Below are 72,089 nucleotides of genomic sequence, written 5' to 3' on the forward strand. Positions count from 1 at the left end.
TAGAATCAGAAATAGTGGTGTAGTTCCTAGATGGCAAATCATTGGTACGTTCCGGATTTTCAATGGTACGCGTGAAATTGAACATTTTCATATTTTTATTCTATTTATTCAAAAATTTTTAAGGAAAACAATTTAAAATTCTAAAAAATATTTTTATGTATAAATTTTTAGAAAGAATTATTTTAGTTTGTTTATCACTTGCATATATTTCAATAAAAGCCTAAATTTTTGATAATAATGCAAGTGTTAGTGTAGTAATACAGTTTATTTCAAGGTTCGTACAAAATTCAATTATGCTTTTTCTTTTTATGCCCGGCACTTCGTGAAGGGTATATTCACTTTTGTATGGAGTTTGTAACCACTTGAGAGAGTCGTCTCGGGTATGGACATGTATTTATATTCTTGCTCAGCGTAAAATTATGCGTTGATTTAGATATGTCCGTCTATCCGATCGCATGATAACTCAAAAAAGAATAATGCATTCGACACCAAAGTTGTTACGTTGGCTTATGTGCCAACGACGGCTGTTATTGTAATTGGACCGATTCGGACAACGGGTTCGGGTAGCTGCCAAACAACTCAAACTGATGTTTTTAAATACTTTAAAAATAATACTTCAAATATTAATATCAAATTTTGCATAGGTGCGTCGTATCACGAAATTTAATTTTAAATATTTATAAAAGTAATAAAGTGAGATTCATGAAACTTGGCAATCTTTTGTCCAATTTTTGTCTAAGTTTAACATGTTCGAGAAATTGCAATTTGACAATAAAGGCTAATTCTAGATATTTCAAAAAAAAATTTTAAACTTAGATTGTCAAAATGCGGGTAATGTTTGTTATTCTGTCTGTTTATACCGACTGAAAAGTTTTACTTGTTTATTGCTTACATTTTGTAAAATTGAACTGATGTCATTTTTTTTAGTGACATAAAAATTATTGGATACTTATCTACATACTCGTACTATATATGTAAGTGTGTGCAAATGTAGCTAATTTTTTGAAATTGTTATAAAAAGTTATTTTTCAGTTTAATTCCGTTATAAAAACTTCTCACATTTGCATAACAAAATATATAATTTTTTAAAAATTTGGCACGCAGGTCTCACAAGATAAATTAATAAATTGAAAATTTTTTTTCGGAATAAAATTTTATGTTTTGTTTAAAAATAAGGAAAAATATTATTACTATTCTTTGTTTTATTTTTTTTGGTACGCGCGTAACTTCATACACAATTATATTGAATTCATCATACCTCTGGTAAACTGTACAACCTGTACATTAATATCACCATTATTTTGCAAATCATATAATGCCAATTTAATATTCGGGTTAATTTAAAACAACATTTAAAAGTATTAGAATTTTATTTTTTGTGTATCACCTTATTATAATTATAATTTTAATTTTCCGTTTTATAACGGAAGGCTTAATGGACCCATTGATGGATTCACCGGATCCACTACTGAGTAACGAGAATTCTGATTTAACGCGATTGAGACTTCAGTCGTTTTAGCCAAACAACCCTTCAAATTGGTTTGTACAAACTGAACCACAATTGGTTGTTTATAAAGTGAAACACGACGTCGCAAAGTGTTGTCTAACGATTGCTGCGCTACATGCAGACATTTGTGAGTCTGTTATAGACATCACTGATATCTCAGACAAAATTAAATATGCAACACTAAATAATAGGCGAGAAAACTGTTGTGGCTTCTACTAGGTTAGTCACCGTGGATTTCTTTTTTAAGAAGCCATGCTGTCGCCCACTAGTGAATGGGATACAATGGAAATAAATGTTGTCATATACCATCAACTCAAAAACCTTAGGAATTGCCGACAATTTAGCTATAGGACGGTAGTTTGACATGTCATTTTTATTGTTTTTCTTATGGATTGGCCTAATGAAAGCTTTCATCCACACGGAAGGAAAAATACCCGAAGAATAAGACTTATTAAAAATTACGGTTAAGATGGGCGCCAGAAAAGAGCAGCACCTGCTTAAAATTAACTCCGGAACTCTATCTGGCCTAGGATAAGGACTAGAACCTAAATTTGATCATAGGACAATCGGAAATTATCATAGTTCCTGTCGGCTTTAATGGGGAGATATTTGCGCCACAGCTTATTCTTTTTATTACAAAGTACTCTCAACTCTTGTGAAAACCATGGAGGGCCAGAGCCAGTGTCTTTAGTTTTCAACACTGGAATAAACAATTCAAATGCAGCAAAAATGATTTCATAATAATGGAGGGCCAGAGCCAGTGTCTTTAGTTTTCAACACTGGAATAAACAATTCAAATGCAGCAAAAATGATTTCATAATAATGAAAGCTATTTAATAAACATGCTGGACAAAAAAATGCCTTTGTTCTATAAAAAACCTAGGCATTGAAGCAGATTCCTGAGGCCCTATAATTAGTTTCTAGCACGCAAACTTTAAGGAAATTCTAGAATTGACAGCTATGTTTCCTGGAAAGAAGGTTTCAGAGGTTGGAAACTTTGGGGGGCCGGCAACAAAAACAAAACATGAAAAGTGAAGCAACCTAATGTATCACAGTGTGATGGTGGTAAAAAAATGTCCAATTTGTAAAGAACAGCACAAAATGTACTCATTTCAAAAATCCAAAGCCTTGAGTAGTACTCAAAAATTGGGCAGCAGTAAGAAGCCAAAACTAATGCTCGAACTGTCTCAGCAATCATATGAGAAACAAGTGCATTACAAAGAACATTTGCATGAAATGCAACAAAAATTATTACAGCCTGTTACATGATGAAGGCAGAAAAAAAACACATAATACACCTTGTAATTCAGGCGGGCAATCCTACAACTGCGTCATACCGAAAAATACGATAGTTTTATTACCTACAGCAAATGTATGTGTTAATAAAGTTGGGTCAAACCAATGGTTTGTATTGTAGTACTTTTCTCTTAAACAAGAAAATACTGCTTTTAAATACATTCTATGTATACCTACCACACTATTAAAATATTATTTCCATTCATATAGGAAACTATTTCTAGGATTGCATATATTTAGGATGAACAATTTATGCAGTCTTTGAAATAAAGCACAAATTAATATAAAGAGGAGTTAACATAATGCTCGATTTTAAGGGTTAATTGCGTGAGTTAAGAAAAGTGATTATATTTTTTATTGCCATGGAATTTACCGTTAGCTTTTTGCGTTTATAGAAATTTTAAAAAACTCGCGATTTCGGAAATATAAGGCGTCAAAAATTCAAATTTTACAAATTTCAAGAGGCAATAACTTGAGAGGGGGTGGAGATGGAAAAAAATTTTCTTCTAGCGAAATGAACTATTTGTTAAGTCTAAAAGCTGCTGAAATTTCCTATAACCTGGGGTCTAGAAGAAAAACGTCATCAAAAATTTGAAAAAAACGGATTTTAGATAACGGTAAATTAGAACGGCCATTTTGTTTTTTTAAAGTTTGAATATAGTATTCGGCGATAGGAGAAGTAAACCACCGCCTTTCTGCGTTTGCAAAATTTGAAAAGTGCTTGTTGTATCTGCAATAAATAGTTAAAAAATGGCATTTTTAGGGTTTTTGGGGGATACGCAGAGAGAGATACGTAAAAATTTTCTTCTACAGAAATAAATTTCTAGTAAAGATCTATGCACATATAAAATTTCAGCTTTCTATCTTCAAGGGCGTAGAAGTTTTGTAAACAGACACACGGACAGACGGACGGATGGACAGAGAGAAACTAACAAGCAATTTCTTTCAAAATATTTTTGGAAAAGTGCTAAAAATACACCATTGTGAGCCTTAATAGATCAAGGATCGTAGTCGTCGTTTATAAAAAAGGAACTTGCAAATCAGTTACAACACTAAAGAACAAAAATTGATGCCATAATAACTGGAATCGGTGAAAAAGAAGTATGCTCTGTAAAAAATAGTGCGAGAATATCAATTACGTCAAAGCATTGTAAAGAATTTGTGGTTACCACCACGGCTTACATTTTGAAAATTTGGCAAAAATCCTTTCGCAAGAACAAGTACATAGAAACAATTGGGAATACCTTAAAAACATAAAGTTAGCCGACCCTGAATTTAAAAAACCAGGAAATTTTGATCTATTATTAGGGTCAGATGTCATTGGTGAAATATTGCTTAGTGAAATATAAAAAGGACAATTATACTATCCAATATCTCAGCGAACAGTCTTTGGATTGACTGTAACTGGTCCTGGACCAGTAAAAATTCTTAAAAACAGCTTGATATGTCATGTTACACTGAATGACATTGATGCACAAGTCAAACAATTCTGGGCCGCCGAAGAAATTCCGAAGAATGAAATGGTGAAAGAAGATGAAGAATGTGTAGCATTTTATAAAGCAACTACTCAGCGTAATAACGAAGGAAGATATATTGCTAGAATCCCATTCGAATAAGACTATAAAGCCACATTGCCTAATAACTATAGTAAAAGAAGAGCCTAATTAATGTGGAAAAACTGTTCGCAAGAAACCAAAAACTTGCTGAAAGTTACAAAGCATTTATGCGAGAATATGAGAACCTAGACCATATGAAAATATGTGAAATGGGAAACAAAGATAAATCATACTTTTTACCACATCATGCAGTTATAAAAGAAGAAAGCGCAACCTCGAAATTTCGTGTTGTATTTAATGGATCCAGTAAGTCAAAAAACAACATAAGTATCAATGATGTCATGAGCACTTCTGTTATAACCTGAGCGAGAAAACGCAAGTATGTTTTACGGCACATATTGAAAAAATGTACTGTCAGATATTAATTAATGACGAAGACAGGAATATGCAAATAATTGTCTGGAGATATTCACCATATGATCCGATTCAAGAGTATACGTTAAATACAGTTACCTACGGAACAGCTGCAGCTCCATTTTAGCAATAAAAACTATACTAATACTAAGCACGGATGAATAAAATACGAATCTGACCAAAAGAAATGATTGGAAACAAATTGTGGTGGTCAGGACCAGAATGGCTTACCAACCACCAACAGTTGGATTTCAAAATTAGTTCCCTTACGTCAACAAGAACACTAATCAAAACTCTCTCCAATGAAAGATTTCATCATTACCGAGGCTGCAAAAAACCATCAACTTCTGTCAAAGATTTGATAATAAAAAACCAGTTACTGCCTGTTAACAGCAAGATACTAGAGCTTCGCCCTTTTTTGAAAAATGACATATTAAGAGTGGGAGGTAGACAACGAAGAGAAAATATAAACGACAGTTTCAAACAACCTATCATAATATCAGGTTCAAGTCTTTAATAACAGACCAAGCACACCAAAAAACACTTCATTGAGAAAATTTTGGAATACCAACGGACGCCACAAAATTAAACAACGAATAGCGGAGTGTGTTGATTGTTCTAGATATAACGCCAACTTATGGGTGATCTACCTGTAGCCAGAGTAAACTTAAATTAAGTACGTTGCGTAACGTCAAAATGACAAAAGGTTACATTTGTGTGTTTGTTTGCTTTGTAACTAAAGCGCTCATCTTGTCATCTTGAAGCCGTATAAGCTCCATCCAAAAATGCCTTTATTGCCGCATTAGAGCGATTTATTGCATACAACCAGTTACAAACCAACGAGAAATTGTAGTATCAAGTCATGATACAGCCGAAGTCAAGCCAAAGCAGTTATCAGTACCCAGTCTTACTCTGCCATATAACAACAACCTAGAAAGCACAAATAGCACCACTACACCACAACTTACATTATCAAGTAATATCGTTATAACATCTGTCCAGAACAGCGAAACTAACGATAACAAAACATCTAGAAAACGCCCGGCCTTACATAACTTATCACAAGTAAGCAAACGAAGCAAGTGTACTATTAAGCCAATTTCGATTACTATAAGGCCAACAATAGAAGAACTGAACGTCAAAAAATCTACAAACAGAAGAAAGCTAATTCACGAATGAAAATAATTGTTTCACTTTTGCTCACATCGAAAGACGTACTTAAGGTTTCACCTGTCACTCCGTTTAAAAATAATCCAGCAGTGCATTTTGAAGGCATAGGAGAAGTACATTTCAGTAATGCAGAATGGTAATTCGTCAAAATTTAAGAGATCTACAAAGAATATTTGATTTTCTTTTAACAAAGTTCTCATCTTTGTTTAAACCTAGTCAATGCCAGGTACTAAACCAACTCATCTCTAAGCGGGTCTCATCGTTAGAGCAAAACAACGAACTCTCTAATGTAAAGCTGGTGATGGATCGGAAAGAGTACATCGATCACCATTCGATTTTGTTGGAAAGCTATCAAATATTTTGTTGGACAACCTAGACCAAGATAGCTAAAGAAGCTAAAGAACTAGAAAACGAAATTGATGATGCAAAATTAAGCAGTCAAACCACGCGGGAGTTATTAAAAAATCGTACTTCTATATATATCCAATTTAGTGAAACTATCTGATGTAATCTTTAGAGAATTAAGTGTTAGTATTCAAAATGCTACAGACTCTGAATACTCTCCTAATGTTTGACGAACTAAAACAAGAAAAAAACTCAATCTTTCATGCAATAACATCAGGACAACAAGGACTTAACCATCACAATATAATTTCTCTAAAAGTTTTCAGGAAATAATTGTCCATTGTAAGAGGTCATATTCGGCCTAGTAGCTACATTCCCGAAATCAAAAATACACAGCAACTTCTGCAACTATACAAATTAATGACAATACGGTTCATATTTGAATGCAAAATTCCGTTGCTACAAGCAAAATTGTATCAAATTTTCCACATAATCCCAATATCAATACTTTATAGGAATTAACGAAACTGAGTTAAAAAAGTGTTCATCCTTTAACGTCAACAAATTTTATTACCGGAAGTTACAACGAAAAATCCGGAGTTGCTCAATATAAAGTTCAACTCCTCAACTATCAGACAGAATTACCTGGAAGATGCCTTTGCCTTTGAAAGGGAGAATGTTGTTTAACAACAATTTTTCTGAATTTTGTGGTTTTTATTATTATTTTCCCATTAATTTAAATTACCAAAATTGCTAAAATTCTAATTTATCAAAACTTAATATTAACGCAAACGTATTCGAAAATTCTAATTTATCAAAACTTAATATTAACGCACACGTATTTGAAACATTATAGTTAGTTAATGTAAATATTTTCCCATACATAACTTTCTCACAATATTTTAGGATGAATCAAATTATATATATTTTCTTTGTTGATTTTACTTTAAGTTAATTTGAAACCTATATGATACGTAAGTTAACATGGGAAAATTGCTTACTAGTCTATTTCTGTGGGAAATAATTAGTTTTAAGTACCTGCAATTTTGCCTGCAATAGTTTCAAGATCTTTGGAGTTCTGAATGTTAGAGCATAAATATCAGAATATCATAGTCAAGAAGAAAACAGTTGAGCAAAACAGCGTTTGTTTTAACGAACATTTTGATAGTACAGAAAAAGTTGTTTCCCAGTCCGTGTCATACCATTTCCAAAACTAGTTAATTGAACTAAGTTATTGTTGCTACAGAACCTACTTGAACCATGGAAGATTGGGATGTGGTCGACGGAAGAAAAAGCTTGTCGTTTGTTTCTTTCATCCTCTGTAAATAATCGATCTATTTCCTTTTCAAATGGGTCCTTAGAGTTTGTAAACGTATATCAACACTGGCGGCAGATATATTTAAAGTATCATTCAATTTTAAACACGTTATATAAAATAGTATGCTCAGAGGGATAGTATAGCTGTGGAGCTCAAAATCGCACTGTCACCTCTAACTGGTGGGTCCTGGTAATGGCGGAGGATAGAAAGTTGATTGAAATTAACCTTCGCATTGTAAGCCAGGTTCTGCCATGGTAACCGCTTATTTAAAAAAAAACCAACAACAACAACAACAATAGCAACAACAACAACAACAGCAACAACAACAACCCGTGTTAATCGTCCAATTATAGGTGATGATTTCTTAGAAATTCCGGGAAATTCTTAGGAATTTCCGGGCCTACCGGCTTTACCAGATTTTACTCACGTATCACAACATTCCAATGTCCATCATATACCCACCGAAGGCTCATTACCATTCTCCAAGCCTAGAGGATTAAATCATGAGAAGCATAGGATCGCAAGGAAAGAAGTCGAAAACATGATACAGTTAGTATCCTATACCCCACATACAGGATTTCAGCGCAAGGCTACACGGATGCACGATATTTTCCAAAATCTATTTGTTTAGTACATATCATCAAATACCCGTGGCTCCAGAAGATGTTCACAAAACCGCAATTACCACACTTAAGGTTCGGTTTAAGGAACGCCACACCTCAATCAATCAAACAGACTCAGCGTTTTGTGGAAATAGTAAATTATTACCACAGGTTTATCCCAAATCTTGCTGAATTACTGACACCTATCTATTCGCATCTAACGGCGTTACAGAAACGAAGGAAATCTTCTAAACCTGAGTTCACGTGGCCTGAAGAGTTTAATGTTTCATTCGAAAAGATAAAGGAGGCCCTAGCATCAACATCGCTTCTAGTGCACCCACACGATGATGCGACGCACAGCATTACCGCGGATGCATCAAATTTTGCGGTGGGCGCAGTCTTGAAACAATACCATTCGGGCTCCTGGCAACCAATCTCTTTCTCTGCATTCGACAGAGAATGATTTGCTATTTATTTGGCGTTAAACACTTCAGGTATTTTGTGGAGGGCAGAAATTTCACCATCTATACCGACCTTATACCGTTAACTCAGGTAATGAAGTCGCCCGTTGAGCAAAGTCCGAGGGAAGCAAGGCATTTGGAGTATATTGCGCAGTTTTGCACCGTTATTAAACATATAAGCGGTAAAAGTATTGTAATTTCGAAAACTCGCCAATAAATTTGGATTTCAATTGTAGTGATTTTATCTTGAAACAGAAAGAAGATAATACTTTACGGAATTATGAGTCAGATGACTCCAAAAGTAACATGTTGCAGTTCTCTTACGTAGAAGTCCCGTTATCAATAGAGAAATTATTCTACGAAACTTCAATCGGCAAAAATAGGCCCTGGGTACCAGAACCACTAAGACATCAAATTTTTGAGAAATTGTACAATTTGTCCCCTGGAGTCCGAGCAACAAAAAAATTGGTCGCTGAGCGATATTTTTGGCCTAATATGAACAAGGACATAGGTTTATGGTCTCGGAGCTGCATGAGTTGGCAGAAGTCGAAGATTACACTTCCGCCATCAAACGGTTTCTCCTTAGCTAAAATAGTGGCCCTAACTTTTCTTGCATAATACGTTTCACGTTTTGGCGTACCTTCTACAATCACCACGGATCAGGGATCCCAGTTCGAGTCTAAACTTTTTTCAAGTTTGAACAAAATTTTGGGAATTCATAGGACTCGTACGGCTACTACCCCCAATCAAATGGAATGGTGGAGAGCTGAAATCGTGTCTTTTTGCCAAGTGTGCTTCCGTACGTTGGAGTGACGAGTTACAGCTAATCATGCTAAGCATTAGAGTTACCGTTAAGGACGATTTTGGGCATTGTCCCGCGGAGGTGCTGTATAAGCAAACTTTGAAGCTTCCAGGTGAATTTTTCGAAGACACCACACTCAATTTTGCAGATCAAAATACATTCGTCGAAAGACTTAGGTCATACATGTCTAACAGTCGAACCGTTTCGACTCGGACACCCACATAATCAAGGGAATTCTTTCCAAAAGATTTGAATAGGTGCACTCACGCCTTTGTCCGTGTAGACCGCGTTAAATCCGGTCTTACTCCGCCCTATGGAGGTCCGTTCGCGATCATGAGTTTCGCAAAAATTTCGTACTAGATATAAAAAGCAAATACGTTTCGGTCTCAGTGGACAGATTAAAGCTAGCGTTTGGTGTTAAAAAACGAATTAAAAAAACTGTACGATTTAAAGCATAATATGCATGGTAATCATTCTTCTTATTCAAATGAGCAAATCTTACATTCTTTTTAATTACCTTTTCTTTTCTTTCTTCTTAATTTGTAAATTTCAAATTTTAATTTTTTTTCCTTTTTTGCACTCCAACACTTGTATTATAACGTTTACACTGTAGGGGGAGTAATGTAGCGACACAAAGAAAAAAATTAAGCCAGTGAAACACCGTGTATGTAATTATCGGTCTCTAAAGTTGTGTTGCATTTATTTGTATTATGGTATGAATGCATGTACGTACGTTCGTCACTGAACAACAACATTTTAATTTGATATGAAATGCAGTTATGCGAGAATTGATTCACAATAATCTGTATTGTATAACATAAAATTCTTCTTGTATTTTCTAAAAAAATTTCGGCATTCATTAGTTTTTTAATAGGCAAGGTAGCAGGGTTCTTAATTTAAAAGAATAAAATCATATAAATGTACACAAATATATAGATCATATAAATGTAATAAATAATAATTGTTATAATAATAAATAACTAAAAAAAAAATTAAATGATATAATAAAAGAATTATTAAAATTAAAAAGGAAGTAAAATCAAATAAATTGTTTCAATGAATCTAATAATTATAAATCTATAGCATACTAAAATATCTACGGATGCTCTGGCTCTTAAATTTGCGAAGGATCATCTCAGCACCGCCCTTATCCAATTGACCTAACAGTTGACCTATTGTATGCGAAGGTATTTCTTCCAACATGCTTGAGGAAGTTCAACGTGGAGCTGTTGGGAACGGGCAGGATCTGGGTTTGCGGTATTTCGCATTTTTTAACGGGCCAATGCCCGGTAAGGTATCACCTGCGTAGGGAAATCGGGCTCAGCCGTGCGCAGATTTTGCGGGGACACTGTTGAAACTTCCGTGCACATCTTTTGCGATTGCCCTGTGCTGGCTATCCGGTGGTGAACTTTTCGACAGAGTTTCCTAAGCGTTCGGGAACTGCAATCCAACTATCTTGGGTCCCTTGTCGCGAGTTTCATACTTGGAACGAGTATATTGTAGGTGGGGCGTGGGTAGGCTACAATAGGTTGCGAATGGCTGCGGTGGTCCGGGGGATAATTCTACCCCACTCGGTTCACTTAAAAATCTACAATCTACAAACCTACAATAGTCAGAGGGAAAACCTTTGCTTTCAATGAAAACTTCAACTTATAATCTAGTTTTGTCATCGTTGTGGACATTTTCCGCCGCGTCATGAAAATATGTCAAGTAAAATTTAATATTCTTATATACAGTCCGATCTCTCAAGCAAGATAGTAGGTAGTTACTGTCGCCATCTTCAACGGACTATCTGATCATACGAGCGATTGCAGGAGTGAGCGGATCTACAAAGTAAGTAGGTGGATGTGTTTGCAATAAGCGAGTATTGAATAGGTTGTGAGTGTTGGGTATAGACATAGAAAATTGGGTGTTAGCTGTCAACGTTTTGTCCCAAATGATATAAGGATATTTGGTCGCATTGTCAGTATTGTTTTTGTTGTTATTATATTGTCGCTATTGCCTTTGTCATTATTTTCAGTATTTTTGTTATTATTAATACTCGTATCTACATTAATGTCAGTATCATTTCATTATTGTTGTTAATGTTATAAATATTACTTTTATTAATATATATATCATTATTATCATTATTATTATTGTTATTATTATTAATATTATTACTGTTATTACTGTCATTATTATTTTTATTGTTACTTTTATTACGTTTGTTATAATTGTAATTATAGTTATTATTATTGAAGTTATTTTTATTGTTACCATTATTATTGGTATTGTTATTGTTATTCCTGTTATCTTTATTTTTTATTACTATTATTGTTATTATAATTGTTATCATTTTTGTTTTTAATATTCTATTATTATTGTGAAAATTGTTATTTTACTTTTTTTATTATTATCATTGTTTCTTTTAAACAATGGCTCAGAACAGGTGAATCCCTCCTTCAAAGATGTACCTTCGACAACAGTGCGCTTGAAAATAGCAGGCCATGGAGTTGACTTCAGAAAAGACTCATAGCTCCATGGCGGTCGTATGTCCAATTATAGGTCAGACATATGCGTGAAGTTTCTACAGAATGGTTTCACAGGTTCAAGTAATTGCTATACAACAATGAAAGGTGCAGGCCATAATTCAATCGGTTTATACCGACTGAAACGTTTTTACTTGTTTTATTACATGGCTTTCCATTTTTGTATTATATCATAATTATTTATTTTTTTTTATTTAAATGTAAATAGTAACTTTTTTTTGGGAGCCTTGGTGGCCTAAGTATACCATTCGGGGAGCCGTCCAACATGACCTAAATACTAACTGTGAAGTAAACACTTGCAAACACATTTTGTGCCAGCATTTTCAAGAAATTGTTAATTGTATGAAAGCTACATCCACTCCATTACATTACATAATCAATGACGAATAAGTGGGCAGAGGTGGAATTCGTTGTTTTGCATATGGTTGAACTAGGAATATATAGGCTCCCTTCATCTTTGGTCGCACTTTGCATACGTACGGAAGAAGAATGGTAAACGGTAAACGGTAAAACCATTCAAACGGTAAACAAATGTTTTCTAAGATCGACTTAATTAGCGCATATCATATAATCCCTGTTGAACCAGAAGAAAACCTTCCTTCCAGTTTCTTCTGTCGTTCAGCAACGACGTGCAGTGGGGTTAGCCCCAAAATTACCTCCTTTGCCGAGATTGGATATGTTTTCATAGCATAGTGATTCAGACGCATGCAACTCTGCAAACGCGCTAGGTTTCTTCTTGTTGCCTCCGCAGGAGAAAGAGCGGCACCACCATCATGTTGTACATCCACCTCATTGAGAGACGGGGAGCATCCCAACGTTCTACCTGAAATGGACCTGCACACCATGAGCGCAAGGGTAGCCTTTGTCCTTACCACTTCTTCGGGTCTTCGCCAAAAAACCCGCTGTCAAATACCACACTCCGCTCCTGCTTTATTCTCCTAGTGAAGAGCACCTGTGTTCAACTATTTTCATTGATATACGCGATCTCGATAGGTTTTTGCTTTCATTTATGCTCATTTGCCGGAACTCCTAAAGAAACACAAGACTGTTAAAAATTTTGTCTGGCCAGAAAATTGAAACGATTCTTTCTCGAGCGTTAAAAACGCTTAGTATTGTTACTGATGCTTCCGAAACTTCGGTAGGAGCGGTTTTATAATAATTTCGCTACAAATGCTAAGAACATTTGCAAATTATCAAACGCAAAAAGAAAATGTTTGGCATTTGATCGCGAATTTTTCCTCCGACAAAGGGGGAGCGTGACTCCTACCCTAAAATAACACCTAAACTCTGAACGGATAAAACTGGTCCTACAGACAAACTATTACCTCTGCGCTAAGTTGCTTTTTCCGTACAGGAATTAAATACCTTCCATAAGGAAATCGGTATTTCGTGTTAAATCGAAAAATCTTGTTCGTTTGAAGTCGTTCTGTCATAATGCCATTGTCTAGCAGCCGAGTTGTTTCCATATTTACATGCTGTTCTAGACGAACCCTATGCTTTGTAGCACAAATCCTAATTTCATCTACAACGAAAGGAACCCCTGAGTCTCTGTGGATATCACTGTTACGTATATACCATGACGCATTTACCATGCCCCGTAGAACTTTATTCTGGAAAGTTCGAATGTGAGTCTTCTTGGCACAACCCCACAGCTGAATGCCATGTAGCCATATTGGTTTAATGATTTGGCCATAAATTAATATCTTATTATCAATTTCCAAATTGGACTTACGACCTAGGAGCCAATAATTTTCTCTATACTTGTTTTCGAATTTTATGTGCTTCTTCTCTATATGCTTTTTCCACATTAGCTTGACATCTAAAGTCATTCCTAAAGTCATTAATTTGTGGTGGATTCACTATTTTCCGATTGGTGAAGTTTATGTGAACCGATTTTGCTTCATTCAACTTTACCTTCCAATCTCTAGTCCACTGGCTTATTTTGTTAATTGTTGACTGTAATTTTTTGTCGAATCGTCAATGTTCGCTCCTACTGTCAATATTGCAGCAAAAGTGGCTACCATAGCATTTTCTATTTGTAGCAAACTCGTGTAAAGCAGGTACAACGTTGGGCCCAATATACTGCCTTGAGGCACACCTGCATTATTTCTCTTATCGTGGAGTATTCAGCGTCTTGTTTAATTCTAAATAATCTTTCAGCTAAATAAGATTCCAAAATTACTACAAATGGCGATGGTAACATTCGTCCTAATGTAAATATAAGACCTTTGTACCATATCTTGTGCCTGTGCTATGTCTAGAAATATAGAAGAGCAGATTTCTTTATTTTCCAAGATTTTTTTCTATATTATTCGTTATTCTATGGACCTGGTCTGTTGTAGAATGGTGTGTTCTAAAACCAAATTGATGGTTTGGTATGATGCCCCTATTTTCTATTATTAGCTTCAATCTTCTTAATAGCAGCTTTGCAAAAAGCTTAGACATCATTGGTAACAGTGAAATGGGCCTGTAAGATTTTGTTTTCCTCAAGGATTTTCCGGGTTTGGGCACCAAAATTACCTCCGCGACTTTCCAAGCCCAAGGAACATACCCAAAATCCATAGTTGCATTCATGATTTTCGTCAAATGTTCCAATGCTTCGTCTGGTGGCTCTCTCAACACTTCTGCAGTAATAAGATCAAAATCTGACGATTTTTTCAACTTAAGGGATCTCATCTCTTCCGCAATTTCTAATTGAGTAAGCAGAGCTATGCTACCTGCTTCATTTGCGATTGATTCTACCAAACCTACATCTGATGTTATTCTGTTTGGCGTGAATATGCTTTCCAAGTGATCAGCAAACAATTCGGCCTTCTCTATATTGCTCCTCGTCCAACTGCCATTTGCTTTCATCGGTGGCGGAGTGTGCTTAGTCGATCTCTTTTTGCTCTTTGTCGCCTTCCATAAGGAATAATTCGTTTCTTTTGTAGCTCATAAGTTCTTTATATAATTTTCGTATGTTGCCGATTTAAATTATTGGAGTTTTCTTTTAAGCACCTGGGAAAGTCTGTTTAAGTTTTATTATCAGGGTGACGCGAACGTTGCCATCTACGTCTTGCCTTTCTCTTTTCACTTATTAAATCAGTTATTTCTCCAGGATAGCTACTTGCTGTCGGTTTGTACTTTGACATTTTTGTATTGTTCCATGCAGCTTTTTGTGTGATTTTAATAAATCCTTCTAACTCAAGATTTAATCGTTCTCTTGATTGTATAATAATATTAACGTTAATATTTTTTATTATTTCGTATTTAAAGCTCGCCCAATCTGTAGTGCTCTTTGTTAAACTGGACTTAAATAATGTTTTAGTTATTTTTTCACTTAGTCTTAATATGACAGCAGAGTGATTTGAATTAAAATCATAATTATCTTCAAGGCTTAGAAAGTTTTCTGATATTTTTTTGGTTATAAAAAAGTCAATAACATCAGGAATCTATTTAGTGTCAATGGAGTGATAACAACAACCTAGTTCCTGAATAGCTTTTTTTAGCTATCTTCCTCTAGGTGATTCTAGAACCCCAATCTGTACGTTTCGCATTATAGTCACCTCCTATTAAGTATCTGTGTCCATGATTGTACAGGAGATTCTTAAAAGTATTTTTCTTAATGCTGCAATTTGGTGGACAGTATACAGCGCCAACACTAAAGTCCTGTTTAGTAGATTTAATTTTTATCGAAATAAGCTGAATTTCAACCGTTTCTATCTTGAATTCTTCATTATGTTCTTTACTTTCTTTTATTAGTATTGCACTACCTCCTCTTGGCTGATCCTTTTATTTTAAGGCCCATATAATTATCAAATGAGCCTCCAACTTCAAACAAATATCTATATTTCTCGTTTTGAGAAAAATCTCTAATTCTTGTTTCTTATTAAGAACACCATTAGCATTCCAAATTACTATACGTACATCTTTTTTTAATTTCTTTGGTGTCCACGTATACACCTCAGTGTATCCATTTTCTATTTTTAATAATCTTTTAGAGATCTCGTTAATTCTAATCAACATACTGTGCTTCATTTGTAAGTTCTTCGCCACTTCTTTTTATTTGTGGGATTTTGTTCTCAGGTTCCTTATTTTTCTTATATTCTGTTTTGCTTTGAAGCGCTTGTGAATACGATACTTCCTTTAGCACTTTTCTAGGTGTCGTTATTCTGGTTATTTTTGGAGCTCAGTAAATTTAACTTGATTTTGTTTGGTTTTATTCTTTTTTAATTTTCTTTTTTGAAATTCTTTTGGAACCAAACAACCTCGATAGCTAGCAGGGTCTGCCTCATTGCAGTTCGCACATTTGGACTGAAAATTATTGTTCTTGTTGCACTCTGCTGTCATATGATTACCAGCACATTTTACACATCTAGCCTTTCTTTGGCAAAACTTTTGTGTGTGTCCAAATCTCTGGCATCTCTTGCACTGAGGAATAGATTTGCTGCTTCTAAGAGCTTTAATTTTTACTTTCATGTGCTGCAAGTATTCTATTTTATAGATTTTGGTTATCTCTTCCGAATGGGCAAAAGATAACATAAAGAGCGGAAATTTTACTGAAATATATTTTCCATTTTCTTTTTTCCTTTTGATTTTATTTACAGCATCAAGACATTTAAGCCTTTTCTAATGAACTCTTTTTTATATCCTCTGGCTCACACGATGGATGGAGATTTCTAGCCATAATTTCAACTGGCCTTGTCAGTTTATTCTCATACGTGTGCCACTCCAGTCTAGTCTTATTTATAGCTGTTGTTAGTTACTGTATTCATTTTCATTCTCTACATTTATTTTTAATTGGTCATTATTCATCATATTGATCCTAAAGTTTATTCTTTCTTCTTTTAATATCTTAACTGTGGAGTAGTTTTTAATGTTGCTCAATATAACCGGAGAAGGGTTGTGCTTCTTTGGATTTTCAGGCTTTATTTTAGGGCTGGTTTCATTATTTTTTTTAACTGTCCTCTCTGAATTTATTTCAGGAGACTTTTCCATTTTCGCTTCTTTGCATTATTCTGTTTTAGGATTCAGTCAGTTTCTCTAGCTAGTTCTTCCTCTTCGGTTTTATATACAATAACTTCCGCATCTTTGTTCTTCTTTTCTGTTGATGCAGATTTTATTTGATTTTTTAAATCATCTATTTGCAGATCTCGTTTTGTAGCACGTATGTACATAGACTCTCTAACTCGGTTACTCTCGAGTCCTGATTATCCAATTTACTTTCCTGTATAAGATGCCTTCTCATATTGTCCTCTTGAGTTTTCATTTTTTTGCCTTCTGCAAACTTATTAGACTTTTTCTCAGAGTTACTATCATTAACTCTGCCATTTTTATCGGCAATCAAGAATGGGGGTGATCGCATGACCCCTGATCTCCTTCTAAATGGGTCCAACGCCGATCTACTATGCAGTAAGTGCTCTCCCAGAATCCATGAGACCAGCCTCCGAAGAGTGTGGATTTTCCAGCATTACTGGATTACCACCTGAGATATTTAATCGTCGTGTTTTCTCTTACAACAAGCATACCTTACTGCGAATATTTCGTGGTCCAATCCGCCGGGACTTTTACATGTACTGATTTACTTTCATTTAGCCTACTCTTCCATTTAGTTGTATTCCCTTTAGTTATATTCCATTTACTTATATTATCAGTTGTTTTTTTATTGTCAGTACATAACCATAGTTTCATTCCCTAATTCTGGCAGATAACTTCTTAAATAGTTATAGTACAGAATCAGAATACTGCTTTGAAGCACACCCGCCCTAATTTCTCTAAATGTGGAGTTCTCATCCCGTTTAATTCGAAAAAGTTTTTCAGGTAAATAAGATTTAAGTATCTTTACGCAGTGACTTGGGAAGGTATCAAATTCTTAAGTTTAAATAATGAACCATCGTGCTAGACTTTATAAAACGCCTGTGCCACGTTCAGAAATATTGAAGAACATAATTTTCTTTTTTCTAATGTCTTTTCTACAATATTTGTTATTCTGTGCCGTACTTCAATTTTCAATTATCGGCATAGCCTTTTCAAGATCATGATATCATTTCTTTTCAAGAAATTTTGATATCATTTATAGCAGATATATTGACCTATATGACTTTACCATATTAAAAGGTTTCTTGGTTTTTCTATCATAATAACTTCCAATACTTTCAAAACGTTAACAACATATCTTAGATTTACTGTTGCATTCATCACTTTATGAAAAATGAATGCTTTTCTGGGCGACTTCCCTTTTATCTCAGCAGCGAGATCAAAATTTTCGACCTTATTCGATTTCAGTGATCTTATTGCTTTGCAAATTTCTTTTTGTGTAAGTAGATGCATAGTGCTTTCATTCAAAACCAAATCGTCTACTAGAACTCATTTCATTTGCTTGAAAAATTTTTTCTGAATGATCAGCAACTGATTCGGCTACATATTTTTTCTTTCTTGGCCACGATTCATCTGTTTTTTTTTAATAGGAATATTTGTTTTATAGGATGTTTAGTACTCATTTTTGCTTTTCACAACGAATAATTTCTTTCTTTTTTGTAATATTAAATCAGTTGTAGCTTTAGAATAGTTATCTGATGCAGGTTTGAATTTAGAGTTATGTAGTATTTTTCCAGACGGTTTTCTGTATTAACTCAATTGAGTCTTCCACTTGGAAATATAATTGATCTTTAGTCTGTAGTCCAGCCGCCAGATTTATGTTTCTAACAACATAAAGTTTGAAGCTCTGTTTGAACCCAATTTATGGTTCTATTAGTTATAAAGTGGGTTCGCTCTGTTTTTCAACTAATTTCTTACAAAGGTTTAATATGACAGCAGATTCTTCTAAATTTAAATGAAAATTATCTTCCAAATTAAAAAAAATATAACTGAATTCTCTGGAATATAAAAGAGTCATCTTTAGACTCATAAGTCGGATTGCCTGTAGATTGATAGAAACATCCTAATTCGTGAAGTAACTTTTCTTGGTTCTCCACCCCTGTTTTTGGTCACTTCCGAACCTTCAAGAAACAATATGTGTCCAATCGCACATAGGAGATCCTTATAAAATATCTTTCTTAACATTACACAATATACTAAATATATGTATATTGAAGTTCTGAAGTCTCTATTCAAGATTCTTCCTTATGTTTTTTGGTGCCCTTAACTGAAATAACATTACCTCCTCTTGAATATTTCCCTTGAGTTTCCCGATATTTATAACTATGAAAGATAGAGAAATGGATGTTTTAAGAAAAACCTCTAAATCGTGCCTTCTATTATGACACAATCCTTATTTTGCTTGCTAGAATTTTTGAAAAATCGCCTCGGGGTTGTTTGATATACACTAATGTATGTCCTCAGTAGGTAATCTGAATGGCTGCTGTCTTTAGTAGGTAATCTCTCTCAGATTTATTGTCAATTTCTTTGGTATTATGTTATTCCCAATGTTTTTAGTTTTCATACCTTTCTCAGGTCTTTGTCTTATATTTTATCTTGTAATTTTGGCATTTTATTTTTAAAATACATACACTTTTTTTAAGTTTTGTAAAATTGTAAATTTAAGATAATTTTTATTTATAAAAATTATGCAACACATTTTCGCTTAGCTTTGCATTTTCATGTGAATTTTCAATTCAATTAATTTAGTAAAAAACTTTTTAAAATACTGTAATTAGAACTTTGCGAGAGTACAGTTAAGTTTTGTTTAAAATTTTGTTTTATTAAGTTGTGATATTTTTTTCCCTCTCGTACCAAGATTATAAGGAAATATACACATTGCATACATATGTACATGCAACCTCATGATTATTTTGAACGATTAACTGTGTAGAAAACGGCGATAATTAGTGTGTAAAAGTCAAATGAGTTTTATTCATGCAATCAACTTATTTATTGTAAAGCTTTAAAGTATTTTGCACTTATGTGTCGTGCGAACCCACTGTTGGCATTAAATTTTATAAAAATCAAAATATAATCTGGATATATTATAGAGCAAAAATGTGCAGATGACGTAAGCCTTTAAATGTAATATTTGAGAGAAATAATGTCAAATATATCATATATATTTTGATAAGATTGCTTATCTTAACAGAATCTCACGATACAATATTCTAATTAATTTAATAAAAAACGTTCAAATGCATTCCTTAACCATCTTATAGGTTTTGATAGTTCTATCGTTCCAATGGTATATAACGCTCGATTTGACATACATATTTAATATATATATAATTATAATAATTATATTACATATATAAATAAAGTTATATAATATTATATAACTTTATTTATAGTACAGCTGCTTATAAATTTATAAAATAATATTCTTCTATATTCATTTACATAATGTACTAAATAATTTCACTACAAAATGCATGTATTAATTATTACATTATTTTTATTACTTTTTAAAATATAAATTTACTTACATTAAAGGGTCAAAATTATTAAATCATAAAAGTATTTGCTAATTTTTGGTATTAATTACATTATATTTTTAGAATTTTCAATTAATTTTGGCAATTATTTTACTTTTAATTTTATGTAAATTAACATTAATAAAACAATTATGTAATTACATATGTATGTATGTGATCACGCAATCATAATTTTACATGTAAGGTTGTAAAAGGCTATTGGCTTTTGTTGAAATCATTATACATATGTATACAGTAATTGTAGTCACATACATATATATGCGTTTAAAAATAATAATAATTATTCATGCACATACACATAATAACTAATGAATTAGTTTCTTAAAACAAATTTCTTGATTTTTTAAAATAATATCTTTGGTATAAATGTTGCCGCTAAGTTTTACAATGTAAATATGAAAGTTCATAGTTTTTAATTTTTCAAGTTAAAATTTAACTCTTTGGATTCTATATATTTTATGGATATCTAGTTATTTTAAGTTCACTTAGTTAAGTGAAATTAAACTTTATTTTTTACAATGCTGAAGTAAGACAATAAAATTTTTTATTTATATGTACATACATATAAACATTCATAATCGTAGTGTGTCCAAAATCGTTGACTTCGTATACTTTAGCCGCGTTAGTCACAATTTAGTCTATAGTCATTGCTGAATTATGTAACAATACAGTTTTGAAGTCATAGAATGTTAAAATTTGAAGTTATGCATGTATGTAATATCTTAAAAAAGAAAAAAATGTATGTAAATATCCTTTTGATAAATTTTTGCCTTGCATTCGTTAGATATTACGTACTTATATTATGTATATATGTATGTATGTATATCTTTACTTAATTTTTGCTACTACAACTTTAGCGTATATATTAAATTAATTATGTACATATGTACGTATATACATAACAGTTTATTCTGGTATAAGAAAGTTTTTAAAAACCTTATACAACTTGAAAAAACTTTATTTAAAAACGAGGAAAAATAGAGTTGACCATGTACCCGTACGAATTTGTTATCCCATGTGCGAATAAATATGCCATAGCTGACTATGGTACAGACTATGACTTTAAGTTGCCGTGTTAACATTAATTTATGCAAAATTTGTATATGCAGCACTGTGTTTTCAATATTTTCTATTTGAACTACTATTGAAGCTGTATGGCTGGTACCAGAAAGAGCCAAGCAATTTCAATGAATTTTATCAAACACATTGGCCCTGCTAATATATTCAATACCACAGCTTTTATAGTTTCTAAGATATAGTCAAATAAAATTTGAAGTAGTATAGCATCTACCCGAACCAGTACCCCGACCATATTCAATTGAAATGTGGTTCTGGAATTTATTGTAATAAATAATTTGAAAAAACTCTAAGTTCACTGATTTTCATTAAAGCTCAATTAGTTTTTAAGTAATCGTTTAGACGGACGGACGGACGGACAGAAAAAGCTCCGAATTCGACGCTGATCAAAAACATACACTTGAGTCTATATCTCAGACCATCATTTTTTAGTACCACAAATGGTAAGGAAAATTCAGGATACCCTTCGAACATACGTTCGTACAAGTATAAAAACTTTTTTTAAAACAAACTTTTTGTACGCAAAGAGTCTGGAATAATTCTTTTTGAACAAAAATGAGAGAAAATGATGACGTTTTCAGTTTCTCAATCTTTAAAGTTTCTTCAAGTTTCATTTACATATGTATATTTTGTAAATACATGTGTATGTACATATATTTTTCTTTTATATTACAAAAATTATACGTTAATTCTTTTGTTGCTATGTCCATAAATCTAAGTTTTCCATAAGGTCCATAAATCTAAGCTTTTTTTATTATATTGGTTTTTTTATTAGATGTATCTGCTTAAATATAGACAAAATGACCTAAGCCTTTGGATGGATTATTATTAACTTCTTCAATGGGTTTTGCATTTCTTTTTTCTGATTCATTCAAGACCTTTATTTCTAGAAAGTTGCGTCCAGTTCTTAATAAGCTCGATTGTTCTGTTGAAATCAAATCATAGTTTGTATCGTTTAACGAGCCAGATACTTCTTTGGATTTTAATGGTAAAATGTTGTTTTTAGTGAAATTTTGTGATTTGTTTGCAAAAGGTATTAATGCTAAAAATGAAGCGTAGTTTTTATTGCTTACGCTACTTCCTACTTGTTTATTACTTTTTGTTATGCTAGGAGAACTTATTGCTCCATTTATAGTCATTTCCTTTTTTGCTGAAAACTTTTCTTTCAATGTTGGTGATACAGGAACAAAATGTGTTTCGAAATCGATGTCTATAATTTTTTTATCATTTCCAAGCGAAGAAAAAGATTGACTAACAGTACGTATCTCTCGAATGTTGTATACTGGACTGTACTTGGTCACTTCTAAATTTGTGAGCATACATTTTTGTCGACTGTAGTGTTTAGAATTTTGTAATACGCTTAAATTTTCAGTCAATTTAAGATTGGATGATGGAGTTGATGCTTGTGGTGGAGCATGTAATATCGTTGCTTTTAAATTTTTATTGCAAAATTCGCAAGATTTAAATGAATTTCGGCATTTTTGACAATTTTTTTGAACATTTGATTGATTTTGTTGTGCCTTTTTGGCTTTGATTACCGAACAATTCTGTTCTTTCATTTGAGATAGCATTGTTGCACAGTATTGGGATGGTGTTGATATTTGAATCAAAGAAACAAGGGTATTTCCGTTCAAAGAACATTTTTGATTTTGCTTAAAATTATTGTCAAAACAATTATAATCATGAAATTTTAATTCGCTTTTTTCAATACATATTTCTGACGCTGGATACCTCGTTTGTCTTTCAGAATTTTCATTTGACATATTTGGCGTAACCGTATTTATCCTTGCACTCTCTTTATTTACTTCACTTATATCTATGTCATATATTTTTCCGCTGCTAAAATTTTGATTACTACTCATGTTGCCACTCCTTGTACTGGTAGTCGATATTGTTTGTCGACGCTTTGGATAATTGGGATTTCGTCGTACAAGAAAATGACAGGTTTCTCCACGTTGAATTCTTTCATTTTGTGCTTTCAAAGGAATGTCGTCTGGGTGTAATTTTCTTTGATATTCTTGACCAGGACAAACCTATTAAAAGTTAAAGAATTTTTTTAATTCCATAAAATTCAAATGCTTTATTTTTTTTTAATAAATACATTTAGCAAAATGATTCTGTTAGAATAGTGTTACTTACTTCATATAATGAGAACTGTTCTACTGGTTCTACTGAATTATAGCAAGATAACAAGATACATAATAGTTCATCAGAAGTGGTTTCCTGTGATATCACAAGCGATTTATATTGGGATGAAGATTGCAAGGCGGAAGTATGTACACGTATTAGTCCTCCAGGTTTCGATTGCAGACAAAATCTAAAATATGTGCAAAAAAATGAATATATTAACAAAACATTGTATTTTGCATTCCTTTTAATTTCATAATGTTTCCAAATTTCAAATTATATTACGCAACAATATTAAATTGTTCATTTAATTACTTAAAATAATTGAACTTGTGCCTTGTTTAAAGTACTTGATATTTTTGTTGTTAATGATCTACAAACTGTTGGAAATACCTGATACATAACATACCTTGATTCCCCTTTTGGATGACATGCTTGTAAAATAGCAGGACGTGCTGCATTATCTAATACGAAAACAGTTTTGACTCCTGCGCTTCTCACTGTTACTTCCATAGATAAGAAAAATAACTTTGGATCACGATGTCTCATTTTTAATCTGGAATAAAAAAAATTAAATCTGTATTACAACAAAAAATACATAAAATTGTATGAAAAAATAAGTTTTGTACAGCATGGTTCTGAATGGTAGGTGACTTCATATAGTTTCTTTAGGAAAAATTTTTCGAAAGGAGATCATCTTTATTTCAGTTAATAGACCACCAAAATGCAAAAAAAATAATTTCTTTTCCAAAAACATTAAGGGTCAACTAGAACACTTGTTTTCCTAAAAACTTCAAGGAATCACCCCCGAGAGCTTTAATACCAGCTCCAAACCACCCTTACAAAAAGTATATTCTTAGTACCAAAGGGTAATGTTTGTTTGCAATTTAATTTACCTTTTTAAAAGTTTTGTTATCACTTCTTTACTTGTTGTATCCCATTGAATTCCAAGCGTTTTGTATTCAATATCAATTCTTAGACAATTTGTGTACACTTTAATTGTTGTCTGGGAATAGAAATAATATAGTTAATAGATTTGTGGAAGTAAAAAGATATTTAAAAAACATTAAATTTTAAAGAAACAAAATATGCTTAACATTTTCATTAGCCTGAACTACATACGAAAATTCCTGCTTGTTTACACAGTAAAGCAATGGAAGGTTTATTTCATTTTACCTTCACATACATACATACATATGTATGCGTCACTAACACTCCAAATTTTAAATTTTTATAAAATTTTGATTTTCATTGCAAAAATTCGTGCATCCTGAATGTATGTCAAATCATTATACACATGCATTTTAAATTATTTTACGAAATTTATGTGTGTCAAAATAATTTTGAGTCACAAAATCTTCATTATGATAAAATTTTATCGAGAAGAAAGTAATTTAAGTAATATACTATGTAACTTATATTTTTATATTATGGTATATTTTTGATTTTGGTGAAACATATTAAATTTATGATGCGTAAATTTTATAAATTTTAGTTATTTATGCTATTTATGTAAAAAACGGTGAAATTAACGAGACAAATGTTACCTGAGGACCTGTCTCACTTAAACTTGAATAACTAGACGCTCTTGACGGCGTAAGTTGTAAATCATTTTGGGGCTCTGGGCTACCACAAAGTGATGAAGCACATGATGTTGATGACCTTAGGGAAAGGGAATCCGAACGATTTCGAAAAGGTGATATTTGAACGTGTTTTAACATCTGAAATAGACAAAAAAAAGTGTTTTAATTTAGCAGAAATATTCAAGTAACTAAAACTAAAACAATTTTTAATACATGTACAAAATATTATCATAAGTTTGGCAATTAAATGTCATTGTAATTTTGGCAATTTTTAAATATAATTGCAAATTTTAACGTCTTATAATTTAAATAATAAAATAAAAAAAATCTGATGTGGTCAGCACATAACCGACCGCATTGTGTATTGTCTAGTTAAATGAAAGTGTTACAGAATATTATAAAAATGTCTGTTAAATACTTCTTTAAGCTTATAGTTAAGATACTTAGAAAAATGTAAATTTGGCTCTCAGTAGAGATTCGCTTTTTGCTACCCGAATTCCCTGAAATGCTCGCCAGTTAGTTTCGGTAACAACCAGAACTCAAATATCAAATGTGCTACCCGAATTCCCTGAAATGCTCGCCAGTTAGTTTCGGTAACAACCAGAACTCAAACATCAAATTTCAAGAAATTCCATCAATTTGTTCTGTGGATATGGTGAAAAATGTAAAATCGGCCCGCAAATCAGTTCTCGAGCCCTGATCTTTCCAAAAAAGTTATATGTTCATTGCTTTAATATGAGGAATTCATATATTAAATTTCAATGAAATCGGTTGATTATTTCTCTTTATATACACAAAAGTGTATGTTTGGCCCGTAGTAAACGTCTAGTTGCCGATGCCTGATAATTCCAAAAAATTTACATGTTCATTGTTTTAATACGGGGAATTCATATATTAAATTTCAATGAAATCGGTTGATTATTTCTCTTTATATACACAAAAATGTATATTTGGTCCGTAGTAAACGCCCAGTTGCTGATGCCTGATTTCTTCCAAAAGTTAGGAATTTTTGCGTATGATCGAGCAAAGCTTATATATGAAATTTCAAGTAAATCGGTTGAATACTTTCTTCAAAATGGTGAAAAATGTAAAATCGGCCCGCAAATCCGTTTTCGAGCCCTGGTCTTTCCAAAAAATTTATATGTTCATTGTTTTAATACGAGGAGTTCATATATTAAATTTCAATGAAATCGGTTGATTATTTCTCTTTATATACACAAAAATGTATATTTGGCCCGTAGTAAACGTCTAGTTGCCGATGCCTGATTTCTTCCAAAACATACGAATTTTTGCGGACGGTCGAGCTGAGCTTATATATAAAATTTCAAGTAAATCGGTTGAATATTTTCTTCAAAATGTTCAAAAATGTAAAATAGGCCCGCTAAAAAGTGCAGTTCCCGAATCCTGATATATACCAAAAGTTGATCGATCCGTGCCATGGTGGAAACAAACTTACATATAAAATTTCATCAAAATCGGTTCAGGCGAACTTGAGTTACACGCGTGCACACACAGACCGACAGACGGACAGACGGACAGACCGACAGACCGACAGACCGACAGTTTGCTAAAAATAGTTTATTTACACTTCCCTACTATGGAGAAGTACGTTCCCACTGAAAACTCGATATGCAAAATTTGTTGCCATCACATAACCTACCTATTGTTTACACAATACGGTCGGTAAAAAATCAGTTAAAGACGTCCAGAGTTTTTTTTAGGAAAACAAAATCAAAGTAATTAAAGCAAAGTTAAGAAAAACAAATTAAAACCCTATTTATACAAACTTTTTTATTTCATAACTGAACCTTTTGACGCGACTTATCACATCATTCATAGTGACTTTATTCCGTTATCTCTTTCATTAAATTTTAAAGTTTTCAAAATAACGCTTAACATTAGATTTAGAAAAAAAATATTCGCAAGCATCTAACAAAAACTATTTTATTTTCTGTTGAATAATTTAATGTAATATACAGAAATATTAAGTAAATACGTTTTGTTTTAACTTTGAAGAAATGTATGTTTGTAATAAAGATATATACATGTATATATTTTGTTGAAAAATTATTAAGTTTTTTATTGAAAAAATAGCTCACATAAATTTCTAACCATATATATTCATATTTTCTATTGCCATCCATTATTTCATAATCTCAAAATGTAAGTGAAAAAAAAGCTTTTCAAAACCAACTTGAATTCGTGCAGTTAACATTAATAATGTTTTGTACTGCAGATTAAAATTTATTGTATTGGAATATTTTTCAACATTTTACTTCTCCAGACTTGAAAAACGCAAAATCTTTGTATTATGGCAGAACCAAATGAAAATAAATTTATTCGTGAACAATTAATTTATTAATAAAAAAAATTGAAAAAACATCAGCGGACGTTTTTATCAATATTCTTAAAGTGCTTTTTTTGGCGATCGCCGAGGAGTTCTTTGACCTGGCAAACGATTTTTTAAATGCTTCGACTGTGCTCTTTCCAATTATTTTATCTTGCTTCATGAACATTATGCATTCCAATGCCGGAATTTTGATGGTGTATCGTTTAACTATATTTGATAACTTTCAGGCTCCTTAGAACGGTTTTTGAGAGCTTTCTAGGACCGATTTACAAAAATTACAAAGATTTTTTCATGAATTTTTCAGTATTACTATGAAGGTGCTTTATGACCCATGACTGCGCCAAAAAATTTTTTGCTAGGGTGTTCTGGAGAAAAGTTCTGGTGTTAACCTTCTTTTGGGCTTTCAGGGATATGAAATCCAGTTACTTTTATGGTATCCATGAATGCTCGATACTCTTCAAATTGCGTTTCTTTGTATCCGTTACTAGGTATTACTGATTTTTTCTTTTTTTGGGAAAATTTTTTTTTATATATAAGATTTATTCGTAGTTTAAAATAACCAAAATAATGAAGATTATTTTCACCTTGTATGGTTATATCCAAAATAATTTGCTTTTAATTTATAGCATTTAATTTTTAAAGATTGTCGTTGTTATTCTCTTTTACTTAATCAATACTACATTTTTAGTAATCATTTCACGTACTAGTAAACAGCCAACAGGAATATAGCAGAAGAAAATATGATAGCCCTATATGCTTATATAGGGTAACATATTAAAACAACATTATATAACACAAAACTATAGAAGTGTTAGCTTAAGTCCAACAGAAAAAGATTGAATATTAATTTAGTAAAACTAAAACTTTGAAAAATGTTGATATTTTGGAACATCTATGATCTTAAAATATAGAGTCTTATAGAGTTCTGCCCTCGGATGTTGGAAAATCTCGATTTTCGTTTCACTTTTCTTTTAACGAGAAAGAAGATATATGTATTTGTAATTGAAAATTTTTACAGATGAAAATCTGTTACTGCTTGTGTTGTGGTTTGAACTGAGCAATTACAGTCGATCATTTGAAAAAATACATTTTCTTCATGTGGAAGCGTAATATACCATAAAGAAACAGCATACAAAAAAACCTGATGTTCTCAACAGATAACCGGCCGCAATGTGTATTGTTTAGTTAAGTGAAAATGTTACAGAATATTATAAAAATGCTTGTTAAATACTTCTTTCCAATTTTTAGGGCATTAGTAAGCTTATAGTTAACATACCTAGAAAAAGGTAAATTTGGCTCTTAGTAGAGTTTCATTTAGTGCTGCCCGAATTTACTGAAATGGTTGTCAGTTAGTTTCGGTGACAACCAGAATTCAAATATCAAATTTCAAGAAATTCCATCAATTTGTTCCGTAGATATGGTAAAAAATATAAAATCGGCCCCAGATCAGTTTCCGAGCTCTTATTTTTCCAAAAAATTTATAGATTCATTGCATTAATACTTCGAATTTAAATAATAAATTTCAAGGAGATCGGTTGATTATTTCTCGTTATATACGCAAAAATGTATATTTGGCCCACCCGTAGTAAACGTCCAGTTACTGGCGCCTGATTTCTTCCAAAAGTTAGGAGGTTTCGCGGACGGACGAGCGAAACTTACATATGAAATTTCAAGAATATCTGCTGAATACTTTCTTCATAATGATCAAAAACGTAAAACAGGCCCGCTAAAAAGTGCAGTTCTCGAGGCCTGATATATCCCAAAAGTTGATTAATCCGTGCCATAGTCGAAATAAACTTATATATAAAATTTCATTAAAATCGGTTCAGCCGAACGAAGAGCCAATTATACATTTTTCTAGGTATGTTAACTAAAAGCTTATTAGTGTCCTTAAAATTGTAAAGAAGTGTTTAAAACGCATTTTCATAATTTTCTGGAATACTTTTGCTAATCTAGACAATATACATCGTGGTCGGTTATCTGCTGATCACATTACTCAGAAAATTTACCCGTCCGAGAACCTTTTTCTTCTTCTTAATTAAAACCTGGACGTCTGACAAGCCGGATTTTAATTAAGAAGAAGAAAATGGAAAGAAAAATATACATATGTACATATTTTTTTAGAAAAAGTTTAATAATGTGTAATAAGAAAAAATTTGTTAACTTTTTAAATTTCATAATGTGAGATCTTTCTCACAAAAAGGTTTTCCAACACTGACTTAATTTTTAAATGAATATGAAGGCTTTCATACACTTTTTTAAATATTTATATATGCTCTTGAGCTTAGTTTTATTATGTATATTTAAATTACCTACTTGGTGATTCACTTACACATTTAATTTATTAAAAATCATTCTATAGAAACCTCTAAAATCATTCTATAGAAACTTCACGGACATGTCTGACCTATAATTGGACATACGACTGCCAAGTTTCATGAATCTGACCTTATAATTTTTCCAAATATTTAAAATTAGCTTTTGGAGTTGTATGGTAAGTACCTGAACCTGCCAAGCAGTTCCACCAAACCTTCACAAATATATCTGATCTATAATCGGACAAACAACTGCCAAGTTTCATGAATCTGACTTTATTATTTTTCCAAATATTAAGAATAAGCTTTTAGACTTGTATGGGATCTACTCGAACCTGTTAAGCAATTCCACCAAACCTTCAGAAATATATGTGACCTATAACTCAACATACAACTGCCAAGTTTCATGAATCTGACTTTATTATTTTTCCAAATATATAAAATAAGCTTTTGGAGTTGTATGGCAAGCACCTGAACCTGTCAAGCAATTCCATCAAAACTTCACAAAAATATCTGATCTATAATCGGACACACAACTGCCAAGTTTCATGAATCTGACTTTATTATTTTTCCAAATATTAAGAATAAGCTTTTAGACTTGCATGGGAGCTACTCGAACCTGTCAAGCAATCGCACCAAAACTTTAGAAATATGTCGGACCTATAAATGGACACACGGCTGCCAAGTCTAATGAATCTGACTTTATTATTTTTCCAAATATTAAGAATAAGCTTTTAGACTTGCATGGGAGCTACTCGAACCTGTCGAGCAATTCCACCAAAACTTCAGAAATGTATTTGAGCCATAATTGGACACATGATTGCCAAGTTTCATAAATCTGACTTTATTATTTTTCCAAATATTTAAAATTAGCTTCTGGAGTTGTATGGCAGGTACCCGAACCTGTCAAGCGATTCCTCTAAAACTTCAGAAATATATTTGACCTATAATTGGACACATGACTGCCAAGTTTCATGAATCTGACTTTATTATTTTGTCGAATATAAAAAATTTGCTGTTGAAGTTGTATGGCAGCCACCCGAACCAGTGCAGCTATCCCATTATAATTTTCAGAGCATGTGTAGAATATAATTGGACACATGTATACAAAATTTTATATTTATACCTTTATTAGTTTTTGAAATATTTAAAATAAACTCTTTGAGTTGTATGGCAGCTACCCGAACCCGTTGTCCGAATTAGTCCAATAACAATAGGGCTCGTCCTTGGCACAAAAGAAAAAACTTGTGAAAGTTTGGTGTCGATTGCATTATTCGTTTTTGAGTTATCGTGCGATCGGACGGACGGACGGACGGACGGACGGACAGACGGACATGTCTAAATCGACTCAGAATTTTACGCTGAGCAAGAATATATATATATGTCCATACCGCAGATGACTCCTTCAAGTAGTTACAAACTCCATACCAAAGTTAATATACCCTTCACGAAGTGCAGGGTATAAAAAGTGTAATTAAAAATTATTAAAAAATTTTTTATTAAAAATTAAAATAGTTGAATTAAATGTATATATTAAAATTAGTGAATCTAATTTTGAAAATTATTATTATATATAAATTAATAGTTTACATAATAATAAAAATAAAAAACATTAGCATTAATAAAACTGCATAATTTGTTTTAAATAAATAAATAAAATATTAATGGACTTCTAGCCATAATGCAGCAGAAGCCATACACATACGTAGATACATAACGTAAGTAATATATAGCTTTCTTTCATTCTTCTTGTGTTGCTTTGTTATATGTTTATTTAAAATTAATTGAAATTACTTTTGATTTTTTAATACCACAATAAAAATATAATAGACCTGAAACTGATTTTTTGTTTAACGCTATTAATTTTATGAATGTATTATTTTTTTATGGACTTTTTTAAATATTCGGCGTGTTGTCCGTCTGGGATAAATTTTGTAATTGATTTGAGGTTTTCTTCTCAATCACACAGTGCTCTAAAAACATTTAGAATATCTCAGATCAAGTATTTTTTACTAAGCTATAAATATACATTTGTTCAATTTCAATTGATAACTAAAACAAAAACACATTTTTTGGAGATGATGGGACACTAAAATGAGGTTTTGGATTACAATTACTTGTGTGTTAAAGTGACCTTATTGTTTGTTCGCTAAATGGGCGGAAAATTTTATTGTCTTTGTATTAAAAATTCAGCGAACAGGGAAATCCTCTTCTGGAAATCATAACCATACATTTTTTTGTACATATTTACTTAATTGTTTTTACTTAAATATTTATAGTTAACTCAAATATATTTAGTTTTACTTATGTACTCGTATATTCGAAAAACGAATTGAAATTTATTTTACTTACTAAATGTTTTTACATGTTTCGATTGCTTTAGCGTTGGAATTGGAATAAAATTTGTTAAATTGAAACAAGTAAAAACGTTTCAGTCGGTATAAACCGATTGAATTATACCCTGCACCTTTCGTTATTGTGTAGCAATTACTCGAACCTGTGAAGTCATTCTATAGAAACTTCACGGATATGTCTGACCTATAACTCGACATACAACTGCCAAGTTTCATGAATCTGACTTTATTATTTTTCCAAATATTTAAAATAAGCTTTTGGAGTTGTTTGGCAAGTCTCCGAACCTGTCAAGCAATTCCACTAAAATTTCACAAATATATCTGATCTATAATCGGACACACAACTGCCAAGTTTCATGGATCTGACTTTATTTTTTTTTCCAAATATTAAGAATAAGCTTTAAGACTTGCATGGAAGCTACTCGAACCTGTCAAGCAATCCCATTAAAACTTTAGAAATATGTCTGACCTATAATCGGACACACAACTGCCAAGTTTCATGAATCTGACTTTATTATTTTTCCAAATATTAAGAATAAGCTTTTAGACTTGTATGGGAGCTACTCGAACCTGTCAAGCAATCCCACCAAAACTTTAGAAATATGTTTGACCTATAATTGGACACACGACTGCCAAGTCTCATGAATTTGACTTTATTATTTTTCCAAATATTTAAAATAAGCTTTTAGACTTGTATGGGAGCTACTCGAACCTGTCAAGCAATTCCACCAAAACTTCAGAAATATATTTGACCCGTAATTGGACACATGACTGCCAAGTTTCATGAATCTGACTTTATTATTTTCCCAAATATTTAAAATTAGCTTCTTGAGTTGTATGGCAGGTACCCGAACCTGTAAAGCAATTCCTCTAAAACTTTAGAAGTATATTTGACCTATAATTGGACACATGACTGCCAAGTTTCATGAATCTGAATTTATTATTTTGCCGAATATAAAAAATTTGCTGTTGGAGTTGTATGGCAGCCACCCGAACCGGTGCAGCTATCCCATTATAATTTCTAGAGCATGTGTAGAATATAATTGGACACATGTATACAAAATTTTATATTTGTAGCTTTATTAGTTTTTGAAATATTTAAAATAAACTCTTTGAGTTGTATGGCAGCTACCCGAACCCGTTGTCCGAATTAGTCCAATGACAATAGGGCTCGTCCTTGGCACAAAAGAAAAAACTTGTGAAAGTTTGGTGTCGATTGCATTATTCGTTTTTGAGTTATCGTGCGATCGGACGGACGGACGGACGGACGGACGGACGGACGGACGGACAGACGGACATGTCTAAATCGACGCAGAATTTTACGCTGAGCAAGAATATATATATATGTCCATACCGCAGATGACTCCTTCAAGTAGTTACAAACTCCATACCAAAGTTAATATACCCTTCACGAAGTGCAGGGTATAAAAATATAATTTATGTCTGTAAGTATATGTGTATATATAAACAGCCACAGCCATCTTTACATAATAGTAGTTTATGGTACACCATATGCATATCATGTACTGTTATGATTTCATAAATGCATATGTATTTGTGTAACCGTGAATTGTGTACACACATATTATATTACACATAAAAAAAATAGCCCTGAGAATTTTTTAAATAGAAACAACAAAAAAAACCAACATCAATCTGGTAAAAGAGGAACAAAAGTCAGGAAAACTGAAACCGGAGTTATGCTTCGATAAATTCAATAAATAATAAAAAATACAAAGCATTTGCTATTTTTAGTTACACTTAGGTGAAATGTTCTGAAAATAACTCATAGTGTATTTAATTTTATTGTAATACAACAAGTATTACGATATACTTTTAATAGTAGAAGTTGATTTAAAACTATGAACTTAACTTTTAAAAATAAAACTGAAAATCTTTGAATTAAAAAAAATCTTGATTTTAATTTTTACATGTACGTAATATTGTGGCAAAATTTTTAATTTGCTACATACAAATAAGTAAGAAAAGCTTTTGTTTATAATAAAAATAAAATAATTAATATTTTTATACTACGGTGGGGTGGGGATAAAGGATAATATTATATACCTGTAAATTTAAGTAAATTTACAGGTATATACGAGTATACTACGGATTTTGTATTTTAATTCAACTCTAAAGCTGAGTGATAAATAAAACCAGCGAATAAGAATTATTAAAGGAAGGGCCACCTTGAATAATTTTTTTTAATAATAATGCTTTTTTAAGAAATACGTGTTCTCATATACGTGTTTTATAATTGATCATTCAAAAAACAGGCTAAATTTTTCGATAAAATCACAAAAGTTTGTTTGTTTACTTTAATACCAGAGACGTTGACGAAAAAAAAAATTCGAAATGAAATTAAACTGATAATTCAAAACTGAATTTCAAATTGACAAATCTGGGGTTTGAAAAAGAGAGTTCCCCTAAATTTTTTCTCCTTCGATTTCTAAAGCAGGGTCAATGATCTTGAGAGCGATGTCGGCGGATACCATGCCGAAAAGAGCGGTACAATCATGCCGACAAGAGCGAAAGTGAGGCCTGAAAACAACAAAAATTTCCTGGGCATGAAGTAACGTAGTAAGCTTATCTTCAATAAATCCCCTCCCTCAATTCAATGGTGTTATACGACCCGTGCCTAGTGGACTAGTTGGTAGCAGGGGGGTATACTGGCAAGCACGAACGGAGTCTCTCTGAAATAAGGTCACCTCAGAGAGTATTTTGACCTTACTACGTCATGCAGGGCTCTGGCGTACCGGACTACGCTTTCCCTAGCTACTCGTGGGACTAAAACATGAATAGAGCACAAAAAACAAAAACAGAAAAATCAACATGACGAGAAAACACCGTCACAATTCGGGAGCAACCGAACAACACAAAAAAGGAGAAGGTTGCAAGGGAGATGGAGTCTAATCTCCGTGATGCCCCTTGCAATAACGAGAAAGGAAAGGGCGGCATGGAGGACAGTCGGAACCAGCCCTCTACATCCTCGCAGGCTATCGGTGTGGAGAGCTAACCTTCCGGGATGCATAGTGTTGATGGAAGGAGGAAGCCTTCCTATCTGCCATATTTGGGTTAACCTGGAAGCTTGGATAATCCAAGGAGGCGAAGTCTCAGCGGTACGGTGTCAGATTGTACCTGCGCTTCCTGGTGCAGGGAAAATCACCTAAGGAGACCAGGATGAGATTCCTTGACATCCCAAGAAGAGCAGGCCAAAGGAAGGAAGACGGCTGAAAGAAAGAATATGGGAATGCAACCCACACCCTCCTCCTCGACAACGGAGCCCAGCACTAGATATGCCGCGGCCGCCAATCTTATGAAGGTGGCAGTTTTGTCGAGGGATTACCCCTCCATAATGCTGACCCAGCAGTAAACGACCCAGCTGGAGGAGGTAATAATCGACGAGGTAGTCAAGGGCTGGGATAGCATCATCCAATTTGAAGGAAGACACTTAAAGCCCGGGATGGTACTCGTCGATTGTGCAGATGAGAGGACAGCGGAATGGCTGATCAAGCGGGTGCCAGTTCTGGGCACATGGAGTTTACCAGAATTGGTAGCGAGGAAAGGAGATGACATCTTCAAGCCTTGCGTAATCAAAGTCTTCGTCCCCAGGAGCAGGGACCAAGAATGTCAAAAAACGCTGGCCATTCCAGGCCCAGAACGGGGGAATTCATATCCGGGTGTGAAAGCTGTTGGGGCAGCGGGAGGACGGTAAAAGAAAGGTTTTCCGAATAGAGGCCGACAACTCTTCCGCGGAAGCCATCAGGCGGGGTTGTCACATTCTGCGGCATCGGTTCAGGAAAATGCCTGTACACGCGCTCAGAATGGGGTAGCCCGAAAAAACGTATTCGATGGAATACGTTTTTTCGGTAAGCCGTTTAGAATCTCCGCGAGCCGCAAGATGTCCAAAAAGGAGTCGACGGGCGAGGGAGGTCCTTCTGAAGGTTATGAATCCCCAGAGGAGGGGCGGTCCCCTTATTAACGACGGAGAATATGGTGGAAGACCTCTTTTGTCCGAGGGAACCGTTCCCAGAAGATAACGTCCCAACTCTCAAAATGACAGACAAATGCACCAAGGTCGCCCAGGTGAACGTTACCCACGCCACGCCAGAGCGGCTGTTCTAACAAGGATGTTCACCAAGGAGCGTCTGGGTATAGCCATTATACAGGAACGCTGGGTATACAGAGGGCAAATCAAAGGACTGTCAATTAGAGATTCACAGGCAGTAGAGATTTACAGGCAGTAAACCGACCCTGGACCTGCCTTGTAATTAGAAAAATGGAGAAGGAAGAGTAAAGGGTTCTTCTCCTGGAGGCGCATTTCCGCGGCAGCATTCCGTATGTCAGATCCGTGGCGTGGGAACGCGGGGCACCACGTCCTGAGGACTGGCAGAGGGCTGCATGCATAATTACAGAGGAAAGGTGGGCTGTTGGTACTTTTTAGCCCTTCAAGGCGCCGGGAGTGGATGGGATTTCACCAGCACTTCTGCAAAGGGGGCAGGAGCCAATTATGCCTTTCATAATAAGAATATTTAGGAGTAGCTTTGCTCTCGGATACATTCTCGAGTCCTGGAAGGTGGATAGGGTTGTCTTTATTCATGGAGCAGTGGCATGGGTAAAAGGGGTGCTCTTAGTACAACTAGAAAGAGGCTTTAACGATTGCAGACACTCGCATGCGTCTGCATCACATGGGCTATGAGGACTAGTCCAACTGCGGCAATGGAGGTAATTTTGGGACTAACCCCTTCGCGCCTCGTTGTTGAGATGGCAGTGAAGGCTGCCTTTTTCATGTTGGGAAGAAATGTAGTTGGAATTGTTGGAGCGAGGGATCGAGATTGTCTTGTTGGGGACGTATCCTATCGATACCTAGAGGCGACATGGTAAGGAGGTACACCTTCGAGAAAAATTTTGTCTCGTTGCTTAGTAAAAGGAGGGACTTAAAGCGTGACTTTTCGGGTCGCCCAGTGGGAACACACGTTATCTGATGGTACGCCGATGGGTCAAAAACCAGTATGGAGCCAGATGCGGGAGTGTTTGGGGCAAGAACCAAATTCTCCGAACTTATGGGAACTTTTCCGAGCGTGTTTCCAGCCGAGGTGGAAAGGGGTATCGGAGACAGGAGATAATGATTATGTCAGATAGCCGGGCTGCAATCTGAGCGCTGAACCCGGTTTCACAATGTGTTGGGTGTCGGGCCATGTGGACGTGGAAGGAAATGAGGCCGATAATGTGCTGGGAAGCAGGGAGGCAAACAAACCTCTTCTTGGACCGGAGTCCTAAATTTTTTGCCTCACTGTTATGGCATAAAGAAAACATGGTGCAAAAGTCGACGTATTACACGTAGACTAGCAGTAAAAAAATATTTTCCTATCAAAATTGAAAAACAGCTAAGATCCAATTTTTAAAATCCCCTAAAATAGTTTACCGTCAAACAAATGTTTTTAGCTAAAAAATTTAGTATATTCGCGATGACATTTACCTGTCATCATTAGCAATATTTTTGCCAAGAGTAAAAATTTTTGTAAGAAAAGATTAAAATAAAAAGAACTCATTAATTAAAGTTAATAGATTAAAATAATTATTGATAAGTAAATATTTAAAAGAGGGATTCGAATATAAAAATGAAGTCCTTCGTTAAGAACTGTAGAGATTACAAAAGTTTTCTTTAAAATAGATTGATATTGTACAATACGTACATATTATGAAAAGGTTTGTTTTTAAATACAGGAATCCCTCGATATACGTCGTTTTTGGTTCCGGCCAAACACGACGTATATCAAAACAACGTATATCGAAAACCCATATAGAAAAAGTATGTTTTTTTACTAGAAAAATACTGATAAATACATAGTTGTACGTTTGCATATTTATTTAAAAATTCGTACATCTAATACATCATACCTTCGTAATTAATTATACATATAATATGTTCGTTTTTATGTAATAATAAGTCTTTAAGTTCACAAAATGTAAATATGTATGTTTTTATTTAGATACATACAACATAGTAACAAATGCAACAAAACATAAAATTAAAGCATAAACAAAACGAAATTAACAAAAAAAAATATAAATATATATCTATGTACTTTGTACATACATTATGCAAAATTCCAAAATTCATCATTATGCATAAAATTTTAAACAAAATTTGTACTTTTTATCACAAAAAAAAATTAACACTAAACCATAAGCTATAATAGACATTGTATGTGTAAATATGAACAGGTAATCAATTTAGTTCTCATTCAAAAAAATTGTATTAATGTACCAAAATTGTTTATTTTTGTGCAAATGTACTAAAAATTTATTATTTCAAGAGAAATTGTACCAAAATTTTTTATTTTAAGCAAAAATGTATCAAAATTTATGAAAAAAAAAAAAAATTTCTCAACGACGTATATCAAATCTGAAACAACGTATATTAAGAACGAGGAACAAAAATCTCGCCGACGTATATCAAAACGACGTATATAGGGCCGACGTATATCGAGGGATTCCTGTACTTATTATTTAAATTTGACTTTAAAATAATAATTTTTAAATATACGTTTTCAAGTCACATGCATGGAAACTTTTCCCTTTTCAAGATTCAAAATATCATTGGTTTAAATAATCATACATAAAACATTTATGAAAGAAATTTCCAAAAACAGCATAGTTTCAGTCATACTTCTATCTTAACAATATTTCCAAATAATAATCCATTGGACAATTATGTATATATTATGTAATTTACTTAAAAAATAGTAACCATATACATACGTATATAAATGTTTGTTGATACATGTTAATATGTAATGAATACAAAAATTTTTGGCTCTCAGATTTTCGACTATGTGCATTAATTTTAGTAAATGTTTCACTATATTTAAATATCTATAAAATCGTAAGTATAATTTTTAAAAGCATTTCAGAAGATATGTTAAATAACAAACTAATAAAACAAAAATAATTTTGGCTATATCTCAGAAACTATAAAAGCTGTAATATTGATATTTCACACAAGCAAATATATTAGTAGGGCTGATGTGTTTCATGAAATTCGTTTAAATTGTAGCTGCCATACAATTTCAATAGTAGTTTGGCGATATCTTAGAAAATATTAAAAAAACGGTATTGAAATTTTGCATAAACTAATATGGTAATACGGCAATTTAAATCAGTCTGTCCCATAGTCAGTTTTGGCATATTTATTCGCACATAGGATAACAAATTCGTACGGGTATTGAAGATCAACTCTATTTTCCTCGTTATACCCGTACGAACGTATGTTCGAAGGGTATACTAAATTTGCCTTACCGTTTGTAACGCTAAGAAATAACGGTGTTAGATATAGACTCAAGTGTATGTTTTTGATCAGCGTCAAATTCTGAGTTGATTTAGCTTTGTCTGTCCGTCCGTCCGAACGATAACTCAAAAACTAATTTAGCTAAGTTCACCAAATTTTCACAAATGATTTATTGTAGTAAGTGCCAGAACCCTATTTAAATTGGACATGATCGGGGTACCGGTTCGGGTAGCTGCCATACAACTTCAAAATTTATTTGGCTATATCTCAGAAACTATAAAAGTTATGGTATTGAAATTTCACACAAATGAATATATTAGTAGGGCCGATGTGTCTCGTAAAAGTCGTTGAAATTACTTGGCTCCTTCTGGTACCTGCTATACAACTTCAAAAGTTATTTGACTATATTTCAGAAACTATTAAAGCTTTGGTATTGAAATTTCACACAAACGAATATATTAGTAGGGCCAATGTGTCACATAAAAGTCGTTGAAATTACTTGGCTCCTTCTGGTACCTGCCATACAACTTCAAAAGTTATTTGGCTATATCTCAGAAACTATAAAAGCTGTGATATTGAGATTTCACACAAGTGAATATATTAGTAGGGCCGATGTGTCTCGTAAAAGTCGTTGAAATTACTTGGCTCCTTCTGGTACCTGCCATACAACTTCAAAAGTTATTTGACTATATTTCAGAAACTATTAAAGCTATGGTATTGAAATTTCACACAAATGAATATATTAGTAGGGCCAATGTGTCTCATAAAAGTCGTTGAAATTACTTGGCTCCTTCTTGTACCTGCCATACAACTTCAAAAGTTATTTGACTATATCTCAGAAACTATAAAAGCTGTGATATTGAGATTTCACACAAGTGAATATATTAGTAGGGCCGATGTGCTTGATAAAATTCGCTAAAATTTCTTGGCTCTTTCTGGTAGGTGCCATACAACATCAATAGTAGTTTGGCACAACCAGTATTTTGAATAACACATAGTACTGAAATTTTGCATAAATTAATATGGTAATACGGCAACTTAAAGTCATAGTCTGCCCCATAGTTAGTTATGGCACATTAGTTATTCGCGCATAGGATAACAAATTCGTACGGGTATCACAGAGTTGACAAGGTCAACTCTATTTTTTTTCTCGTTTTTATTTAAAATCAATTTCTTCATATGTATTTATTTATGTAAATTTTAAACAATACTGCAGGTAAATTATTTTGTTCTTAAATTTTTATTTTATTTTTGGTTTTTATTTTTATGCTTTTGGTTTTTGTAGTTAGATTTTTGTAATTCTTTATATCCATAATTTTTTACGAAATGTGAATTCTTTTTTATGTGTACATAAATTTTTAATATTTTTCTAAGATTTTATAATACATTTTCTATCTCGTTGTTTTAATAGCAAGTGAGAAAAAAAAGTAACTTTCATATATTTATATAACGTAATTTTCGAGTGAGAGGATTTATTCGGCATTGCGTATCTCGTATTTTTTGAGAAGAAATAACAAAATAAATTCATACTCATTATAAAACAGGTGAATTTCCGAAATTATTTTCACTCAATTAAATTTAATAATATTTTCATTCAGAATTATTTAAAATTCTTAAAATAAATGCAAAAAAGCGGAAAAACTACAAGCACAACCTCCGTCTTCAACATTATGGTATTGAAGCATTTCTATTTTATTTCATTATTTTTTAGTGAAGAACTTTTTTTTCATAAGGTAAGATAACTCAAGATATGGGAAGAAACTGTAGTGTCAAATTGAAAATTTAATTAATGTAAAAATTATTATTAAATATTGATATAAATACACTGTAAATAAAAAATATAAAGAGGGAATTAGAAAATAATATTTAAAATACAACTGAATATTATTTTATATACCATTAGTAAATAGTATCTTCGCAAACGACTCAAAAATTCCGATTGTTAAATGACAGGTACTTACGTCATACATACCCAGGCCAGGTCATCTTTTAAATAGATTACTCTGGTTTACTTGTTAATAAAATATGAAAGAGAAAAACAAATAAATTTTGCAAGCACAGAATATAATATGTTTGAACTAGTTTAAAATGTACAAAAAACAAATTGTTTGAAAGTAGGTATCTACATATTTGTTTTTAATAACTTAAAAACTAATTTGATTTGGCAGCTCTGATTGCATATATAAACAACATATGAATGTACCCTATAACTTATCTGTCTAAATTTTTTTGCACTTTCTATCATGACATATAAAACGCAATATACAAAATGCTGCTGAATATTTTGGATTAAAATAGGCATGGGAAAAAAATTAAATGGTAAGATATTGAGTGTGTCTTTTGCTATATCTTTGTAATTTTGAACGTCACGTGAATGGTAAATAAAGAAAACAAGAACTATAACTGAATAGAAAATTGAACAGGGGGTAATTAAAGCTACAGCAAACGATTGTGAACATCAGAAAAATTTCAAACGTGACTAATCGATCAGCACAGAACATTTACGTGAAAGGAAAAATTTTAGTAAGAATTTAAAACTATAATATTTCCATTTTATAGGAGTAAATAGAAATCACCTACAAAAGCCGAATTGAAAACATACAACACGACATGTTTACTCACATATAGTAAAAATTAAGATCCATTAAAACTGCTTTTTGGAATTATACGGGCCAAGACGCAGATTTTAAAATGAATACTGATGAAGTTATATTTCTAAGTAATAATGAAGAGATTGAAATCGATGATAGTGAAAATGTTTTAACAAATAGGAATTTATCAGATTTGACAGAGTAGTACTAAATTTGAAGTATTTCTAAGAGGTCATCATCATAAATAGTGTGCCTCCTCGATACATTTAACATTTTTATATTTTTGATTAAATTTAAATGTCAATTGCAGCAGGTGCCAATCTAAAATATAATAAAAGGATGGTCTGATAAATTTTTTAACAGGGTTTTTGGAATTATGAGATTTTGACCTTTTTTTGAAGATAAAAACATTATTTGGAATTGCCTGTTCCTTTTAGAATGAAAACAAAAGCCAAAAATTTAATTTTTAGTAAAATAATTTTTCGAAAAAAATATGCTTATTTATTCCAATTCGAAAGTAAAATATTCCTTTACTGTTTTATTCTTTTATAGTAGAATAAAACATTCCACTTTGGCAACTCTGATGGCTGTCTAGAACATAATCAAATATTCGCAAACTCTAATTCCCCTTTGTTAAGACTTTACTGTAATAAGCTAAACAACCTGCTGACGCTAACAAATGATGTAAATTTAAATTCAAACATAAAAAAAATTTACTGTAATATATGCCTTAAACTATAAATAACCGAACTATTTGTATATATTGTACATTAACTTTATTAATAATTATTGTACTTTTAATGCATGCGTTCATGTATTTCTGTTTAACACCATACATAATTTGAAAATTAAATAAAAAATACAATTTTAGAAAATTTTAGCTTTATCTATTACTTTTTAAAAAAAAAGGTTAACACAAAGTTTTGTAAAAAATTCATATTTTCCTATTAAAAATAATAATTATAACATAGCCTAAAAAAATGTTCACCATATACATGACGTAGATGCGCAGAAAACACAAAAATTTAAACGGTAAGTAGTATACTTTCTTATTCTTTTACTTTTACCATAATAACAGGCTTTAAAATAAATTTGAAAAAGGAAATATACGTTGAAGAAAATTGATCGATAATATTAACAATTGAAGAGGTAAGTGGACAAAGGGGTTAACTAACATTTTGACGAAAATCGAGCTTTTCGGATAGAACATCATTAAATTTCATATATTTTCAACTGTGGTTACTCTTATAGGTAGAAACTTAATGGAAAACGAGATTGATAGTGCACATAGGAGATAAGTAATAAGAAAATTAATAGTTTTACAATTTGTTAATGAAAAAATGTGTCACAATGCAAATATAAGTTAACCCCTTTGTCCACTTACCATTTCAGTTATTAAATAGGAGAAGAGTTTTCTCTAAGAATTCTGGAATACAGCAGTTACGAAAGTACGAATATTCTAATAAATTAATTTTGTATACATAAATATAAATTTAACAAAATTTGGTCTGTCTGTCGGTCTGTATATTTGCTTGCGTGTATCACAAGTTTGTTTTAACCAATTTTGATGAAATTTTCTATATGAGTTTATTTCGCCTATGTCACAATCAACTTTTGGCATATGCCAGACTCCGGGTCCTCTTTATGGCCGATTTTTTATTTTTAGTCATTGTTAAGAAAATATTCAAAACATTTTTGCTAAAGTTGAAATCTAATATTTAAGTAAAGGGTGTTAAAACAATGAACTTATAAATTTTTTGAGAATTTTTGAGAATATTTTCTTATTGAACAAAACTTTTATGTAGCACTTTTCCAAAAAATTTTTGCAAGAAGTGCTTATTAATTTCACTTTGTCCGTCCGTCCGTGATAACAAAACTTCTACACCCTTGAATATAGAAAGCTGAAATTTAATATGTACATAGATCTTTACTAGAAACTTATTTCCGTTGAACAAAATTTTTACCTATCTCGCCCCCTCTAGAAGTTATACCCCCCTAAAACCATAAAAATGCCATTTTTAACTATTTTGGAAACGCAGAAAGGCAGTGGCTTACAACCCCCGGCGCGGTATACTATAGTTAAACTTTAAAAAAAAACAAAATGGCCGTTAAAATTTACCGCTATCTAATATACCTTTTTTTTCAAATTTGTTATCTCGTTTTTCTTTTAGATACTAGGTTGTGGGATCTAAATTTTACCAGCTTTTAGATACTAAGAAATAGTTAATTTCGTTAGAAGAAAATTTTTTTCCATCTCCACCCGGTCTCAAGTTATCGCCTCTTGAAATTTGTAAAATTTGAATTTTAACGCCTTATATTTCCGAAACCACAAAATTAACCCGTTTTTAAATTAATTTTTGCTTTATTTCAAAGACTGCATAAATCGTTCATCCTAAATGTATGGAATCCTAGAAAGAGTTTCGTATATGAATGAAAATAATTTTATTAATGTGGTAGGTAATACATAGACTGTATTTTAAAGCAGTATTTTCACTTGTTGAAGGGAAAGTGCTATACAATACAAACCATTGGTTTGACTCAACTTTATTTATTTTTTTTTTAAATTGTTAATATATAAATACACGGTTTTCGATAAAAACTCAAGGAGAGAGGGAGTGTTAATATGTGGAATAGTAATGTTTTGAATTCACGTATGGAATTCATGAAAGAGTACTCATATTAAATATTCTCACAGTAAAGAGTAGATGCACTTTTGCAAACGAAAATGAAGTAGGCGAGTTTCGAATTACTGTACAAATTTTGAATTATTATGAGTTTTGAATTAATATGTACTTTTGCAAATACCATGCTTTTTACATTAAAATTTGAAGGGTTTGCAATAACATTACAGTTTTCATACAGAAAGGGAAATAAATAGAATGTAATGAGCTTTTAAAATCAACACTCATCCCAATTTTTTTGGGAAATGAGATAAACACATTTATATATTGCAAGATTTTTTCAGCTCAGGAACTTTTTTCTGTATATACTCATAGCAAACGAAAATACAAAATCAAAAAATAAGCAAAAAACAAAAAAGCAAAAGATTGAAAAATATAACTTTTAAATAGCTCCAGTATTATCATTTGTAGCTACTTTCAACAAATCAAGAGCAAAAAAAAACGAAATACAAGAGAACGAAAACAATATTGCCAATTAAAATATTTGCATAAAAGATCTGCAAGTATGTGTGCAAGTTACGAATTTTAAATTCAGATTTAAAAAAAAAAAAATTTGTGTTTAAAATTTCAGAAACATTTGTAACACGGTTTTTATTTTACAATGTAATTTAATTTTTATGACACAAAATAACTTTTATAGTTTTTATGTTCAAATTAATTACATTAAAATTCTGAGTTATCAATTATAATAAAGTTATAAGACTAAATTCTAAATAAAAATTTTACTTAATTTATAATACATAATAAGTTATATTTGCTTACTTAGCAAACTGAAAATCATATGATTTTCCTAAACTAAAAATTCTCACGAAGGAATGCAGAAATGTCAGCAGTTTTTTGTGCGAATATATTTTAGCGTTGAGAACTTCACGATCAAATATGTTCGATAGAATTATGTTTAAGTCTTTTAATATTATCTCGGTTATTTGATCCATCTTTAACTTTTAATATCAAATGTACAATTTCCAAAATTTGAAAAAATAAACGCAAAAATCAACTCAATATGCATATCAAAAAAAAATTGTCCCATTTTTTTTCTTGCAGTTTAGCATTTATGAACAAAACAAATTAAGAGTTTAGAAAGATTTTCTTTCCTCCTACGTTTCTTTCTTTTTCGTGCAATAGAATTTAAATGGGAAGCTTTTTAAAAAATGTGTATAATATCCTGAGATTTTTTAAAATATTAAACTCTTTTTTACTTAAAAAAAAAAGAAAAAAATAATAAAAAATATGACACGATCAGTGGCATTTAAAGAAAAAACCAACAACGAAGCCAAAAATTCGTAATATTTCGTAAAAAAAATTGAGCATTGGGACTTGTTAGATATAAAGACATTAGCTAAACAAATGACCTTGTATAAAAGCATATAGTGTTCGTATAAAAGTATATAGTACAAGTGTATATGTATTTAGCATTTACAAGTGTATGTAGCAATATGCCACAATACACTATGCCACAAAATATCTTATATGATCAGCTCTTAGTAGAACTTTGCTTTGTGCCACTCGAATTCCCTGCAAAGTACATTAGTTAGACTCAGTAACAACCAGAACTCAAATATCAAATTTCAAAAAATTTCATCAATTTGTTCCGTAGATATGATCAAAAATATAAAATCGGTCTCCAGATCGATTTCCGAGCCCTGATCTTTCCAAAAGATTTATAGATTCATTGTTTTAACACCCTCAGTTGAAATATTAAATTCCAAGGAAATTAGTTGATTATTTCTCTTTACATACAAAAGTAAAATTGGCTCGAAAAATGTTCGATTCTCGATATGTGATATACCTCAAAAGTTCATTATTCCAGCCTAAATAAACTCACATACAAAATTTCATTAAAATCGGTTCAGCCGAACTTGAGATACACGTGACACGTGTACAGACCGACAGAGCGACATCTTTTCAAAGTAGTTTATTTACGCTTTCTTACCATGGAGAAGTGCGTTCCCACCGCAAACTCCATATGCAAAACTTATACATACGTACTGTATACGATGCGGTTGTTAATTGTACTTAAATAATAATATATAACCCAATTATAGTATTTATTTTATAATTATATTTATTATATTTTAATTATTAACTACACCCTTTGAGCAGTTTTCTCATGCACTTTCCGATTTTAAACGTTATAAAGCTTAAATAAAAGTCAGTTTTATATATTTTTTTTAAATCTCTTATAAGTCTGGGGCTATTTGAACAACAAATCGATTTTTTTAAGAAGGAAGCAAGTTAAAAAAAAATTGTTGCGAATATCCCGGTGAAAACTATATATAAAGCCATTGAATTTTCGCTTTCTGTGGTCTTATATACGTCATTATGTACTTGTCTTATATACTTGTCATTATGTATTGTCATTTTTGAAGTAAAATAATAAAATAAAATGTGTAAAAGATGGAAATTTGAGCTAAACACTTTAGAGACCGCAGGTGGCCACGAATTAGAAATACTAAAGGAAGAAACATCTTGAAAAAAAAATGAAGCCCAATTTTTTCTAGTTGTTGTTTTCTTTGCTCCAAGCATTGTCAAAGTCGTAACAGGAACGTATTTATTTTATTTTCTTATTTGGCCTCTACTATAATATATTTGTAATTTGTAAGAAGGATAAGTTTTTTTAAAGTAAAAACTAAAAAATATTTTAAAATATTTTTCATTTTAAATATCTGTAAAAAAAAATTAAATTTAAACAAAATTCATTATTTTTTTCTTTTCTTTGAAAAAATTTATTTTATGAATTATAAAAGTATAAATTTTTGGAATAATTAATAATTCCAATTCACTTTCTTTTCATTTCATTACTTCTAGAAGAACTCTAATTATATATAAAAAAAAGACCAAATAAAAATATTGTATGTATGCTGTATTTTATCAAACACGAACTAATTTTGCTAAGAAAAAAATCCGATTCTGGTAACATTATGTTATCGGAAGTAACTCGAATTTAAAGGAAAACAAAAACAAATGTTTTCTATGCAAAATTAAAAATTTAATAAAATCGCAAATTATGAATTAGTCAAACACAATAAATTGAATAAATATTTCTTTTAATTATTGAAATGAATAATATTCACATGTACATGTTGTAATGAAAATATTTGTTTTTATGAATGGGAAAAACAATTTAGAACTATACACCTTTTTCTTTTTCAGCAGATTTTTTTCTTTTTTTCGCTTATTATTTTATACTTTTTATAAGTTTTTATAAAACAGTATTTTTTTTAACATTTATTATTAAATATTTTATAATTTTTTATTTACAAACTGCGCTAACTTATAAACAAAGTAACAAAATCTTGTTTGTGCCCTTTTTACATAGCGGCGCATAATTTTCTAAGAAAAAAAAACCAACAACACTTGGAATTTAAAGTTAATTTCAGTTTGACAATACCCGGAGCAAAGCAAGAGACTTACCTGAAGTTTTTGGCTTCTCTTTTTTTAAGATACGATTTTTTAGGGAGTGTAAGCGAGATAGAAACAAAGATGCCTTTCAGTATTTCTAATTCGTTGGCTGGTGACATATCTTGATAATTTGCTAGTTTTGTTTGATGTATTGTACAATTTTAATATTTATTGTTTAACGTTCTATAAATAGGATGTATGCTATTATCATTACAAGGCACCTAGTCAGATTCCTACAAAAATTATATTCAGCATTATATAGCTTAATATCCTTATTGCAAATTGAAAAATTAACATTAAAATAATTAAAATATATGTTCATAAACTTCAATTTATCATTTTTTTCATACAGCTTTTAGATTTTTAACAATAGGTATGTTATGTGATGAAAACAAATTTTGCATATCGAGTTTTCCGTGGGAACGCACTTATTCATAGTAGGAAAGTGTAAAAAAACTATTTTTAGCAACTTGACGGACTGCGTGTGCACGCGTGTATCTCAAATTCGGCTAAAACGATTTTGAGAAATTTTATATGTAAGTTTATTTCGAGTATGGCACGGATTGATCAATCTTTTAGGATATATCAGGCCTCGGGAACTGCACTTTTTAGCGGGCCTGTTTTACATTTTTGATCATTATGAAGAAAATATTCAACAGATATAAAGAAAAATAATTAAACCAATTTCATTGAAATTTAATATTTGAATTCTTCGTAATAAAACAATGAACATAAAAATTTTTTGGAAAGATGAGGGATCGGAAACTGATCTGAGGGCCGATTTTACATTCTTACCATATCTACGGAACGGATTGATAGAATTTAAACTTAAAAATCCTAAAATCTTTCATAATTATGAACTTAACACATACTAGACTGCACCACTTAAAAAGTGGTGCAGTCTAGTATGTGGCGCACTAGTATTAAAAATACTAGTTGCAATTAAACCCTGGATTTCCAATTATTTGGTTCTTAAAATAAAAAAATCTAATGTGTTATCAGCACATAGCCGATCGCAATTTATTTTGTCTAGTTTAGTGAAAGTTACACAGAATATTATGAAAATGCGTTTTAAATAGCTCTTTTGTAAAAATTTACAAATAGGCTGATAATTCTTTATATATGCAAAATGTAAAATTGGCCCGCAAAAAGGTCTTTTTCTCGCAGTCAGATAGGTATATCCCAAAAGTTGATCAATTCGTATCATAGCCAAAATAAATTAATATACTTATATAAAATTTCTTCAAAATCGGGTAAGCTGATCTTGAGATACACGCGTGTACACACAGATACTCTCTTATTGTATGCAATGCGGTCGGGAAAAAGAAATATCCTATAAGTATACAAAAACTAGAAAACAACCTAATATTAAGCAAGAGATTATAAAATTTAAAGAAATCTAGTTTTCTAATGAATAAATTATTCATTGGGGAAATTCAAGAATGGAATCGAAATTAGTTAATACTATCTTAAATAAAAACGTTATATCTACCGAATATATTATGCTGAAATTGGGTGAAGATTTGTGCTCTGATCCAGTTTCTATTGCGAATCATTTTAATCAGTTTTTAATGAATTAAAGTTTCTCTTCTGTTAAATTATCCGCAGTTATTATAATGATTTATATAGAATTACTTATATAATATTTAAAATTTAGTTTGGATTATTGCAAATTAATGATTTGTAATTTTCTTAATTTTTTATTGTTAGAGTTAGTGATTTTATTTACTGGAAATTTCTCCTTTATGTTAAAATGAATTTTTGTAAAGAAAATTGTATTTTCTTAAAAGTTTTTTAATTGCATTAAATTTATGAGCGTGCTACTTAATAACTGTATTTAATATGTTTGTATAAGCAGGAACATGTCTAATTACCTGGCCGCCTGTGTGCTTCAATAAATGGCCGCCCTAAAACATATATAATTATTTTTCAGCATCATAATATCGTTACACATTTTTGTCAATTGTTGATTTTATTTTTAATTTATTTCCAAGTTTTTCATTTAATACAATTTTTAATATGAACTGATGCCTTTTCAAGGCGAAATAAATTTCTTGATGTATGTTGCCAGTCACAAAACCATGTTAATTTTATTTCTTGCATTCCAAATAATTTATAATAAAAGCAATAAATGTAAACATTTTTTAAAGAATACGCTAACAATTCACGATTAAATTTTTCACCATTTTGCATTAATCTTTTGAAATAAAGGAAAGAAAATATTTTACCTAATAAGTTCAACCGATTTGCTTGAAATTTCATATATAGGCTTCGCTCGACTGTCCACGAAACCTCCCAACTTTTGGAAGAAATCAGACATCAGCATTTGGACGGTTACTTCTGGCCAAATATACATTTTTGCGTATATAAAGAGATATAATCAACCGATTGCATTGAAATTTAATATTTAAATTTTTCGTATTAAGCTGATCTGCGGGCCGATTTTACATTTTTCACCATATCTACGGAATGAATTGATGGAATTTCTTGAAATTTGATATTTGGGTTCTGGCTGTTACCAAAACTAACTGGCGAGCATTTCAGGGAATTCGAGTAGCACAAAGCGAAATTCTACTAAGAGCCAAATTTACATTTTTCTAGGTATGTTAACTATAAGTTTACTAATGTCCTAAAAATTAAATTTTTAGAAGTATTTAACACATTTTTTTTTTTTTTGTGTCCCCGGTGGCCGAGTGGTAACGCACTCGCTTGTAGAACGACTCAACCGGGGGGCGTGGGTTCAAAGCCCACGAGGAGCGCAACTAATAATTGAATGAAAACACCTGTATTACCTGAATAAGGTAAATCAGGACAGCTGAATAAGGTGTAGGTTTTCATACTGACACAGCGTTCCCATATAGCAAAATAATAATCCAATAATAAAAATATACCTAAAATATAAGAATAACACTATTAGTAACAATATTATAATAAAGCTATACCTTAATATCCAATAATTAAATATATGAAAAAGCCACAATATAAATATAAAATATAAACAACTTTCGCGGCACGAGACAAAAACACTTAAGCCAGCATCACTGTTGACAACTTACATCAACGTTGACTTTGACAATACCAATAAACATCTTAACGTCAGGGATGGGTATAAGGCCGCGACATCTGGCGGAAAAATATGACGTCGTCACTCTACTGGGCGATAGATGAACTAACATCGAGTAGATAGCTACAGTAGGCTAATCACCTAGCTTAGCGAAAATAAGCGATTAATGAAACGGAAGCAGAGCCTCGGATAAATCAGGTAGAACACACGGTAACGAACTTAAGCATACGAAAAAGGACACGATTTGGACAATGGAATGTCAGAACACTAAGAGAACCCTCAAGACTAACTCAGGCCGAAAAAGAAATGGAAAAATACGGGATCAAGCTGCTAGGCATTAGTGAAATGAGGTGGTCAGGTATAGGTGAAATTACGACTCTGTCTGGAAATATGGTCGCATACTCGGGCAGTGGTTCTGAAGGCGGAGTAGGATTTATAATAGATAGAAGTCTACGAAAGAGTATTATGAAATGGGAGGCTATATCAGAAAGAATCATAACACTCAGAATACGCACAAAAATAAGAAACGTGACATTTGTTCAGTGCTACGCCCCCACGGAGCAAGCAGAAGATGAAAATAAAGACGCATTCTACTCCCAGCTCTCTACAACATTATGGAAAATACCACGAAAAGAAATATGTGTGATAATGGGTGACTTCAATGCTAAAGTAGGAAGCAACAAATCAAACGCTACTGGAAGGCATGGTCTGGGCACTCGCAATAACAACGGCGAAAGACTTGTACAGTTGTGTGAAGAGCATAATCTTGTAATTGGAGGTACAATATTTCCACACAAGACAATACACAAATATACATGGCTGTCCCCAGATGCTAAAACTAGAAACCAAATTGATCATATCTGCATAAGTCAGAGATGGAGACGTTCATTGATGGACTGCAGGACGCGGAGGGGGGCAGACATCAACAGTGATCATATCCTGCTCACGGCAGAAATACAAATAAAGCCCGCCGCAATCCGAACACAAAACATATCCAGAAAGAAAAATATCGAGACCCACAAACTAAAAATTACAGATATAAAGCGGGAATTTATATCGAAAATAACTGACGAAAGAGATAGAATTAATGAAGACAATATCCAGGAGATAATCAGACGGGTGGGTGAGGTCGTATTAGGCACAATACGCCCAGAAAGAAAGAAATGGATATCAGATGAAACTTGGAAAAAGATAGAAAAGCGTCGTGAGCTCCATAAACAACTTCAACAAAACAGTAGCCAGACACTGAGAACACAATATAATACTGTGGCCAAGGAAGTCAAGAAACTGGCCAGAAGGGATAAAAGAAAATTCCACAACAATATTGCCAAAGAAGCACAATCGGCAGCAGATATGAATAATATGAGACGCCTTCACAAATGTATAAACACCCTAGCTGGTGGAGGTCTAAAGAAAAACCATCCAATAAAAGACAAACAGGGCAATCTGATAACCAACACTCAAGAACAACTGATAAGATGGAGAGAATACTTCGATGAAACTAATATAGCCAATCAACAAATGATAGAAAGGGAACCAGAGGACTACAGCAATATCAGCCAGTTCAACACTAGACCACCATCTCAAAAAGAATTAAAAGACGCAATTACGAGGCTGAAAAACAACAGGGCCGAAGGTGCAGATGGAATACCGGGAGAAATACTAAAAGCAGATTCGGATATGACTGCTACACTGCTTGGACCTATAATTGAGAGGATTTGGCAAGAAGAAAAAATGCCTGAAAAATGGAAAGAAGGAATCCTTATAAAATTACCAAAGAAGGGTAACCTCCAAGAATGTAGAAACTGGCGAGGTATAACATTGTTAAACACGATATATAAAGTACTAGCCCTCACTATAATGGCAAAAATTGAACCAAAAATAGATCTGATGATGAGGGAGGAACAAGCAGGATTCCGCAAAAATAGAAGCTGCATAGATCACTCCAACACACTAAGAATCATAATAGAGCAGTCAAATGAGTGGAATAGCCCCCTATACTGCACCTTCGTCGACTTTGAGAGGGCATTCGATACTATCAAACAGGAATCCATCTGGAATGCACTATATCACAAAGGCGTCCCAACAAAAATTGTAAACGTAATTAAGGCCATGTATGATAACGCGCAGTCCAGAATACTACACGGCGGCCAGCTAAGCACACCTATTGAAATAAAATCAGGAGTCAGACAGGGATGCCCTCTCTCGCCATTCCTCTTCGTGGTGGTTCTCGACGATGTAATGCGTAGAGTTAATACAACAGCAAGGGGTATTAGATGGAACCTGACCAGCAGATTAGAAGATTTAGACTACGCCGATGATATCTGCCTCTTGGCACATACACACGCAGATATGCAAGAAAAAATTAAGGTGCTAGAAGAAGAAGCTGCCAAAATCGGACTTAAGATCAACGCCAACAAGACGAAATGCCTTAAAGTAAATACAAAATCAAATACACCTCTCCAACTACAAAGCAGTACAATAGAAGATGTGCCACAATTCAATTACTTGGGCAGTATCGTAGCAAATGATGGAGGTACAAAACAAGACATTGAACACAGATTGTCTAAGGCAAGATCAACATTTAACAGACTGTGGCATGTCTGGAGGTCACCCTACTTGGCCAGAAGCACAAAAGTCAAAATATTCAACGCCTGTGTAAAATCAACACTACTATATGGTTGTGAAACATGGCATATAGACGCAAGCTATATCAATAAAATACAAGTATACATAAATAAGTGTCTAAGAATAATATGCAAAGTATTCTGGCCCATAATTATAACAAATGAAGAACTCTGGGCGATTACAGAACAGAAACCTATATGCACAACAATAAAAGAAAGAAAATGGAGATGGTTAGGCCACACTCTGCGGAAAACAAACAACACAATATCGAAGCAAGCTCTAGAATGGAATCCGCAGGGAAAAAGAAGAGTGGGTAGACCTCGAAACACATGGCGTAGAACAATATTAAAAGAAGTTGAATCAAGCGGAAAGACATGGTCAGAAGTAAAATACCTAGCACAAAACAGAGTAAGATTTAGAGGTTATGTGGAAGCCCTATGTTCCCAACGGGAATGAAGAAAGGATAAAAAAAAAAAAAACAGACATTTTTATAATATTCTGTAACATTTCCACTTAACTAAACAATACACATTGCCATCGGTTATGTGCTGACCACATCAGATTTTTTTATATTGCGCTTCTGAAAATCTTTTCGTTTTTCTGTCAGACATTCTTATGGTTTAGAGAATAGTCAAATTTGTTGAAATTATTTTTAATGATATTGCAGATAATATTTATTTTATTAAACTTACCTTTTTATAATGTATTAAAAATAGTGTTTTCTACAATATCAAAAAATGATTAAAATCTGCTTTTCATTAAAATTTTTATATATGTAAATACATCAATTTCAGTTTTTCAAATGAAATTAAAATTTAAAAACTTAAAATTTTTTTTTTGAAAAAAAAACCTCTAAAAAATTACAGTTTGTTCAAATGAAATTGTTTTTTATATTTATGAAAAAAATTTGTAAAATTTCTCTAATTTTGGCCGCCTTTTAAAGTTTTTTAAATTGGCCACTTGCGTGTTGGGCACATAATAAGCGTTGGGTAGGCACGCATCTTTTTATAAGTTGAACAAGGAAAGTAATAAATATATAAAATAAATAAAAATAAAATAAAATATATTTAAAAGAATCAGACGTTTAGAATAGTGGTTTTCATGTATGTAATATAATTATGGGTGCGACAAGAAATGCGTTTACGTATAATATTAAGTCTACCATCACAAATTTATAGCAAAAGTGCGCAAACTTGCATACGTGCAAATTATTGTGGAAATATTAATTTCATTCTTTTCTAATTTTTGTGCATGTTTTTTATGCTAATTTTTTTTTATTACATATTTAGTATGTTTGTTAAAATTTTTGTGGCCTCCTGATATATTTCTGTGGCCCTCCTTTTTCTTTTTTTTTGTGGTCCGTTGAGAAACAGTGGTTTATACTACACATTCCTAGTGCTGTTTTTCATACATTTATGCCTTGTTTGAACCTTTAAATTAACAGTATGTATGTACAATATTGATTATTATTTCAAAATCAAGTCTAAACAGATTTTGATTTTATAATTTTTTATACATACATATGTAAAACTTTGATATTGATGATGTTGTGATTCATTATTGACTTTTTCATTTCCTGAGAAAATATTCAAACGAAAAATAAAACAGTATGTATGTACTTATGCAGAAATTTAGTTTTCATAAGAGTGCATTGTGTATGTATGTATGTATGTAGAATTTTTCAAAATGTCAGTAAAAAAACTAATTTTTCAAATTTAAAATGGCATAATTATACTTACAATCAGCAATTCCTTTTTTAATTTTAATCCAAATAGTGCAAATTTTCCAATTCATGAAATAATTCGTTGGACAATATTGAATTTATAATTATGTATATGCGATTAAGGGTTTGGTTAAAAATATTTATAGTTAATATTTCTAATAAAAGGTACTTTTGTTATAATAAATAAATTCATAAAGTTTGTCAAGTATTTAATAATTTTTAGACACATTTAAATTAATATAATATGTATAAAAATAATATTGAATAATTGAAAGATTTATCTTAAATTTTTTTTTCATAAAAAAAACTTAAATATATCAATTTAATGGTAAACATTAAATAAAACAATCTTACTTATAAGTTATTTTTAATTTTTTACTCACTAATTAGTTATTTTTTTTTTTAATATTTTTTATAAACTTTTAAATTTACTAAACCTTATTTAACTTTACTAGTTAATAACTAGTAAATTTAAATAAGGTGCACACAAAAACTTAATAAATTCTTTAAAAAAAAAATGTTCATAGAATGGAAAAAAGTATGTTGCGGACACACTATCAATCCCCTCTTGACATTTGAATAATTTCTACAAATGACTTTACACACACTAATACGTATTTTCATTAACTAAATTTATTTAAATTGATTTAAGTAAGTTCCAAATGCACAAAGCATGATATTTATGTATTTATAAAAAATTTAAATATTTACATATGTATTCAAAAGTCCTCTTATTTATTGCGATCATTCACTTTAACGTTTAATTTTCTATTTTAACATGCTCGGTCATCCGTAATTTTCTATAAATTTTTATTATTTTATATACACATGTAAGTATATTTGTGTATATTCTTTAAAATGAATCTTAATAAATGTTAAAAAAAAAAATGTCTGTCTTCCGATAGCATAATCTCTTCTCTTCACGATCTCGACAATAACTACTGTTGTGGTTGTTCTGGAAATTGGAAAGTCAATAAGTAAGAAAAAAATGTGTAAGCAAATAAGAAAAAAAAATCAAAAAGTGCAGTACACGAAAACCAAAGTATATCTATTAATAAGTAGTTCGACTCTCCGTTTACATCACAATAATGCAATCACTCACCAATGTTTGTATACAAAAAATTCCCTTAGTTAAAAGAGTTAAGCAGTATACCTTCTTATTTTAATTTTTATACACATAAGAATTTTTGGGAGAGGGAAAATGTACGCAATAGATGTCTACCTATTTTTTTATAATGTATTTTTAAAAGCGGGAGTTATTTATTTTTTCGTATATAAAGTATAGTAAGGCGGGAGTTTTATTTCTGTAATTTATTCCACTACAAGGTGGCAGAAATGGTGTATCCATATTATAATAGCGAAGCGATTTAAAAACAAAATTTGACTATTAAAAAAAAAAAAATTATAATTTAAATATTATATGTATATAATTTGAAAGCGGAAAAAAAGTGTTTAAAAAAAATTATTATAATTTGTATATAATTTTGCAAAATAATAAAAATAAATTTTGAGAAGACGATAATGTTAAAAAAAATTTAAATAGTTGTGAAAAAAATATTTTTTTTTTTTATAAAAATGGGTAAACATTATTTGAAGCAGAGAGGTAAATATGTGCTTTTGAAAATATTTTAATTTTTTCACAACTATTTTTAAAATATTTAAACATTTGTAATTAATAATTATCAATAAATTAAAATTTATGTTTTAAATTTATTAAGATTTATTTAAATCTTAATAAATTTAAAACATATTTCTTAGGAATCGGTAATAATTATATTTCATAAAGTATTAATCAGTATCTTTTACTGATACATCTTTTTTTTTCTTCATAAATTACTTTATTTCTATGTTACTACCTGATACTGCGTATCTACTGTACCAGGTACATCCATATGTACATTCATACATTTAATTTCAACTCATATATCTTTTGCTTTCATACATTCGAATTTTTTACCTAACTTTAATAAAATGAAAAATAAAAAATAAATTTTGTTTTTATCAAACAAAATTTTTACCTAACATTTTAAGAATTTGGAAGCAAAATGCAAACGAAAACTAACGGAACGAGTCGAACTACTTATTGTAGATATACTTTGGTAATAATTATATTTTTTTATATATAATTATGTAAGGGTATATGTGCTGATCAAAGCATATCTATTTTATAAGTAATTCGACTCTGCGTTTACAACACACCAAAGCAATCACTTGCTAATATTTGTATACAAAAAATTCCCTTAGCTAAAAGAGTTAGAAATATACCTTCTTATTTCATTTTAATACATACTGGAAGTATTGGGAGAGGAAAAGTGTACACAATAGATGTCTACCCATTTTTTTATAATGAATTTTTAAAATCGCACAAAAGCTTTAATTTCGTATATAAAGTCTAGGAAAAAATATTAAGCATTTTAAAGATGCACAAAATCATTTTTAGCACTTTTCCAAAAGTTTTTTGAAAAAAAGGGCTTTATAGTTTCACTCTGTCCGTCCGTCCGTGGACACTTTTTTTTTTACAAAACTTCTTCACCCTTGAAAATAGAAAGCTGAAATTTAAAACGTACATAGATCTTTACTAGAAACTTATTTTCGTAGAACAAAATTTTTACCTATCTCCCCCCCTCTAGAAGTGATAACCCCCCAAAACCCTAAAAACCCCATTTTTTAATTATTTAGTGCAGTGAAACCATAAGCACTTTTGAAATTTTGAAAACGCAAAAAGGCAGTGGCTTGCTTCCCCTAGCGCAGTATACTACTGTTAAACTTTAGAAAAAAAAATAGCCGTTCAAATTTACCGTTATCTAAAGTCCTTTTTTTCCAAATTTTTGATATTGTTTTTCTTCTAGACACCAGCCTGTAGAAGATTGAAATTTTTGGGGCTTTTAGACACTAATAAATGCTTCATTCGTTATAAGAAAATTTTTTTTCATGTCCACCCCCTCTCAAGTTATCGCCTATTGAAATTTGTAAAACTTGAATTTTTGACACCTTATATTTCCGAAATCGCAATATTTTAAAAATTTCTATAAGCGCGAAAAGCTAACGTAAATTCCATGACATTAAAAAATATAATTATTTTTTTAACTCACACAAGTAAACCTTAAAATCGAGCATTATGTTAACCAATCTTTATATTAATTTTCGCTTTATTTAAAAGACTGCATAAATCGTTCATCCTAAATATATGCAATCCTAGAAATAGTTTCGTATACGAATGAAAATAATTTTTATAGTGTGGTAGATATGAATAGACTGTATTTAAAAGCAGTATTCTCACTTGTTAAAGGGAAAAGTGCTACAATACAAACCATCGATTTGACCCAACTTTATTGTTATTTACTCCAGTACAGGTTGGCAAAAGTTGCATATCCAAATTTAAATAACGGGGCGATTTAAAAAAGAATTTGAGTGTTATACTAAAATAAAATAGTGTTATATTAAAAAACAAATAATATAAAAGAAACTTAAATGTGTAATTACTAATGGAATATATATAAATTATGGATATTTATTTTAATCTTGTCTTTATAAATTCAAAACACTTATTTTCTATGAATATCCGTACACACGTATAAGTAATACATTTTATAAATTATGAATTATATATGTAATTTTTTCTTTACAAATTTCTTTATTTCTACACCTCATGCCGACTTGTATATTTCAAATATTTTTAACATTTGAGCAAGTAAGCAAAATTTTTAATTGACTAAGAGAAATCGGCTTCAAGTCAAGTAAGAGTTATATAGACGTAAAATAGGTATATATACTTGAAGCAGCCATATAAACGGGGTGTATACATATTACCACATCATACTATGTATTAACTATGCATATGTATGTATACACAGTGTGATTCAGAAAGGTATAGAACAACACATACCATAAATTAGAGAGCCGAAAATGGGTAAAACTTTTGTTCCGGAGTAGGTGCGAAATCTCAAGGGTTTTCGAGATACAGGGATTTTAACGAATTTTCACGAAATTTCTAGTTATCTAAGCTTTTTTGATTATAACTTCCATTCCGAAAAAGATAGCGGCTTTAAACAAACAATTTCAGAAAGGTCTAAAAAGAACTTAAAATAAACACCTTACTTGATTATGTTTTTTGTATACTTTTGAAATACCAATCATTCGACCTTTAGGAAAAATCAAATTTTTCCCTTTTTAATTTTTCCAGTTTTTTCTAATCAGGTAGTTTCGTTCGAAATTTTTTGAAACTTTGATTTTTTTTACAAAATTTTGGCCTCTTTCTCAAATCTTAATTTTAGTCACTAAGGGTCGAAAAATATTTATAATATTATAACAAGAAAACTCCGAAATAAAACAAAACAGATGCAATGAACAAAACACAAAGATTATATACCCCAGGTGATAATCCGAAAATGCTGGAAAATCTACAATTTTCGGAGACTGGTTTCATGGATTCTAGGAGAGTGAATAAGCGGTTTATTGCATAGTAGACCGGCGTTGATGGACCCATTTAAAAGGAGATTGGGGGTCATACGTTCACCCCGATGATTGCCGACAAAAAAGGCTGGGTTTAGGATGCTAACTCTGAAAAAAAGTCTTATAATTTTGTAGAAGACAAAAAAATTTAAACCCAAGAAGGTAATTTGAGAAAGCATCTTATACAGAAGAGTAAATTGGAGCTCGAGAAGAACCGAGTTAGAGAGTCTTTGTAAGGTGCTATAAAACAAGTTCTGCAAATTACAAGAAGAGAATGCAAATTTATAAATTCAAACAAAATCTGCTTCAACAGAAAAGAAGAACAAAGATGCGGATGTTATTGTATATGAAACCGACGAGGAAAACTGGCTAGAGAAACTGACTAGATCCTAAAACAGAATAATACAAAGAAGTGAAAAATCTCCTGAAAAATAAATTCAGAAAGGACAGTTAAAAGAAATAATGAAACCAGCCCTAATATGTTGGTTGGTTTCATTATTCTTTTAATATCAAGTTAACCAGCCCTAATATGGGGGCTGGTTTCATTATTTTTATAATAAATACCATAATAATATAACAAAATCTAAAGAAGCACAAGCTTTATCCGGGTATATTGAGCAACATTAAAAACTACTCCCACATAGTTAAGATATTAAAAGAAGAAAAAATCAACGTTAGGGTCAACATCATGAATAACGACCAATTAAAAATAAATGTGGATCTGATCATTGGTGCAGTGGTTATGGCACCGGCCCTTTAACCGAAGGGTCTCGGGTTCAAACCCCGGTCAGGTCATTATAAAAATTATATTCAATATTATATAACTTAATATGCAATACTAATAAATATTAAACAAGTAATTTTCAAATATTCATAATATTCGATACTAAAAACTAAGAAAAATAAACAGTAAATATTAATAACCTCAAATAATTAATATAAATAAAACTACGGCAGGCTAGTCACCTACCTAGCTAACTCTCTATGACTATAGAAACTAGGGCATGATAGATATCATGCACTAGCCCTATACTCCTCCTAGGAGTGAAGAAAGAAAAAAAAAAAAAAAAAAAAAAAAAAATAAATGTGGACAATGAAAATGAATACAGATTGGTAACAAAAGTTATAAATAAGGCTAGACTGGAGTGGCCCACGTATGAGAATAAATTGTATATAAAGCCCGAGGATATAAAAAAGATAGATATTTGAAATATAATTACAAGGAAAAAAGCAGATGGAAAATATCTTTCTGTAATACTTCCGCTCTTTATGTTATCTTTTGACCATTTAGAAGAGATAACCAAAATCTATAAAATAGAATACTTGCAGCACATGAGAGTAAAAATTCAAGCTCTCTGAAGCAGCAAATCCATTCCGCAATACAAAAGATACCAAAGATTTGGACACACACAAAAGTTTTGCCAAAAAGAGGCTAGATGTGTAAAATTTGCTGGTGATTATATGACAGCAGACTGCAACAAGAAGAATAATTTTCAGCGGAAATGTGCGAACTGCAACGAGGCACACCCTGCTAGCTATCGAGGTTGTTTGGTTGCAAAAGAATTGCAAAAAGAAGATCAAAAAAGAATAAAACCACACAAAATCAAGTTAAACTTAATGAGCACAGAGCTCCAATAATAGCCAGAATAACAACACCTAGCAAAAAGTTTTCACAGGCACTTCAAAGAAAAACTAGCTATAACAATAACCTGAGAACAAAACCCCACAAATGAAAAGAACTGACGCAGACATTATGCAAATGATGCATAATATTTTGATCAGAATTGTCGAGATCTCTAAAAGATTATTAAAAATAGAAAAAAGATACACCTAGGTCGACACCAAAGAAATTATAAGAAAAGATGTACGTAAATGAGGTACGTATAGTAACTTGGAATGCTAATAGTGTTCTCAATAAGAAAAAAGAATTAGAGATTCTTGTCAAAACGAGAAATATAGATATTTTTTTGCTGTCGAAGGCTCATTTGACATATAATACGGGCCTTAAAATGAAAGGCTTGCTATAAAGCGGTACATCCCAGCAATCAGCCGAGAGGAGGTAGTACAATACTAATAAAAGAAAGTATAGAACATAATAAAGAATTCAAGATAGAAACAGCAGAAATTCAGCTTATTTCGATAAAAATTAAATCTACTAAACAGGATTTTAGTGTTGGTGCTGTGCACTGTCCACCAAATTGCACCATTAAGAAAAATAATTTTAAAGATCTCCTGTACAAACCTGGACAAAGAAATCTATTGAGGTTCTAGAATCAGCTCAACTAGAGGAAGAGAGCCAAGAAAAACTATTCAAGAACTAGGTTGTTGCTATCACTCCACTGACCTACTTATTAACCTACTGATACTAACAAGATTTCCAATGTTATTGACCTTTTATGACCAAAAAAATATCAGAAAAATTTCTAAGCCTTGAAGGTAATTATAATTTTAATTCAGATCAGTCTGCTGTCATATTAAAACTAAGTGAAAAAATAACTAAAACGTTATTTAAACTCACTTTGCCAAATAGCAGTGCAGATTGGGCGAGCTTTACATGCGAGGTAATAGAAGGACTTATTAAAATCATACAAAAAGCTGCATGGAACAACACAAAAATGTCAAAGTACAAACCGACACCATAAAGCTATCCTAAAGAAATAACTGATCTAGTAGGAGAAAAGAGAAGAGCCAAACGTAGATGGCAACGTTCGCTTCATCTTGATGATAAAACTGTTTTAAATAGACTTTCCCAGGTGCTTAAAAGAAAAATCCAAGAATTTAAATCGGCAAATTATATAAAGAACTTGCCAGCTACGAAGGAAACGAATTATTTCTTATGGAAGGCGGCAAAGAACAAAAAGAGAGCGCTTAAGTATGCTTTGCCATTGATAAAGAGAAGTGGCAGTTGGGTGAGGAGCAATATAGAGAAAGCTGAATTATTTACTGATCTCTTAGAAAACATATTCACACCAAACGGAATTAGATGAGATGTGAGTTTAGTGGAGTCTATCGCAAATGAAGCAAGCAGTACTGGTCCACTTACTCAAGTAGCAATTGCGGAAGAGATAAGATCTTGAAGTTGAAAAAATCGTCATGTTTTGATCTTATTACTGCGGACGTACTGAGAGAGCTACCAGACTAGGCATGGGAAAAATTGTTGAAAATTATGAATATAGCTATAGATTTTGAGTATGTTCCTTGTGCTTGGAAAGTCGCAGAAGTAATTATGGAGCCCAAACCCGGGAAATCCTTGAGGGAAACAAAGTCTTACAGGTCCATTTCACTGTATCCAATGATATCTTAACTTTTTGAAAAGCTGCTATTAAGGAGATTGAAGCCAATAATAGAAAATAGGGGCCTCATACCAAACCATAAATTTGGGTTTAGAAGAAACCATTCTACAATAGACCAGGTCTATAGAGTAACGAATATTATAGAAAAAAGCTTAGAAAATAAAGAAATTTGTTCTTCTTTATTTTTAGAATACAAATAATGCCTTATATTTAAGTTAGGACAAATGATACCATCGCCGCTTGTGGCAATTTTGGAGTCTTACTTAGCTGATAGATTATTTAGAATTAAACAAGACACTGAATACTCCACGCTGAGAGAAATAAGAGCAGGTGTGCCTCAAGGCAGTATATTGGGTCTAACGTTGTACTTGCTTTACACGAGTGATCTACCACTCAAACGAAAAATAGTGAATCCACCACAAATTAATTTAAATGGAACGAACGTAGCCATCCATAACTCAGCAAAATACCTAGGAATGACTTCAGATGTCAAGCTAAGGTGGAAAGCGTATAATTATCAAGAAGAAACACATAGAATTAGAAAATAAATACAGAGAAAATTACTGGCTCCTAGGTCGTAAGTCCAATTGATAATAAAATACTGATTTATAACATAATCATTAAATCAATATGGCTTTATGGCATTCAACTGTGAGGTTGTGCCAAGAAGACTCACATTAACAAAATCCAAACCTCACAGAATAAAGTTCTGCGGGGCATGGTAGATGCGCCATGTTGACACCCACAGGGACTAAGGAATTCCATTGGTTGTAGATGAAATTAAGAGTTGTGTTACAAATCATAGGCTTGTCTAGAACAGCATAATATAGAAGCAGCTCGGCTGCTAGACAATGGCGTTATGACAGAAAGATTTAAACGAACAAGACCTTTCGATTTAACAAAATACCATTTTCCTAGTGCAAGGTATTTCATTTCTGTACGGAAAAACCAAATTACTGCAAAGGTATTAGTTGGTCTGTAGGGCGAGTTTTATCCGTTCAGAGTTTATGTGATTTTTTAGGGTGCGAGTCACGCTCCCTCGCTGTCGAAGGAAAAGGGCAGGTAGCGCCGCCTTTCTTAGTATTTTCGAGATTTTTTTACCTAGCAGAAAAAAAAAATTAGTATGTGATCTAAGCAAGTGATGGACACCGGCCTCGTGGATTTTTTGTTAAAATAAACCGGCCTCGTGGATTATCCATTTATAAATTATTAAAATTAAAGGCGCCAATAATTTAGAGAATTAGTGTTGTTATTTTCAATCAAGTGATCGGCAAATAATTTAAAAAATTTTTTTATGTGCTTTAAATTGTTAACAAGTGATCGATAAGTAAAGTTATAATTTGTATTATTTTTTGCATTTTTTCAAAAAAATTAAAAAAAAATTGTTTATTAGTTTCACTCAGTCTATCCGTCCGTCTGTGGACCTTCAGAGGGTGAGATAGGCAACATTTTTTTTAATTTATGTATAAAATTTCAGCTTTCTATCTTAAAAGGTGTAGAAGTTTTGTAAAGAGACACACGAATAGACGGGTGGACAGAGTGTAACTTTCCAAGGAACCAAACCTAGACTTTTAGTGCAAAATGTGTGCTCACATTTAAAACTTAAGCACACAAGAATTAGTTACATATTGGTATAATCTGTACGTGCGCTTTTGTGGAATAGTTGTGTGCAAAATGACATGCACAAGGTGTGCATACTATGCAACAAAAATGCGACTGCCGATAATTGCAAATATTAGGGTTACAAAAAGATTTTATTTAACCAAAATGTGTGCATAATTTAACGCCGCCTTGCAACCAATTTATATGCAAAAGAATATTTTGTAGCACTTTTTTATAATAAAAATTGTGGAAATGGTAAAAAGTGTTTAATATAATAAAAGGGTTCAGAACAAAACATGAAAGTGCAACTAATAAAATATAATGTGTAATTTACAATTTTCATAATCGACTTTTATTTTTGCTTTAAACTTTTGCTTCTTACTACAAAAAGTTTATGCAATTTCATATTTATGACAAATATAAGAGTTTTAATTCCAAAAAATAAAGGGCGCTCTTTATTTAATATTTAATTTTTTAAAAATTAACTAAAAATTAAGAGATTTAAAAAAATTTTTTTTTAAATTCAAGTCTTTACAATATGGTCGAAACAGTAAAAAATTATCGAAAAAAGTTGACAATGGTTTTGTTGGAATTTAAGTACTGAAATTCAATATTACAATAGTTAATTTTAAAAACTATTGCTTAAAGTGTTGCAGCCATTTTGGATAAACTTAAAGTTAAAATAAGGTAAATGAACCGAAGCCGGGAAGTTCCGGTGTATGATAATTTATGTATTTGAAATGCTCTTGTTTTAATACAGTGTTTGAGTGCACTATAAAAAATTAACAAGATCGGTAAAAACCATTTTTGTGTGCAAGTAATTGAATATTCGTTGATTTAACATGACAGTTCAAAACTATATATTGCATTACACAATAGAAAATTTTTTATTGTATTTGTTATCACAAAAATCCAATAGTAGTAATTCCGGAATTTTTTATTAAGTTATCTATATATTTGTTAACTATTTAGTCTTAAAATTTTATATGAAAAATAAGGAAAATGAATAAATAATTAAAAATAATAAATATATAATTTTTTTCATATTTTCGAAAAAAATTTTCAATTCTCAAACAAAAATTCATGAGACAATTCATCTAAATCAAAAAATTCTAAACTCTAATTCTACTCATATACAATTATCAACGGAAATAGAACATGACATTGCAAACAGTAAATAATTAATTCATCTTAGTATATATACAAAACATTTTTTCAAGTAATTTTTAGATTCAAGTAATCAAGAACTGGATACAAAACTAGATACAATTCTGGCAAAACTTGAAATACATGGCACTAAAATAGCAAAAATATCTGTTTTACTTAAGGATGTTTATGAAAAAATAATTCTCATAACAAAAAATAATACTGATTCTGAAAAAACTCTAATAGATCTACGCAGTCTGAATTACTCGTTAAAAACTTAAGATGAGGTAGATAAGTTTAAAGAGAAACTTCGTGAACTAAAACTCAAATCAGAAATTGTACGTATCTTGCAATGAATTTCTAAAATTACAATTTTATTGATTTTAAAGAATTTATTTACTGTTTTTAGATATCAACTATAGTTTCTATTGAATCTATTGGATAAAGATGTAGTAATCCTGATGTGGCAGAAATGGCAATGCTTGGGTAAAATATCTTTCATCAGAGACAAAGTTTTTTAGCAATTAAAATAGTTTCTTCTTCGTGATAAATAAAACTATCATTGCCACCATTATTTAGAAGTTCGCAAGATATTTCATTAACACATTGATTTTGATTATTGTTATGAATGTTCACTAAAATTAAAAACCAAAATAATAATAAATATGTATATGTAAATTGATTATAATTTGCTTACTTTGAAAATTTTGGTTATTGCCAGTTAAACTATGGTCACAAATGGTTCCACTTGGTTCAAGTTAATTATGGGAGTTGGAACAGAGTTTTGGTTTTATTTTTTTTATTTCGCTTCGTATTCTTCGATAATATGTATTTGAAAAATAAGGCGGTCTCTTTCATGACATGTTAAGTATTTAATTTTGTTTTCACCTTATTCACTTTATATGCACGAATTTATAGCCATGGGGTTCAGCAATACCGCAAAAGATGTACGCTAAATTTAGTGACTTTTTGTTTTATTTTTGAATTATGTCTACATTTGTTTACAGTGAAACCGTATGCGTTCAAATTTTATAAAAATTTATTAAACGTGTACAAAAGCACAATTTTCATTGTTTCTTCAAGCACATTTTGGTGACTATTGTAACCTTGAAGCTAAAATTTCAAAATAGAAAAGTAACCAAAATAATAGTAAATTATAGTCATAAATATTTCATGTGTCACTAAATGAGCCATTTACTTTAATTGTATGTGAAATGTATTTCAAATATGTACATATATAATTTTCATGGAAAAAATAAATAGACGTTTATTACGTACTTTTTCTCTCTCCCAACAATTCCTATGAGTATAAAATTTAAAATAAAAAGGTATTCTTATACTTAACTGTTTTAGCTAAGGGAATTTTTGTACTTCTTAACTCGTTTAGCTAAGGAGTATTTCAATACAAAAGTTGGTGAGTGATTGTGTTAGAGTAATGTAAGCGCGAGTCGAATTACTTTTTAAATAGATATACTTTGGTATACGTATACGAACATAAATTTAAAAGAAGGGAATTACTTTTAGAGTAAACCTTATAAGAGAATACGGTTAGAATTTTAAAAATTTCTCTGGCTATGATACAAAATACATATTATGTATGCATAGATATAATATGTATTTGTTTAAAATAAATATTAAATTTTTTTGTTGAAAATATTTAACTTTAGAAATAAACAAACAAAAAATACATACATACATAGAATGAATTATAAGTTTGTTTTATGCATCTTCTTTAAGAATGAATATATTATGTACGTATGCATGCATGTACGTATCTATATGTAAGAAAAAATTTTATATCGATGTTTTATAAACACAACTTTAAAGATTTTGTATTTGCTACAAAATTGTATAGGGAAATTTGCGGTTCTAAAATGGATACATTTTTCCCGATTACATTCCATATGCAGTTCGTACTTATAGTCATATTATACGAGTATATGTTAAGCTATTTCCAGTTTTTTATTGTATAGACATGCATTTTTAAAACAAATTTAAAACTTAATTTTGTCAATTTCATAATTTTATTAATATTTTTATAAATATAAGCACACACATACATACTTATTTATAATATATGATACTTAAAACGAATTTAAACTCTAATCAAACATTAATATTAATAGTATCCCCATCATTTTAAGTATATGCGCGGCGATAAGTTATTTTATTGGTAAAATGACAATTTTTTCTCAGTTTCTTTTTATTTCCTTTCAACAACTTTATATGAAAAAAAGCATGTTATTAGATGGAAATGTTTAACATTTTTTTTGGATGTTATATAGAAAAAAACCTCTCAATTCCTAATATAAATTACGGGAAACATACTTAAATAATAATGGAAAATGAAAAAAAGAGTAGCTTCATATATAAATATTTTTGCTGAAATTTTAATTTCGAATCCAATGAAAGCGGATGTTGTATCCGGTTATTATGTCTAGTGGATTTTTCTTTGTTTTACTGATTTTATTTATATAATTAAGTAGAAAGCGATTGAAATTCAAAAGGTTTTATAATATTATAAAACTACAATACTATTAGAAATTTCTTTAAATTTCAAAAGAAAAACTATTTTTTTTTGTATTCAAAAATATTACCAAATTTCACTTATACTCGTACCTTAATTTTCTAGTATGTAAGTATTTTGAGTTTTGTTGCAGATGCCATACATATGTACATATGTACATACATGCATATACATATGTACATACATGCATATACATATGTACATACATATGTATGTATTCTATAAACATATGTGTGTATTCTAAAAACATGTAAAATTTAGATATTTTCATACTATATAAAATTGCATGCTGATTCTAATTAGAAATTGTTACATTTTATATATGTACACTTTTTAAAAGTAATTTTAATCATCCTCTTAGATTTTTTCTAAAAACAACAATTTAATGTAATAGGAAGCTGATTGATTTTGATGGAATGTATAGTAAATTCTTCTCTATATAGAGCGGATGTTTAATAGTTTTGTGTAACTTAATTTTTTCGCTTGAAATCTGGAACATTTAAACCATAATATGTACATGGTACGTTCGTGTTTATTTGTGTATATATACATACGTGTAAGCTCAGCGCATATTAACATTATTTATTTATTTTATTTCTTTAGACGAGGTTATTGTATCAATGGATTTAAATGTTATATTATGTGTCGTGTTATCATATTGCATGTATACAAATGCACTTAAGTATGTGTATTATGTGTATGTATAAATAAAAATTTTATTTTGTTTTATATAATATATACCAGTGATGGTGTACATATATTATAAAAGAAGTTAAATACATCAGTGACGTGTGGCATTTTTAAGAAGAGAAGCACTCAAAGCAATATTTTTTATTTTAAGAAATCAAGTGACCTTTTTTTTACGAATATTGAAAAAGCTCAACAGTAGGACTGTTTTCTGCCAACTAAATCGCATTATTCGAACTAAGCTATAAAAATAAAATATATTAAATTATTACTTAAAAAGAAAAATATTGGCGTTTTTAATACTTTTTGAGCATAAAAAAAGTTAGTTTTGCTTTGAACTTGTATGATCGCTTTTCGTAATGCTATTTTTAGAAAGATAATTTTTTATCTATTAAATTTTCCATAATACAGGTAAACGTATTAATTTTTTAATAAATTTTAGTATTAAATATTTTCTTCTAGGTACTCAAAATTTACCAAGCTTATGTTTATTCATTTCAATTTAACTTCTATTATTTTAATATGTATTTCATTTACAACCTATTAGTCATCTATTTTCACAAATAATCTTGTAAACTAAGTCATTAATTTTAATTAAATATTTTGAAATGGTTGATATAGTTAAAAAAATAAAACGTATGACATAATATTAAAAAAAGGGAGTATGTACTATAATACATTTATTTTATTATTTTTGTGTTACATTTTTTAAAATAACCTTACGTAAGAATGGTTTGATACAAAATAGAATGCATGTATCTAAATTTCCTTAAATTTTGTTATAACAATTTTTGAAAAACGGCTTGGTATAAAAATTTATTTTATGCAATACAGAAATTCCGTATTGTTAATTTTACTGCAATTGTACTTTTTTACTACATTTTTGCATTTTATACTACCAGACTACTGCAAAACCATTTTTACTACTTTTTTGCATTTATACTAGAAGTTGTTATTATTTACATTTGTTTATGAAAGTGTCATTTATATTGTTGCTACAAAAACCACTTGAACAACAAAATTATATTTAGAACCTTGTTTGAAAAACGTTGTCATAAAGAAACTCCTAACGTTGAAATTTAATATTTCAGAAAATTCGCTGTTTTCATTTTTATTATTAAGTATAAACGTAAAATTTTGAAAGCGGGTACATTAGAGATATAAGTTTATTGAAATTTGTTTCGAGTATTATTCCGTAAAATCGTAAAAAAGTTTTTACAAAGTTAAAAAAATGTGAAAAATATGTACACCAACTAATTAATAATAATAAAAATAAATGAATATATAGTATTAAAAATAAATATACTTCTTCCTATTCCTTTGAAATATAAATATTATTGTGATTTATTCTATTTCAAGTCTGTAATCTGATTTCAAGTCAAGTAATCAAGCCGAAATATAGACGAGGTATAGAAATAAAGCCATTTATAAAGAAAAAAATGTGTATGCATTTTCTCTGATGCATTCAAACGACGTATTGCGGCTTATATCAGGGACGGAATGTCACGAGAATAAATGGCTGGAGAAGTTGAGGGCCACATGTTGCGACCAACCATCCGCAGAAGAGGGAAACGTCTGAAAGCAAGACTGGATGCAGGACCCTCAAAAAAGAGGTCAATGGTGGTTCTTGGGAACATTTCTGAACAATGCCCAGAAAAACCTTTTTATCGGGATATAATAGCGCAAACCATCGATGGATAAGTAGCCATTACAATAGTTAATTTTAAAAACTATTGCTTAAAGTGTTGCAGCCATTTTGGATAAACTTAAAGTTAAAATAAGGTAAATGAACCGAAGCCGGGAAGTTCCGGTGTATGATAATTTATGTATTTGAAATGCTCTTGTTTTAATACAGTGTTTGAGTGCACTATAAAAAATTAACAAGATCGGTAAAAACCATTTTTGTGTGCAAGTAATTGAATATTCGTTGATTTAACATGACAGTTCAAAACTATATATTGCATTACACAATAGAAAATTTTTTATTGTATTTGTTATCACAAAAATCCAATAGTAGTAATTCCGGAATTTTTTATTAAGTTATCTATATATTTGGTAACTATTTAGTCTTAAAATTTTATATGAAAAATAAGGAAAATGAATAAATAATTAAAAATAATAAATATATAATTTTTTTCATATTTTCGAAAAAAATTTTCAATTCTCAAACAAAAATTCATGAGACAATTCATCTAAATCAAAAAATTCTAAACTCTAATTCTACTCATATACAATTATCAACGGAAATAGAACATGACATTGCAAACAGTAAATAATTAATTCATCTTAGTATATATACAAAACATTTTTTCAAGTAATTTTTAGATTCAAGTAATCAAGAACTGGATACAAAACTAGATACAATTCTGGCAAAACTTGAAATACATGGCACTAAAATAGCAAAAATATCTGTTTTACTTAAGGATGTTTATGAAAAAATAATTCTCATAACAAAAAATAATACTGATTCTGAAAAAACTCTAATAGATCTACGCAGTCTGAATTACTCGTTAAAAACTTAAGATGAGGTAGATAAGTTTAAAGAGAAACTTCGTGAACTAAAACTCAAATCAGAAATTGTACGTATCTTGCAATGAATTTCTAAAATTACAATTTTATTGATTTTAAAGAATTTATTTACTGTTTTTAGATATCAACTATAGTTTCTATTGAATCTATTGGATAAAGATGTAGTAATCCTGATGTGGCAGAAATGGCAATGCTTGGGTAAAATATCTTTCATCAGAGACGAAGTTTTTTAGCAATTAAAATAGTTTCTTCTTCGTGATAAATAAAAC

General features: G+C 31.2%; 1 protein-coding gene across 4 annotated transcripts; it reads right to left on the bottom strand.

Moving 5' to 3' along the window:
* Window positions 1-20,346: 20,346 nt before the first annotated feature.
* Window positions 20,347-56,553, bottom strand: LOC129612405 (uncharacterized). Of its 4 annotated transcripts, none has more exons than XM_055525974.1 (7): window positions 56,296-56,553; window positions 55,601-55,739; window positions 25,150-25,323; window positions 24,499-24,608; window positions 24,012-24,158; window positions 23,615-23,792; window positions 20,347-23,508 (listed from the first exon to the last, which is right to left on the bottom strand). In XM_055525974.1, exons 3-7 carry the CDS (start codon window positions 25,321-25,323, stop codon window positions 22,261-22,263), a joined length of 1,857 nt encoding a protein of 618 aa, XP_055381949.1. In that variant the 5' UTR covers window positions 55,601-55,739; window positions 56,296-56,553; the 3' UTR covers window positions 20,347-22,260. The 4 variants fall into 4 exon arrangements, with proteins under 4 accessions (XP_055381949.1, XP_055381948.1, XP_055381950.1 ...); XM_055525973.1 differs by having other exon boundaries at window positions 55,601-55,752; XM_055525975.1 differs by lacking the exons at window positions 55,601-55,739; window positions 56,296-56,553 and adding an exon at window positions 55,143-55,288.
* Between the last annotated feature and the right edge of the window lie 15,536 nt (window positions 56,554-72,089).

Source organism: Condylostylus longicornis, unplaced genomic scaffold (genome assembly GCF_029603195.1).
Source record: "Condylostylus longicornis isolate FDR11 unplaced genomic scaffold, ASM2960319v2 ptg000072l, whole genome shotgun sequence".
Classification (NCBI taxonomy): Eukaryota; Metazoa; Arthropoda; class Insecta; order Diptera; family Dolichopodidae; genus Condylostylus; species Condylostylus longicornis.

Bases quoted from the DNA above. Each gene is read 5' to 3' on its own strand.
- LOC129612405 (XM_055525974.1), bottom strand. From the start codon at position 25,323: ATGTTAAAACACGTTCAAATATCACCTTTTCGAAATCGTTCGGATTCC. The intron at 24,609-25,149 runs GTAACATTTGTC...TTCTATTCCCAG, and splicing joins TAAGTGAGACAGGTCCTCAG to ACAACAATTAAAGTGTACAC. The intron at 23,509-23,614 runs GTAAGTAACACT...AACTTTTAATAG, and splicing joins AACAGTTCTCATTATATGAA to GTTTGTCCTGGTCAAGAATA.